Genomic DNA, 72089 nt, shown 5'->3' on the forward strand with positions numbered 1-72089 from the left:
CAGTGCATCTTGAATCATCTCAATCTGAGTCCAGATGGGAGGGTTATGCCCAGAATACTACATGGCACTGAAACTGTGCAAAATTACCCGATTCGCCTTGTTTTTCTCCTGACGCCTTCTTTCATGTCCTGAATTGAAATACAAGCATAATGAGTCCAATTAAGTACTAATTAAGTATAAAAGACTGAATATTTAGGGATACAAATATGATAATTTTTATTCTTATCAATAATGACTCCATTATTAGGAAAATTCAGATAAAGGGGTCTGAGATGGATGATTTAAATTTTGTCGAGTCCCAAGTGGTTGAATTTTTCAAAGGCCTGCTTACCATCGAAGCTTGTTACTAATGAAGTTAATGCAAACTTGACTCAAACCCTTGATATGGAAGAAATTAGAAAACTTGTTTTTGATATGAATGAGGATTCAGCCCCAGGTATTGACGACTTCGATGGCTATATTTCACTCACTATTGGGGTATCGTTGGGGAAGATGTCAGAGCGATTTTTATTACAAAGACACTTCCTAGGTACTTTACATCCACTTTTATTGTGTTAATTCCTGAAACGAAGAACCCAAAGAATTTTACAGATTTCAAACCCATTAGCCTTTATGGTTTTTAGATTAAAATCATAATCTCCTAGGAACAAGGTGCTTTTGTGAAGGGTCATTTCATTGGGGATAACATTTCTATTGCCTAGGAGATGGTCAGTGAGATCAACCGAAGAACTAGGGGTGGCAATATCATCTTTAAGTTGGATATGGCTAAGGCCTAGGATTTCTTATTTAAGGCACTTCGCTATTTTGGGTTCAATGAGATTTGGATGAAATTAGTAAAATTCAATGTCTACAACTGTTGGTTTTCAATCTTAATTAATAGTTCTATTAGTACTCGATTTTTGTTCGGTCTGTCGCTTGAACCTCCAAGGTACTCCTAAACACCCAATCATACCCTTTCGATCCCTCCAAAACACCCAAAAACCCCAAAATCCCAATTTTTATCCTAAAATCCCTCAGATTCACCACAAAACCTACCTGATACCTATCTGATGACCCCGATCGACCTCCACTTACACCTCAACCATTGAATTGGACACAACTATCAAACCCAATACCTCCCAAAACACCCACTTGTGAATTCTTAACCCCAAATACCTCCATTACCCTTTAATCGCACCAAGATTCTAAATTGACAGGATTACAAATCTGCCTGATCCTGGCCCAATTGGCTCAATCTAACCTTACCAATCACATCAGACGGCCCAAAAACCCTAGCGTGACAAATTTCACCCAAAATAAACCTTGTTTGCTCCTTGATCGCGTAATAATTCCATTCCGTGGCTCTAGATTAGTCGTATCAAGCCCTTTCCAGATCTGCCCGATCTGGGCCCAATTGGGTCAATCTGACCCCACTAATCAACCTAGAATCCACGAGAACCCCACCTTACCAAATTTTAGCGAAAAATACCCACATTTACCCTTCCATCTAAAAAGATTCCATTTCGGCTAATCTTGTTAGCGCATAGATACAAAACCTCCTTTGTAGTCAAACCCATCTCAACCCTCCACTTTTTGACCCAAAAATCCCTACCAGAAACCCGACTTGACCCCCTTAAACCCAATCGGACCCATTTTCAAAAAATCACAAAAATACCCCCCTTCCACCAAATTACCGAAATGCCCTTGTCCAAAGCTACCCAAATTACCTCCACCAAAGTTTACCATAATACTCCTTATCCAAAATTACCAAAACACCCTTGACTAAACTTACCCCAAATTACCCCTGTCCTAAATCCCAAAAATGTCTTTCCTTCAAAAATTCCCCTAAATTTCCAAAATACCCTTAACCAAAATTACCCAATTTACCCCTGTCCTAATTCCTAAAAATGTTCCTCCTTTGAAAAATCTCCTAAATTTCCAAAATACCTTTAACCTAAATTACCCGAACTACCCCTTTGTCCAATTCCCAAATTACCCCTAACCTGATTCCCAAATACATCCCCCATCCCCAAAATACCCCTAACCAAATTCCTAACTTGCTGAACCACCTTCCATCTCGAAAGTTGACGAAACCTCTCCTCCCTCTTGTTATAAATAGGAAGCATCATTCCCAAGAGAGGGGGGGGGGGGTGGGATGGGTCGAAAAGAAAAGAAGCGGGGAATCGGAGGGGTCTTGAATTAGAAGGGAGAGGCTCTCGGCGCTTTTCTCTTTGAGGAGCTGCCGAGTTGAGAAGAGAGGGAGAGAAAACGAGGAGAAGAGGGAGGGGTTTCGAGCTGAGTGAAGAAATGAGATAAAGAGAGAGAAATTTGAGTCGAGGGAAAAAAGAGGGAGAAGGGGGAAGGAGCTCGAGTGAGAGAAGTTTGAGAGGGGGTTTGAGTGAGAAGAAAACAGAGAGAGCTGAGACCTGAGAGTTTCGAGTAGAGAATGAACGAGGGAGTTCGAGTGAAAGAAGGAAACAGAGAGAACTGAGAGCCGAGAGTTTCGAGAGAAAGAAAGAACGAGAGAGAGAGAGTGCTGAAAGAAAGTAGAGAGGAAAAGAGAGAAACCTCTGCTGTCACTGTAGGATTTTTGGCGCCACCGAAACCCAATTTCATCCCAAGCTCTGTACACAAGTTCTGTAGCATCATCAACCTTAAGGTTACAGGAGGTAAAACCCGTTACCTCATCCTCTGGCTTTAAGTGTCTTAGCAGTTCGTAAGTGTACTTGCTGTTTATCTCTCTGTCTGCTTTTATTTCGTTATTTTCTTTTTATTTATCGACTTGTTTGCATATGAGTTGCTTCTTGTTGGTTCAATTATGCAAATTGGCGGTTCTCCTGCGACTGAGAGGCTAGTGTGTTCCTTCACTCCTCATTATCAGTTTACTGAGTCCGAAGGTGGGGGCACTGATAGAAAAGAGGCGAGGAATTCCTCATCCTTTTGCTCCAGCCCCTGCATCCAAAAGGATGCTGATCTGGAAGAGAAGAAAGAAACACTAAACCCCTCCGAATTACCGGAGAACCCATTCATTGAACCTATCTTGAGCACAGAAGGGATTTCGGTATTCACATTTTTCCCTCTCAACTTATCTCTCTCCCTCTCTCCTTCTCAACTTACCCAGAATGGCCATGTCCAGGCTGATCGGTAGGGAGTCGTTAATTTTAAATGGTTTCATAAAATTTAAATGCGGGAGACCCATCACTCCCCATTATTATTTCCTGATGGGTGGGGACTCCATAACCTCAGCCATGAAGTGAACTGCCGGTTTTTCCGACGTTCACAGATTGGCGACTGCACTGGGGATGTTGAGAACAGCGTGAACACCATCTCCCTACCGGTTCCACTCGCGGCAGCCGGTTTTGACTCTTAAGCAGAATTCTAGTATTTGTAAGCCTTTTTCTAAGCCTTTAGTAGCTTCTTGTTATTTGGTTTTACAAAATAAAAAAATATTTGTAGTGGCTTTTTTTGTTTCATCTAAGTTCTTAATTTCATTTGGCTATCAATTTTGGATTTGAACTAGGTAGGGTTTGAGTTTTGGTGCAGCTAAATTATTGTTTTCTTTTATTAGACTGAGTTTTCATGGAGAATGTTCTTATTAGTTTTTATTGGATGAAGCATGAGTGTTCTGTTTTTTTTCTTATTCAAATCAGGTTGTGTTTGATAAGTTGGAATAAAATACTAATTTAGGGGTCTATGTAGAGTAAAAAAATTATATAAAAAAAGAGGCAGCAAAAAAGAAAATGAATAAGTTAAGTCCCAATCAAAGCCAGAGCTAAAGAAAAATATTCTACCTAGGGTGAGAACAAACCACCAGATTTTATTGAACTTTCAACTGCCCTCCCATGCTGGTTGGGCGGTGTTTAAATACAAGAGAATTCTCAAATTCCTTCTACTAACTTAGCCACTGATTAAGGGATTAGATTCTCTATTAACTAGCCGATCCCTAAGCCATAGGGACATAACCACTTAACCACTAACAATCAGACCTAGTCTTAAGGAATAACTGCTTAACCAAATTGACCACTTCCTAAAGAGCCAACCCTTGGCTTTTATTCACCTATTCCTACGTACTGATAACAAGGAAAAAGAACAAAAATAAACTGATAAGAAAATGAAGCAGTCCTGATGCCACGTCACGCCTTGCATGGGCCATGCATGGGGCGTTAATCGATGTATTTGGGATTCCTCACGGGTGTTCTTAGTGACTTTCGAGGCTTATCAATACCTCCCCCTTTGGCTATAACCTTGTCCTCAAGGTTCATGAATCTGTCCTTTATTTCTTGCGTGTTCTCCCATGTAGCGTTCTCTAGTGGAAGTTGTCTCCATTTGATCAAGCTTTCCTCTATAATTTTAGACCCCTTTTTGATCCAACGGGTATCTAGTATTACCTCCGGTTCAATAGTCAAGTCACCATCTTCGGTCAATAGGGGTATTTCGTTACTAGCAGCAATTGTGTCTCACAATTTTTTCTTGAGAAGGGACACATGGAATACTGGGTGAATGCGTGAATCTTCAGGAAGCTTGAGTTTGTAGGCCATCGTCCAAAGCTTTTCTTCAATTTGATAGGGTCCGTAGAACTTACACACAAGCTTTTGATAGGCACGTTTAAACACAGAGTGTTGACGATAAGGATGAAGTTTCAGAAACACAAAATCGCCCACTTGATATTCAACGTCTCGTCATTTGGAATCTGCGAGTTGCTTCATCCGGTTGTTTACAGCATGCAAATTCTCCTTAAGCTGTCGTAACAAGGCATCCCAAGAGGCTAAGCTACGATCCACTTCATTTATCGGACAAGAACCTTCATCGTAATGTGGGATTATCGGTGCAGGCCTTCCATATAGAGCTTGGAAGGGGGTCATTCCGGTAGATGCATGATATGTAGTATTGTACCAGAATTCAGCCCATGGGAGGAAGGAGTGCCATTTACGGGGCTGCTGGAACGCAAAGCACCGGAGGTATTGTTCAAGACAACGATTGACCACATACGTTTGTCCATCTGTCTATGGATGGTATGCGGAGCTCATCTTCAATTGTGTGCCTGACAATGTGAAGAGCTCTTGCCAAAAATGACTGATGAATACCGGGTCTTGATTACTCATAATGGATCGCGGCATACCATGAAGTTTCACAACCCCTTAAGTGAATCTTTCGGCCACCAATTTTGTTGTATACGGGTGGGCGAGAGCCAGAAAGTGTGCTGATTTGCTCAACCTGTCAACCACAACAAGAATTGAATTCTTACCATTTGAAGGTGGGAGGCCATCGATGAAGTCCATAGTGACATCATCCCATACTTGACAAAGGATTGGAAGTGGTTGTAGGAGTCCGGCTGGTGACAAGGTCTCACTTTTAGTGCGTTGGCATACTTCACAAGAAGCAACATAATTTTTCACCGCTTGGTGCATTGATGGCCAATAAAATTGTTGCGCTAGTCTCTTGTATGTCCGTAGTACACCCAAATGTCCACCCATTGGAGAGTCGTGGTATTGCCGCAAGAGTTATTGGGTGATGTGGGAATGAGGAGGCACCACTACTCGATTTTTGTAGCAAACTAACCCATTGTGCCAACTGTAAGGAACGCCCAGGTTTCCGATTGCTTGTTGGCTAATTCTTTTCATGTAAGGGTCGTCACTAGTTTCGACTTCGATTGTATCCTAGAATGAAGTTTGCGACACAAACAAGGCATCCAGACTAGGACCGATAGCCACCCGTGATAGTGCATCAGCTGCATTGTTCTCTCAGCCTGGCTTGTATTAGATCTCATAATTATAGCCAAGCAATTTAGTTACCCATTTTTGTTGCTCAGATGTGGCTACTCGTTGCTCCAACAAGTATTTGAGACTGTGCTGATCTGTTTGGATGTAGAATTTCCGGCCCAGCAAATATGGTCTCCATGTCTGAATGGCGTGAATGATTGCTAGCATTTCTTTTGCATAAACTGACCACGAGCGTTTGGTGGCGCCCAAGGCGCGACTCATAAACGCAATAGGCCTTCCCTGTTGTGACAGAACTGCCCCTATGCCATCCTCCGAAGCATCTGACTCAATGATAAATGGCTCATTGAAGTTCGGCATTGTGAGTGTTGGGGTAGTGGTCATAGCTTTCTTGAGTTCTTGGAAAGCATTTTATGCCTCATCTGGCCACCCGAATTGCCCCTTTTTTAGGAGATTGGTGAGAGGACGTGCTATGATGCCATAGTTACGGACAAATTTTCGATAATAACCTGTAAGTCCTAGGAACCCACACAACTAAGAGATGTTAGTAGGCTTAGGCCAATTCAGCATAGTTTGGATTTTGCCTTGATCCACCTTAACCCCTTGAGGAGTTACAATATGGCCTAAGTATTCCAGTTCTTGTACCCCGAAGGCACATTTGCTGATTTTGACAAAAAATTGATGATGCCTTAATATTTCCAAAGCCTTTTGAACATGTTCAAGGTGCATGTTCCAGTTGGGGCTATAGATCAAAATGTCATCATAGAAGACAAGCATAAATTTACGGAGGTACGGGCGAAATATTGAATTCATGATTGCTTGAAATGTAGATGGGGCATTACAAAGACCAAAGGGCATAATTAAGTATTCACATTGGCCATTATGAGTGCGAAAAACAGTTTTATGAATATCTAGGGGATGCACTCGAACCTTGTGGTATCCCGCCCGTAAGTCCAGTTTAGTGAAATAAGTAGTTCCATGGAGCTCATCAAGTATGTCATTTACTGTGGGAATTGGAAATCGGTCTTTGATGGGCATTAAGCGCTCTATAATCAGTGCAAAAACGCCATGAACCATCCTTCTTTTTAACCAACAAAACAGGAGATGAGAAAGGACTAGTGCTAGATCTTATAAGCCCCAACTTTAACATATCATGAACTTGCTTTTCAATTTCGGCCTTTTGGAAATGGGCGTATTTGTATGGTCTCACATTGACAGGCTCAGTTCATTCCTTTAGATTGATGCGATGGTTGATATCCCGTGTGGGCGGGAGGTGCGTCGGTTCTTGGAACACATATTCAAATTTCTCCAGTAGTTGTTGCATCTTCAGGTTGACATCCTGTGATGTTGGTTTGGTGGCGGTTGCTGAGAACACTCGTGAGGAATCCCAAATACGTCGATTAACGCCCCATGCAAGGCGTGACATGGCATGGCGTGACGTGGCATCAGGACTGCTTCATTTTCTTATCAGTTTATTTTTGTTCTATTTCCTTGTTATCAGTACGTAGGAATAGGTCAATAAAAGCCAAGGGTTGGCTCCTTAGGAAGTGGTCAATTTGGTTAAGTAGTTTTTACTTAAGACTAGGGATGTTCTTATGGCTTAGGGATCGGCTAGCTAATAGAGACCCTAATCCCTTAATCAATGGCTAAGTTAGTGGAAGGAAGTTGAGAATTCTCTTGTATTTAAACACCGCCCAACCAGCATGGGAGGGCAGTTGAAAGTTCAATAGAATCTCGTGGTTTGTTCTCACCCTAAGCAGAATCTTTTTCTTTAGCTCTAGCTTTGATTCGGACCTAACATTTGGTATTAGAGTTGGGCACCATGGCTACTAACAAGGAGCAAATTGAGAGCTTAGAAGCTGGACTTGGAGGACTCCAAGTTTAGTCGTATGGAGGTGGGCGTATCTGATAAGTTTCATCAGTTGGAAGACGCCATCAACAAATTATCAGAAGCCCTACTCTCCAACCGAGCTGCATCGACCAACAACAGCTTCGAGCTTAAGGCAAACTCTCCTACGGGACGTTCTCACAATATGAGAGAAGAATCTCGAGACAACTCCAAAGTCGGACGGCAACAGTTCTCTTCCAAATTAGCCAAGTTGGAGTTTCCTCGGTTTGCCAAAGATGACCCTATCGAATGGTTCACAAGAGTGGACCAATTTTTTGAATATCAAGGCACCCTTGAATCCCACAAGGTGTACTTGGCCTCCTTCCATTTGGAAGACGAGGCTAACCAATGGTGGCAATGGTTGCGTAGATCCTATAAGGAAGAAGGCAAGGAGGTGACATGGGAGATGTTTCAACAAGAACTTTGGGCACGGTTTGGTCCTACCGACTGTGAGGAGTTTGATGAAGCATTGTCAAAAATCCAATAGGTAGGTTCCTTACGTGACTACCAAAAAGAGTTTGAGCGGTTGGGTAACTGGGTACACGGTTGGACACAAAAAGCCTTAGTCGGGACGTTCATGGGAGGTCTCAAGCCCAACATAGCTGACGACATCCGGATGTTCAAACCAAGGTCGCTGAAAGAAGCTATCAGCCTTGCACGAATGAGAGACGGGCAGCTGATGCGCCAACGGAAAGCCACTCGGTCTTTCAACCGACCCATCGCTGACTCCCCTTCCCCAACGAAGTTCAAGACGACTCTACCTATGAAGAGGCTCACGTGGGACGAGATGCAGAAACGAAGGGTGCAAGGGCTATGCTTCAACTGCAATGAGAAGTTTACACCGACTCACCGGTGTAAAAGACCACACTCCTACTATTAGAAGGCAGCAATGACCATTCAGATGAGGAAATTGACGAGATAATGGAACAACAACCCAAAATCTCACTCTATGCACTCTCAGGATGGACAACCTATAAAACAATGCTAGTAATGGCAAAAATTGGTCCCTATGAGGTGGTTGTATTAATTGATATCGGCTCTACTGATAACTTCATTAGTGAAAGAGTGGCCAATATGTTGCGACTGTCCGTAATACCAACCGAACCATTCAATGTCAAGGTGGCAAGTGGGAGGTCGTTAAAATGTCAAGGCAGATTCTAAAATGTCCAAGTTCTCCTTCAAGGTATCCCTTTTATCCTCACTCTATACGCTTTACCGCTAATGGGACTGGATTTGGTCTTAGGTGTCCATTGGTTGGAACAACTAGGAACGGTAGTGTGCAACTGGAAGCAACTAATGATGGAGTTCCGGTGGAGCAACCAAACAGAAACTACAAGGGATTGATGCGCAATCAATTCAACCTGCATCAGTCAAAGCTATCTCCAAAGACATGCGGAAAGGGAGTTCAATGTTTGCTATTTGCCTTCAAGCCGCCGCCGAGCCAACATCACAGGATGTCAACCCGGAGATGCAACAACTACTGGAGAAATTCAAAGATGTGTTCCAAGAACCGACGCACCTCCTGCCCACACGGGAAATCGACCATCACATCAATCTAAAGGAAGGAACTGAGCCCGTCAATGTGAGACCATACAGGTATGCCCATTTCCAAAAGGCCGAAATATCAAAGATCGATTTCCAATTCCCACAATAGATGACATGCTTGATGAGCTCCATGGAGCTACTTATTTCATTAAACTGGACTTATGGGCGGGATACCACTAGGTTCGAGTGCATCGCCTAGATATTCATAAAACTGCTTTTGGCACTCATAATGGCCACTATGAATACTTAGTTATGCCTTTTGGTCTTTGTAATGCTCCATCTTCTTTGATGACATTTTGATCTATAGCCCCAACTGGAACATGCACATTGAACATGTTCAAAAGGCTTTGGAAATACTAAGGCAACATCAATTTTTTGTCAAAATCAGCAAATGTGCCTTCGGGGTACAAGAACTGGAATACTTAGGCCATATTGTAACTCAAGGGGTTAAGGTGGATCAAGGCAAAATCCAAACTATACTGAATTGGCCTAAGCTTACTAACATCTCTGAATTGCGTGGGTCCTAGGACTTACAGGTTATTATCAAAAATTTGTCTGTAACTATGGCATCATAGCACGTCCTCTCATCAATCTCCTAAAAAGGGGTAGTTCGGGTGGCCATATGAGGCAGAAAATGCTTTCCAAGAACTCAAGAAAGCTATGACCACTACCCCAACACTCGCAATGCCGAACTTCAATGAGCCATTTATCATTGAGTCAGATGCTTCAGGGGACGGTATAGGGGCAGTTCTATCACAAGAGGGAAGGCCTATTGCGTTTATGAGTCGCGCCTTGGGCGCCACCAAAGGGTCGTGGTCTGTTTATGCAGAAGAAATGCTAACAATCATTCACGCCATTCAGACATGGAGACCATATTTGCTGGGCCGAAAGTTCTACATCCAAACAGATCAACGCAATTTCAAATACTTGTTGGAGCAACGAGTAGCCTGATGTGGACGCCGACAGCAGCAATTTAGTGCAGCAGCAGCAGTGATACGGTGTTCTCATCCTATCCAATGCGGCAGCAACAGTTCTTATCCATTCGACAGATTAGATTAGATTATCTTGTTATTCTTATCTTATCTTATTAGATTAGTAGATTAGATTATCATATCTTAATAGATTAGGATTAAGAAGAGACTTATCTTATCTTATCAGGCTTATCTTATCAACATAAAGTAGTTATCAAGATAGAGTAGAAGGGGGGGTCTCCCTAATCAGCAAGGAGTCTCCCTAAGATTAGGACTCTTGTAATCTCCTATTTAAGGAGACACCCTTATTGAATGAAGATATCGAATATTCAGTTAAAGAAGTGAGTTAGGAGAGTTGGTGATCTCTTGAACAAATCACCAAGGCGCCAAGATAGGTTCATCAAAAGCAGGAAGGAACAAGGGAAAACAGGAGGTAGGTTTTCCCTGTGGACCGACCCGTGACGAGATCCTATTCTCGGGCCCATAACATAGCCGCACCCGAGCAACAAAAATGGGTAACTAAACTGCTTGACTATGATTATGAGATCCAATTCAAGCCAGGCTGGGAGAACAATGCAGCTGATGCACTATCACGGGTGGCTGGTAGTCCTAGTCTGGATGCTTTGTTTGTGTCGCAAACTTCATTATGGGATACAATCAAAGCCAAAGCTAGTGACAACCCTTACATGAAAAGAATTAGCCAACAAGCAACCGAAAACTGGGAGTTCCTTACAGCTGGCGCAACAGGTTAGTTTGCTACAAAAACCGAGTAGTGGTGCCTCCTCATTCCCACATCACCCAACAACTCTTGCGACAATACCACGACTCTCTCAAGGATGGACATTCGGGTGTACTACAGACATACAAGAGACTAGCGCAACAATTTTATTGGCCATTAATGCACCAAGCGGTGAAAAATTATGTTGCTTCTTGTCAAGTGTGCCAACGCACTAAAAATGAGACCTTGTCACCTGTCGGACTCCTACAACCATTTCCAATCCCTTGTCAAGCATGGGATGATGTCACTATGGACTTCATCGATGGCCTCCCACCTTCAAATGGTAAGAATTCAATTCTTGTTGTGGTTGACAGGTTGAGCAAATCAGCACACTTTCTGGCTCTCGCCCACCCGTATACAGCAAAATTGGTGGCCGAAAGATTCACTTAAGGGGTTGTGAAACTTCATGGTATGCCGCAATCCATCATAAGTGATCGAGACTTGGTATTCATCAGTCGTTTTTGGCATGAGTTCTTCAAATTGTCAAGCACACAATTGAAGATGAACTTCGCATACCATCCACAGAAAGATGGACAAACGGAGGTGGTCAATCGTTGTCTTGAACAATACCTCCAGTGCTTTGCGTTCCAGCAGCCCCGTAAATGGCACTCCTTCCTCCCATGGGCTGAATTCTGGTACAATACTACCTATCATGCATCTATCGGAATGACCCCCTTCCAAGCTCTATATGGAAGGCCTCCACCGACAATCCCACATTACGATGAAGTTTCTTGTCCAGTAAATGAAGTGGACCGTAGCTTAGCCTCTCGTGATGCCATGTTACGATAGCTTAAGGAGAATTTGCATGCTACAAACAATCGGATGAAGCAACTCACAGATTCCAAACGACGGGACATTGAATATCAAGTGGGCGATTTTGTGTTTCTGAAACTTCATCCTTATCGTCAACACTCTGTGTTTAAACATGCCTATCAAAAGCTTGCGTTAAGTTCTACGGACCCTATCAAATTGAAGAAAAGCTTGGGATGATGGCCTACAAACTCAAGCTTCCTGAAGGTTCACGCATTCACCCGGTATTCCACGTGTCCCTTCTAAAGAAAAAATGGGGAGACACAATTGCTGCTAGTAACGAAATGCCCCCATTGACCGAAGATGGTGATTTGACTATTGAACCGGAGGTAATACTGGATACCCGTTGGATCAAAAAGGGGTCTAAAATTATAGAGGAAAGCTTGATCAAATGGAAACAACTTCCACTAGAGGACGCTACATGGGAGAACACGCAAGAAATAAAGGACAAATTCATGAACCTTGAGGACAAGGTTCTAGCCAAAGGGGGAGGTATTGATAAGCCATGAAGGTCGCTGAGAACACCCGTGAGGAATCCCATATACGTCGATTAACGCTCCATCCATGGCCCATGCAAGGCGTGACATGGCATGGTGTGACGTGGCATCATGACTGCTTCATTTTCTTATCAGTTTATTTCTGTTCTATTTCCTTGTTATCAGTACGTAGGAATAGGTCAATAAAAGCCTAGGGTTGGCTCCTTAGGAAGTAGTCAATTTGGTTAAGCAGTTTTTACTTAAGACTAGGTCTGGTTGTTAGTGGTTAAGTGGTAATGTTCCTATGGCTTAGGGATCGGCTAGCTAATAGAGAACCTAATCCCTTAATCAGTGGCTAAGTTTGTGGAAGGAAATTGAGAATTCTCTTGTATTTAAACATCGCCCAACCAGCATGGGAGGGCAGTTGAAAGTTCAATAAAATCTGGTGGCTTGTTCTCACCCTAGGCAGAATATTTTTCTTTAGCTCTAGCTTTGACTGGGACCTAACAGGGACTGTTTCCTACAAAAATTGGATCAATTCAGATCTGGGATAAGGGACTGTTTCTTTTATAGTATTGGAAGGAAAGAGGTGGAAAGAGTCAATCCTGATTTCGAAAAGAAAACAAAAAAGGTTAGGGTCAAAAGTTTTGACTTAGTAGGTCTCTTTCATGGAAGATTGCAGCTGAACAGGTGGTGTTCATTGGTTAAAGCAAAAGTGAGTTTTCTTTAGGTTAAACCACCTAGGTTCGGTCACAGGTTTACAGCTTTGTTTAAGGTCATGTGCTAAGTGGACAGGTACGGTTCAGTGGTTTTCTCTTTCAAGGTTTTGTGCTGGAACAGGTGCCAGAATTTGCATTTAAGACTAAAACTCTTTGTTGGCTGAATTAATAAAAATTAATGGCGATAGTGAATTCATGCCAGGAAGTCTTCCCGTAGGTTGTAAGAGCATAGTCCAGGTATCCCATGACCACCGTTAAGAATACCAGGTGTCAGACCCAGTTTGCTTAAGTGATCATACGGTGGTTAAGCCCTCTGGTTGCTTGAAAGTCTGTCCAAAATAAAATTGGCTTAAATGAAGCTTAGAAAAAAAAATTTTTTACCTTAGACCTGCAGCTCTACACAGTTACATGAAGCTTGCGTGGAACTCTCATCTGAATTGTGCCTTCCCCTATAAATGTTTTTGGATGCACCCAACGCACAAACATCTCTGATATAGCCTAGTGCAGCCAGCTAGTTGGAGACTTGGAGTACCTCCTAGTCATGAAACTCGTCTACTAATTCCATCTTTCTTGTTATCTGAACTACATACCCAGAATTTCATGATTTCATTGTCACCATTGTTTGTTTGTATTGTTGAAATCGGTTAGGGTGCTTCAATGGGGAAATTTAGTTTTCTTTCACCTTTTTGTTGTTTAGTTATATGTGCATATCAAAGTCCATTTTAGTTTTGGATCAGGAATGAGTTGTCGATGCCACCTAACCTTGGTACATTAATTGAGACCAAGCAATTTTTATTTGAAAGATGAGGCTTGGAACTTAAAAAGGGATTGCAATGTTTCTTGAGGGAGGAAGTGGTAATACAGAAGCAACCATGCAAGGTTTGATCAAATGTCAAAGCAAAGGGGATAGAATAGGGTCCCCCTAGGCTTGTGCTTACTTTCAGATACGAGTAGTTTCACCACCTAGGTCTGTATCCTTGTATTTAAGCTTCTCACTTTAAAAGAGCAGGTGGGCGCAGGCTGGACATCGCTCCACCTGGTTTGAGTGAACTTTCCCGAATTAGGTGATGGCCTTTTAACTGCTATCTTCTAGTGTTGCATTAGCTAGTTTCAGGCAGGTACTCGCACTTTCCTTAGTTGGGTCTTAAAGAATTGTGGGCGGTTGGACTTACTCTATTGTCTTGTTGATCATCCACCAATGCCATGCAATATGATAATCTGTTCAGGTGTGACGTCATTGGACGACTTGGTCAAATAACTTTGTTAAATGTTTATTTGCATGGGGTTCCTAGGCATTATTACTAGGCAGGTTGCACGAAATATCTCATTCCATCAGTTTCCGTTTTATTTTCAAAGCATAAGCCTTTTGCAAGTTATATGCTCTGCTTTTTTTTCAGCCATGTTTCTCTTTTTTGTTTTCCTTCTTAGACGACCAACTGTTTTGCGTTACAATTGTTTCCCTGTTTTTTTAAGATACTTGAATAGTTATAGTTGCATTGAGTGTCCAGCTGTTCTCTGAGTCAAATGCATGTTCAGATCAGTTATTTTAGTCTTTGGGACTCGTACGTATATCCACACCCGAATAATGATTTCTTGTCTTTGTTTCCGGTTGCCCAAGAAGGGCCCTAGAGCACCCCTTGAGGGCTCAGTTTAGGTTGTAAAACATGAAATCCTTAGCTTTTGGTGTATTGGGACACTTGCTGGAACAAGAAAGCAAGGCTTAATCGGTCATGTCATGTGTGAAAAGGGATTAGGAGGTATTTTGGTCTGTACCTTGGTGGAGTTTCAGCAAAAAGACCCGAGCAGGTTAGAGCAAACCCAGGTTGACCTTGTGACCAAGCCACCCAAGTCAGGTGTGTTGACATCTTTTGGAGCCTTATGTCATAGATTAAATGAAACCCAGAAATCTCCCTCCATGTGTCAGAGCAGGTAAAGATTTGTTCTCAGAGATAAAAAAAAATCTTTCGATAAAGACTGATATCAGCAGCAACCTTAAAGAGTCATGAGTTCGCCCCTTAGGCTGATCTAGCTGGCCTAGGATTTTAATTGGGGATCTGTAGAAGCCTGATTCAAGCCTAACCAGTATTCTTCATGGAAAAAGCTGAATCCAACCGAGTAAGGTCAAAGTGATACGAAAAACAAAGACAAATGGAGAAAATAACAATTCTTAATATCAAATTCAACAGGTTACATCCCTATTTATAATAGAGCTAGGGATACAAGGTCGGCTACTTAAATTAGAATACAAAAAGGATATGTATAGTTAATTTCGATAGGACTATCTCTCCTATAATTAAAGAGATAATGATAGGATACTAATTTCGATAGGACTATTTTTCCTTAATTCTAGGATACTAATGTTGATAGAATACGCTAACATTCCCCCTCAAATTCAAGATGGTAATGTATTAGTCATCTGGAGTTTGTCAATTAGAGCACGAAAGCGAAAAGGAGAGTGAGCTTTGGTAAATATATCTGTAGACTGACCCTGGGAAGAGACAGGAATAAGGCGAACAATACCCTTGAGCACATGATGACAAATAAAGTAACAATCAATCTCAATATGCTTAGTGCGCTCATGAAATACATCATTGTGGGCAATTTGTATGGCGTTACGATTGTCACAGTAAAGTGAGGTTGCAGATGAATGAGTAAGTCCCATGTCATGGAGTAACCATCGTAACCATAACAGCTCAGAGGTAGTGTCGGCAAGAGTTCTATATTCATCTTCAGTATTGGAACGAGAGACAATTGTTTGCTTCTTACTACGCCAAGATATAAGAGAATCTTCAATAAAGAAGCAATAACCAGTAGTGAAGTGTCTATTAGTAGGATCACCGGCCCAATCAGCATCAGAATATGTGATCAACTGAAAAGAAAAAGAAAGAGTATTAAAGTCCATGAGACAAAGTGCCCTTGACATAACGGATGATACGAAGTATAACAACATGATGAGTAGTATGAGGGGCAGACATGAACTGACTCACAATATGAACAACATACGCAATATCAGGATGAGTAATAGTAAGATAAACAATATTGCCAACTAGTTGTCGATATAAGGTGCAGTCACTAAGAGGAGTACCGTCAGTGGTTGTAAAATGGGCATTAGGCTCAATTGAAGTGTTAACAATCTTGGTTAGAGGAGACCTCAACGCCTAGGAAATAATTTAGTCGACCAAGATCTTTCATTTCAAACTGTTTGCTAAGAAGTCTTAAGAGCGGAAATGCCCTACAAATCATCGCCAATAATGATCATGTCATCCACATAAAGGAGGAGGACACAACCCTGAGAGGTCTTACAGATGAACAAGGCATGATCATAAGTGCTAGATTTAAAACCAAACTGACAAACAGTAGAGCTGAATTTGGAGAATCATGCTCGAGGCGCCTGTTTAAGTCCATATAGAGTCTTACGGAGATAACAAACCTGATTGGGGAGATGATCATAACCAGGAGAGGGCTGCATATAAATCTCTTCAGAAAGATTGCCATTGAGAAAAGCATTCTTAACATTCATCTGAAATAGTTGCTAGTGCTTAGCTGTAGCAATTGCAATAAGACTGCGAACAGAGGTGAGTCGGGCAACTAGGGCAAAAGTCTCCTCATAATCAATGCCATACTCCTGTGTGAACCCTTTAGCTACCAATCTAGCTTTATACCTTTCAACTGAACCATCTGCCATGGCATTGATTTTGTAGACCCATTTACAACCAATCACGGATTTATCTGGAGGCAGGTCAACTAAATACCAAGTGTGAGTGCTTGTAAGAGCTTGAATTTCTTCTGCCATTGCTTTCTGCCATAGAGGGTCAGTACTAGCCTCGCAATAGGTGCAAGGTTCATATAAAGATACAATGGTAGAATAACAATGAAAATCATGAAGAAGAATGAAAGGTTTAGTGATCCTACCAAAACGACGGAGTGGAGCATCAGAATGTCAGGGTTGAACTCATCAGGAGCAATCAAGGGCTTAGAAGATGGCAGAGCTGGAGGATCCATAGCCAAGGTAGATGCATTCGGAGAGGTTGCAGGTTGTGCAATACTGTTAGAGCTATCAAAGGAAGAAGTAGTCGGACCTGCAAGTAAATCATCAGGAAAAAGCGAAATAGTAGGATCAGTAAAAAATGTGAAGATGTTGTGGTAACTTGAAATGGGGAGAAACTTGAGAACATTTTGTATTCCCAAAAGGTAACATGACGAGATATGCAAAGTCGTTGGGAAAGAGGATCCCAACACCGATATCCTTTATGTTCAATACCATACCCGAGAAAACAACATAGACGTGTTTTTTATTCCAATTTGGTATGTTCATGAGGTTGTAATAAAACAAAACAAGTACAACCAAATACACGAAGAGACTGGTAATCAGGGCAATGACCATACAATCATTCATAAGAAGAAATGTTACTAACAACAGGAGAGGGAATGTGATTGATTGTATAAACAGCAGTGAGGGCTGCTTCCCCCCAAAAACGTTCAGGACAAAAGGAAGAGATTAAAAGAGCTCGAACAGTATCAAGAATATGCCTATGTTTTCATTCTGCATGCCCATTTTGTTGAGAGGTACTGGGACAAGATCTATGAATAATAGTTTCATTTTGTGAAAGAAATTGGGTAAGGATAGAATCTCTATATTTCATGGCATTATCAATGCAAAAAAATTTGATGATAAAGGAAAACTGAGTTTTGATCATGGTGGCAAATTGAATATAAATTGCAGGTAATTCAGATTTATTACGCATGAGATAAATCCATGTATATTGAGAGAAATCATCAATGAAGATCACAAAATAACGTGAATCACCCATGGTATTATGAGGCGAAGGTTCCAAAATATCAGAATGAATAAGATCAAAAGGTGCAGAAGAAACATAATCACTTATATTAAAAGGCAAAGCATGATGTTTTGAAAGAGGACATGAAACATAATCAGTGTGTTGTTTTAATAGGACCCAAACATCCATTAGAAATTAAAGATTCTAATCTAGAAGTAGAAATGTGACCTAGGCAAGAATGCCAGACACTAGAGGTGACAGCAGCAACAAGAGATGGTAATTGAAGAGATGATAGCTCAAACAGTCTTCCAATATTACGGCCAGTCCCAATGATCTTCCCTGTCCGTGGATCCTGCACAGTACAACCACGATTTGAGAAATGTATTTCAAAAATTCACATAATTGTCTAACAGATATAAGATTTAGAGATAATTAGGTATTAAAAAAGTGTTAGGAAGTGACAAACGAGATGTTGAAATAGTTCCTACACTTTTGACAGTTAAGGTGGATCTATCGGCAATATGAACAATTGATACAGTAGAAGGATGTGACTTGGAAGTAAACATGAATGAATTGGATGTCATATGATTGCAACAGGCATAATCAAAATACCATGATGAGATAGTACCTGGAGTGACGAACAAGACTGAATTAGAAGGCATACCAGAATTAGGTTGAAGTTGGTGAAGAAGAGCTTAAAGTTCTCTAAGAGAAAATTTTTGGAGAGGTGTTATCAGAAGAATCCTCTGTGGCAACAACTGCAGTAGAACTTGAAGCCTGAGAACCCATGGATGAGGACTTATGTCCAGACGCCTTTTTGGCTTGCAAGCGGCAACACTTAGAAATAGTATGACCAGTCTTCTTGCAGTAATTGCAGAAAGTCTGTTTTGAAGATTTATAGGAAGTTGAAGAAGTAGCAGATGTACCCGGAGTAGCAAGAACAACATCAGTAGATAATAAGGATCGCTCATTTCGAAGTGTTTTTAGTCAAGTTTCTTCAGAGAGCAAATCTTTGATTACAACTTCAAGGGAAGCAATGGGCTACGATGAAGTAGAGTACCATTAATAGGTTCATACTCATCCCTGAGAGTCATTAGAAGATGCCAAACACGTTGGCGATCGCAAAGCTTAGAATAAGTAGTAGCTGCAGAGGTACTATCCCATTCAGGTTCACACTGTGCTAATTGATTCTAAAGAACTTGTAATTCAGAGACATAACTGTGAATGGTCTGTTCAGGTTGCTGCTTCATACGGTGAAGACACTTATAGAGCTTAAACTAATGTACATCATCAGAAATAGAATAACAAGCTTGTAAGAAATCCCATACCTTTTAGGGGAGTCATATCTGCGAAATTCCAACTTGATGCTTGCAATACAAGTATTGTGAAACCATATCAATATTTGATGATTTTTTCCGTCCCATTTTTTATTCGTTCAGCAAATTTATCTTCTGTTTCATGAGCAATTTTAGTAGGTTTGGGAATCTCACCAGTCACATATCGCCATAGAAGGCAGCCCTTGAGAAAATTGCACATCTCTTGGGACCATAAATCATAAATTGAGCCATTGAAGGTAACAGTGATGGGATGAGAGATATGTTGAGCAGCTTCAGATGAATCCATGAGGAGAAACACAGATCTTTGGAGCAACACAAATCACGGGAAAATCTTAATACTGACCTTAAAAAAAAACTTCGCAGAATCCCTAATGTCTTCTTCGTCGGGGCAGCCTCAATTCTGGTACACTTCGACGCCGTCGAAGGTTCTGCACCTACGTAATATTCTTTGGCAATTCGCAGACTACAAGAAGCTTCACCAGATGCAAGCCGCTGGAACTTTGCTCTTTCCTATGAAGCAAACACCAGCCTGGTACTCGTCCTTTACTAGAAAACAGCCCGAAAGAAGATTGATCGAAACAGTCCTTAGAGAATCACCAAATCAATCTCAGAGATTACAGAGAAGAAATGCACTTCATTTGAAGTAGACAACGCCCAAGAGAAAGAGCTTCAGCAGATCTAAGATCGATCTAGCTCTGATACCATGATACGAAAAACAAAGAAGACAAATGGAGAAAATAATAATTCTTAATATCAAATTCAACAGGTTACAACCCTATTTATAATAGAGCTAGGGATACAAGGTCGGCTACCTAAATTAGAATACAAAAAGGATATGTACAGCTAATTTTGATAGCCCATAGGACTCTCTATCCTAGAATTAAGGAAATAATGATAGGATACTAATTTAGATAGGACTATCTCTCCTTAATTATAGGATACTAACGTTGATAGAATACGCTACCACAAAGTATGTGTATGTAATTACAAGGGGGACGGGGGTCAGCTCCCAGAGAAAAGAGGGTCAAATTTCCTCATTGTAGTTTTTGGTGCGGGCCTAGGGAGAGTTAATGGATAATTTAATCCTGTCAGGTTCAGCCCCACTTACAAGTCCTTTTGGGGTCTGATTTTGTGAAGTTAATAGATCAATAGCTGATGTTGATAAGTTTGTTTGGGTGACCCTTAGGGTAGGCAGGTCTGTCAATTAGTAGGGTTGCTGGATTCTCAAACAAAACAAAAAATAATGAAATAAAGGGGAAGAAGGGAGATATTTGAACTAAGTTAACGCTTTCAAATAAATAGGTTTGATTTGATTAACATTGACATATTGCTTAGCTTACATGGAGCTAGGTTGTCATTGTCATCTATGCTCTGTTTTTTCGATTACTGACTGTTGCTTTGTGGCTTTGAAAAATGTCATGTTTCATTGATGCATGAACATTTGTATATTACATGTCATCCTTAGATTCCTAGAACCTACTATCCTATTAGGAGAGTCCAGTACACTTAGGCCATCCGGACAAGGCACCCGATGAGACCGGTGGAAAGCTCTTAGCCAGTCACCAACCTAAGAAGCCCGTATGGGTGGAGGTTTGAAGATTGGTGGCTTGTTAACCATGATTTAGATATCACACCCGGAACCCATGCGCATTAGTTGTGTGATACCTTTGCATCTTCAATCTCAAAGGGCCCTATTAAGAAAAAATTAAAAAAGTATAAAAAGTGTAAATTTGAAAAAAAGAAACAAGATATGAAAATTCAAAATTCAAAAAAAAAGGAAAGAAAAAAAAACAAACTAAAAAAAAAAGAAAAAGGATCAAAGGGAGGAGAATTAAAAAAAAAAATAAAAAAGGGAGAAAATCCATAAATAAAAAATCAGAAAAAAGAGAGGGGGGGGGAATCTGAATGGAAGAAAATCCAAAGGATAAAAGATGGAAAATTAAAAAATATATATATAATAAATAAAAAAAAACACAAAAAAAAAGTGTAGAAACAATAGCAATATAAAGAAAATGAAAAAATGATGATGACAATAATGAAATAAATTAAGAAGAAAATTACTAATTGAGATTGGATGGCCAGGAAAGAACACCATTAGGAATCCTAGGCTCACAACTCGGTGTGTAATCACCAGATCAGTCATGCAAGCAATAGCGGAAGAATCACATCAGAATGAAAGTACCATTCCACCTTCTTCTGCTATGTCGGACTTGAGGATATCAGCTTCGGTCCCATACATTAAATACCTCAAACTTCAAGAGCAGTTTGAGGATGTAAAAGCCCAGTTCGCAGCTTTCCGCAAAGAGCATAACCAATCAGTGCCACTTCCTTCTCTTCCACAAATCCAAGCACCCAACCACCACTATCAGGAATCTCTCATGCCTTCACGCCTCCCAGCACATCAACCGCATTCCCACCCTTTACATCTACTTCATTCCATGCATCTAACATATCTAATACTACTTTTACACCTCCTTTCACGTTCACTGCATCATCACACCAACCCCCACCCAAACCAGCTTTAAGCTTTGCGGAGCACCCCTACTACCAGCCTGCACCTCAACCAACCTTCACCTTTGGTGAACAATCCTATTGCCAACCCCGCGCCAGCCAACTTTCAGCTTCCCAGGGCAATCCTATATTCGACCTCCCAACCATCTTCGGAGAAAATGATCTAGAATTTGCTACCCCACCTCCCCTATTCCAAACCCCCCTCAAGGATGATGTAGAAAAGTTAAAGAGATGAGGCAGGTAAAAGGGGTGCACAATTTAGGGGTCACAGATTTTAAAGAGTTATGTCTTTACCTCGACGCTAAGCTGCCAGAGAAGTTCAAGAGATTTTGAAAAATATGATGGGAAGAGTTGCCATCAAACTCATTTGAAAATCTTCTATGGGGATATGTTCCAATACGGGTCCAATGAGAAGTTATTGATCCAGATGTTCCAAAAGAGTTTGACCGGAAATGCGAGAACATGGTTCGCTAACCTGGAGGAAGACAAGAAGTCTTGGAAAAAAGTCTCAGAAGCATTCATTGACCATTTTCTTACAATATGGAATTGGTACCCAATCGAGCCGATCTAGAACTGATGAGTTAGAAGTCAGGGGAATCGTTTTTGGACTAAGCTTATCGTTGGCGTGAGGTGACAGCCAAGCTCCGCCATCCCCTGCCTAAAGAGGAAATGGTTAAGACCTTCATTAGGACATTTAAGGATCCCTACCATACATTGTTAATGGCTTAACCATTGAAGGATTTCAGTGATGTTGTCAAGGGTGCTGTGAGGATAGAAGAGTCCATGCGTATAGGCGCATGAATCCCGTCATAGTTGGGGCAGGAAACCCAACCAGTTCTACTCCTAGATCAAGGAGGCCCTCACCTAGACCGAAGGCTGAAACTGAAATCCATGCAATCTCCACCTATGCCCTTCCGCAAACTGGCTTTGTAGCCACTGTTCAGCCTCATTCCCACCTATCAAACCACCTTTGGTAATGAACCCTCCACCTTGACCACAACCACCTAACCCAGTGATGCCTTATCAACCAGAACCTCTAGTAAACCCCAAATTTCCTCCTCCCAGATATAACAATGTGCCTCCCATTGCCTATTCCCCAACTTTCCCTCCTCACCCCCACGGGGAGGTGAGAAAACTTACCCACATTCTCAGTTGTTACCCACTTTGGTCCAGGAGGGGTACTTGAAACTATTGAAATGGAAGCCGCCTCAAGAGCCCAAACCCAAGCATTATGACAAGAATGCATATTGTGCATTTCACCAGGGGCCCGACCGCATCATAGATCATTGCATAACATTGAAGTTTGCTATCTAGGATTTGATTGACAAGAACCTGATTACCTTTAATCTAGTATCAGGCTCCCCACCACGACCAGGTATAGGCATAACACAAAACCCTCTTCCTAATCACAAAGATGGTCCCAGTTCCTCCATCAACTTCATAGAATGTGGAATGGAGATCTTTGTTAATTCGACAGAGGGAGAAGAAGAATCCCATCCCCAGCTTGTCTCAGAGCTTTACAATGATTGTGCAATTGACCAAGATGATCATGTTGATCCAGCGCATCTGATCTGCCTAGGAGAGGTTACCAATTGGAGTGTCTATCCCATAGTGTTAGGAGCCGGCACGAGATTAAATCATTTTCTCAGTTTTGAATGTAATGCCAGAGTGGGGAATCAGTGCTCTCTACCCCACTTCTTTTCATAATCGAGAGTTTCTAATGTAAATAGTCAAAATACAATCATGTTTTATGTCATTCCATGACACTAGTGGAACTACATTGGGCCTGATCCCTTTTGCGAGTGTACGTAGTGCAGCCCATATCACGGGCTCGGCCCCTATTTTGATTTTTTTTTATTTCCCCCCATTACTTGTTCCTTTACCTCTCTTGTTCCCAAGAATTCACATTTGAGCTGTACGATTTCGATATTGAGTTAGACTTTGCCTTCATGAGCATTGGACAAGAGGATCCGGGTGAGGAAATTCCGAAAGTGCTTCTTGATCAAATAGAGCGATTTGGAGAGAATAGGCCAAAAGTTGAATTTGAGACCATAAATTTGGGTATCAAGGGCGAGCCAAAGGAAGTATTGATTAGAGCGAACTTATCCTGTGAGCAAAGAGCAGACTTGATGAAAACAGTGACATTTTTGCATGATCTTATAGAGATATGCCTAGCTTGGAAACTGATATGGAGATTCCCAGTTATTCTGATGCAAAACTAATCAATGCAAAAAAAAAAAGAAAAAGATAAAATAAAAGAAAATAAAAACAAAAACAAGGAAAATTCAAAAATAAAAGAGAGGAAAAAAAGAAAGAAAAAAAAAAAGAGAAAAAGGAGGATGAAATATAAAAAACAAGGGATTCAAAAAAAAGAACAAAAAAAATAAAAAAAAAATCCAAAATTCAAAAAGGGGGGAGGCGGAAAGATGTCAGAATGCTTTGTCCTAGACCCGTAACCTGGCGAATAATACCCAGGTTAGTTATCGAGTCGTGGCACAGAATCCTTTCCATTACTTCTCAGCTAGCAAATTTGACCATTTCCTCCTTAATGAAGCCAAGTTCCATTTTGAACTACGTCCAGCCCGCTCCCTTTCAAAGGGGTATGTGGAGCAACCCATCTCATGGGTCAAGCTACTTCCATAAATAAAATATTATTTTCCCCTGTTTATCCTTCCTTTGCCTAAGATTCTTACTTATAAGAGAGTGAGTAGCCCTTTCAAGGCTGCCTATTCGCAAATGAAAGTAGACTTTGTTTCCTCTCAAAGTCCCAAAAGCATGCTTGAAGAAAAGTCAATCAAAAGTTTTTCAATCAAACTTCCTGTTGACCTCCCAACCCATAATAAAGTCATCATCTTTATTCAAACTGGGGCAGAATTGTAGCTACCCAAGCATAGTCCATTACTCTTGAATAATGACTGAACTGACACAAAATAAAGACATCGTCCTAACCTAATGCTCTTTCAATTAATCAAAGAAAGGATTGGAGGCCATTCTCGATCGTTCTTCTTTCCTCAATAATCCCTTGAATTCACAAAAGTCGCTAGTTAACCAACTGAACTTATGCATTAGACATTTTTCTACCAAACCAGCAAACCCATAGGATACACCTCGGGGATCATCAAAGGTATAAATAAAAAGAGAAAGAAGAAGGAGAATATCCAAGGAGGCTTTAGTCGATTTATGCTTCTTTAATATGTGAGGTGCAGTCAATAATGAAATGAAGGGAGGCCATCCTTGGCCGCTTGTTTGACCTTGTGTAGTAAAAACCCCTAAATGGCCCTTTGAGCCTCCTGTCAACCTTTTCTTCACAATAAACACTTCCCAACGAGTGGGTGTCAAAACAAGCAGAATGCGATCATAATAATCGAGCAAAAGCAAAACTAAAAAAAAAAAAAAGAAAAGAGGAAATGAAATTTTGGTAACTTTGTTGATAATGAAAGTGGGGCAATTATCACAAAAGATCAATGCAAAAGTGAATGGGCAAATGGAAAATCAATAATCAATTAAAAGAAAAGAAACTGGGGCAGCTAAGATGGTTTTATCGCTATGGGATCTTTCATGATGACACCCACATGTTAGTTTTGATTTTCCCTACCCATTTACATTTCGCCCTAGAATAAAGTCCTCCCTGATCAATAAGAAGGCATGGTTCATGTTGGTGAAGAATATGAAGATCAATCTCCATCCATATGCATATGGATAAGAAGAAAAGCCTTGAAAGAAATAAAAAAAATTGAAGATGAATGATGATGAAAATATGATGATTTTCCAAGAAGTGATCCAGGCATTTGATGCTTCCCATCAATTGTTATTTGGGCCTTTTAACCCTTTGTTTGCGACTTCCTTCCCATACTACGTTTTGTCTTAATGAGCAAGACCTCATCGATATTTGAAAAATCAACAAATTAGCACTGGACAAACCTATTTGGCCGGCAATGAAGGATCATAATCGTCACTCGCTCCATTAAAGTATCAATTTCATAACCTACATTTTTCGTTCAGCAAAAAAAAAAAAAAAAAAGAAAAAAACTAGGGCAGACCCCTTGTGATAAGGCATTCCTTACAGTGAATCCTTTGTTCAACAATTTACAGTTCCATCATGCATGCTTTTGAATTCAAGGAGTTTAAAGTAGTGATCGGATACACACTCTCATGTGATGCGAACTAGACATATCCCATTTGGACGTAATTACTCTCATATGAGTTGAGATTAAAGGCACTTTTGCCCTTGAGTTTTGCAGCTTGTCCTTGTCACCATTCCCATATTTCATACTTGTGCCACAGTTTGAGATGTTTTGACCTTTTCAATGCGTACTCGACTTCTATCTTGGTCCTACCATCACATCATATCCTTTTGCTTATCTAGAAAACACGTCGATCATGCCAGTCTCTATGCTTTGACAGACATCAGAAATCTCGTTTGTAAGTCTACTTTCTTGATTGAGTAAATTGATAATAAAATAGAGAAAAGATAAAAAAAGAGCAAAATAGAAAAAAAAAAAGAAAAAGAAAAGAAAGAATGAAATGAAAGATAAATAATGTCTAAAACTTTGTAACAATTATTTTACATTGTCTTATATCAAAAAGAAATTATTAAAATCCTCCAAAATGTTTCAAAAAAAAACTAAAGAATATTTGTTGGTGTTTTGTGATTGATTTATTTGTCTCTTACATGATTTTCTTAGTGATAGATTTACTTTAATCCAATTTTCGCAGATCCAAATGTACTTTAACCCAGATTTTCCCAAATCCAGATTTTGCATATAACTTTAATCCAGATTTCGCAGATTTACTTTAATTCAGTTCTTCACTGTCTTATTCCAAATCCAGATTTCGTAGATTTATTTTAATCCGGTTTTTCACTGATTTTCCCAGATCCAGATTTCCCAGATTTACTTTAATTTAGTTTTTGTAGATTATCCTAGATCCAAATTTCCCATATTTAATTTAATCTTGTTTTTTCGTAGACTTCCCAAATCCAGATTTCCCATGTTTACTTTAATCATGTTTTTCGTAGATTTGCTAGATTTACTTTTTGTCCAGTTTTCACAATTTGATCACATATCCAAATTTCATAGGTTAACTTTAATTCAGTTTTTCACAGATTTTCCTAGATCCAAATTTTCGCAGATTTACCTTAATCCAGTTTTTTGCAGATTTTCCCAAATTTACTTTAATTCGGTTTTTCGCAGGGTTTCCCAGATTTCCTAGATTTACTTTAATTCAGTTTTTCACAAATTTTCTCAGATCCAAATTTTCCAGATTTACTTTAATTCAACTTCTGTAGATTATCCCAAATCCAGATTTCATAGATTTAATTTAATCATCTTTTTCGTAGATTTTCCAGGTCCAGATTTCCCATATTTACTTTTCCTAAATTTCCCTAGATCCAGATTTTCCAGATTTACTTTTAGTCCAGTTTTCACAGTTTTATCCCATATCCAGATTTCACATATTTACCTTAATCCAGTTTTTTGCAAGTTTTCCCAAATTTACTTTAATTCAGTTTTTAGCAGATTTTCCTAGATTTACTTTGATTTAGTTTTCATAGATTTCCCCAGATCCAAATTTCGCAGATTTACTTTAATCCAATTTTTTGTAGATTTACTTTAATTTAGTTTTCGCAATTTTTCTTCCTAGATCCAATGTTCGCAATTTTACTTTAATCCAATTTTCACATATGCACCAAGATCTGGTTTTCGAAGATGTACCTTGATTTCGTTTTATTTGTTTTCTTTCAAGGCAAATGTTCCTTGATTCCGATGGTTCTTGATACCTAGGAAAGGTCACCTTGCCAAGAATAAAACCGGCCTAAACATGATGAAATGATGCTGCAAAAGAACTCTTCTTTTTCACCTTGCCATAATCCTCTATCCTCGTCTCATCCCTCTTCAAAGCTTGTCCTTCGCAAAAATCCCTATGTACTTTTGGTCTTTGTTGTTCCGTAGTTTCCTACCTCACAACAAAGAGCGGCAGCTGTTAGTACTCGATTTTTGCTTGGTCTGCCGCCTGAACCTCCAAGGTACCTCCAAACACCCAATCAGACCCTTCCGCTCCCTCCGAAACACCCAAAAACCCAAAAATCCCAACTTTTACCCTGAAATCCCTCATATCCACCATTAAACCTAATTGATAGCTATCTGATGGTCCCGATTGACCTCCACTTACACATCAACCATTGAATTGGACACAACCATCAGACTCAATATGTCCCAAAATACCTTTGCTACCCTTTAATCGCACCAAGATTCTATTTCAAGGATTCGGATTGACCGGATTACAAATGTACCCAGTCCAGGCCTAATTGGGCCAATTAGGCCTTTTCTAGATCTTCTTGATATTAGGCCTATATCAGGCCCTTTTCCGTATCAAGCCCTTTTCTAGATTAGTCGTACAAAACCCCCTTTGTAGTCAGACATATCTTAACACCATTTTTTGACCCCAAAATCCCCACCATTGAACCAGAAACCCAACTTGACCCCCTTAAACCCAGTCTGACACATTTTCCCAAAATTACAAAAATACCCCCACCAAATTACCAAAATGCCCTTATCCAAAGCTACCCAAATTATTCCCACCAAAGTTTACTAGAATATTCCCTACCCAAAATTACCAAAACATACTTGATCCAAGTTACCCCAAATTACCCCTTGACCTAATTCCCAAAATTGTCTCTCATTCAAAAATTCCCCTAAATTCCCAAAATACCCTTGACCAAAATTACCCGAACTACCCCTTTAATTAATTCCCAAATTACCCCTAACTTGATTCCCAAAAATGCCCCTCCTTCCAAAATTCCAATAAGTCCCCAAAATTCCCTTAACCAAAGTTACTCGAATTACCCCTTGACCTAATTCCCGAAAATGTTCCTCTTCAAAAATTCCCCTGAATTCCCAAAATACCCTTGACCAAAATTACTTGAACTACCCCTTTGACCAATTCCCAAATTACCCCTAACCCAATTCCCAAAAATGCTCCTCCTTCTAAAGACACCCCTCATCCCCAAAATACCCCTAACCAAATTCCTAAATTACCCTCCATCCCAAATTCCCGAATTGCCTTTCTTACCAAAATTACAAAATTACCTTTTGGACCCCAAATTTCCTTTGAACCTAACTTGCTGAAACTCCCCTTCCATCTGGAAAGTTGACGAAACCTCCCCTCCCTCTTGTTATAAATAGGAAGCATCATTCCCAAGAGAGGGGGGTCGAAAAGAAAAGAAGCAGGGAATCAGAGGGGTCTTGAATCTAGAAGAAGGGAGAGGCTCTCGGCGCTTTCCTCTTTAAGGAGCTGTCGAGTTAAGAAGAAAGGGAGAGAAAACGAGGAGAAGAGAGAGGGGTTTCGAGCTGAGTGAAGAGAGATAAAGAGAGAGAAATCTGAGTCAAGAGAAAAAAGAGGGAGAAGGGGGAAGGAGCTCGAGTGAGAGAAGTTTGAGAGGGGGTTTGAGTGAGAAGAAAACTGAGAGAGCTGAGACCTGAGAGTTTCGAGTAATGTTGTTTAAAAATGGTGTTAGGGGAAACATTAAAAATGGTGTTTCTCCTAATGGTTTGCTATCACACAGACCAAGAAAATCGTTACTTAATAAACGGTGCTATCAAATAATGTTCTTTCCCCCAATGCCTAAATGACAATGACATAACACCGTTTTTAAAATAAACAACCATACAACCAAAAACCATCCTAGTTTTTTGCTTTAAATTTGTTGCATCAATAATTATAATATTATAAGATGTGAGTTACTCAATAATTGTAAATTTAAAGATATAAAATAAAAGGATATTATTAAAAATATTAGAGAGATGTTTAAATAATTGTTAATAAGTCTTAATAAAATGACTATTATATACCACACATAACTTTGCTTATTATATTTATCTAAATATATTATTTTTATAATACTAAGTTTTTTATTAATCTAATATATCTTCAATTGTTTGAAATCATTTTAAAAGCAAAAAGATATGCATGGAATGACACAACTATTATATATATTTATAGGTTTCTAATAAAAAATATATATTCAAGATGTAATATTTATAGATAATAAACACTTCTAAAAGTATATTGATGTTTGTTTTTTATAATAAAATTTTATCTAATGACTTGTAAAATCATAAAACCAAATAAACATTATGATGTCACTGGTGAAATGCTACTCTTGCTAATCTTTCAATTAAAACTAAACCCCCATCATAACCATTTAAGCATTTTATTTAAAATATGTATATAATTCAAATACATAATAAGTTTCTCTTTTATATAAGCAAGTATTTATAATATTCTTTTTTTTATTTTATATTACATAACAATGATCATGGTTGATTTCCAATAAAATTCCCATGAAAGTTGTGTATACATTTGGTTTGTGTGTTTTAGCATTTTTATATAATATTTATCTAAAAAATGTATAATATAATTTAACCTGAAATAAAAAATAATTGTTAATTTAGTTAATAAAAAAATGGCTAATTTATATGAACTATTAATCAAAATATAAAATTAATAAAAAATCAAATAGATATATAGTTATGTAAATTGTATAAATTATTTATAATAAAGATGCAACTATTCAAGTGGTAATTGATTTTATATTAACAAATATAAGAATTTAGATAGATTCATTATACACATGATCCATTAAATATAGTTTATGAATGATATAACAAAAATATAAATATATATTATAAAAGAAATATAAATATTCTTAATGAAATAAAAAAAAAGAATATCGAAATTGGATGAAATTTCATTAACATGATGACTTAAAATATAAGGCAACATGGTTAGAGCCTCACTCACCCAAGAGAGTCATCTCTTAACTCTCTCCGAAAAAGCTCTAGTTTTCTCAAAACAAACGCAAGAACTTAAATCTCTATGACTATATGATTAGAAATCCACTAACAACTAACCATATGAATCAATATTTCTTATATATTAATTATAAGTTGCATCTCTATAACTATAGACTACATTAATAAACTGTAAGGTTATAATAACATAGTTACAACATTTTTAACAATTTATACACATCATAAGGCAATAAAAAATTATTCTTTATTAATGTTTAAACATTTATACTTATTATTCATTCCATTTTTAAAAATTAAATAACTGATATTATTATCAAATTTTCATTAAGAGATACTTAAATATTTACTTCCCTTATTGTATCATCTATTTGACAATAAAATGAATTAGGTTAAGATATTGTTAAATATTAAATGCTATTCATTTGTACAAGTATCTATAAAAAACAATAAAATACATTGAAATGTGGTGTGCTTTGGTTTTGGGCTATTGGGCTCTAATATGATGTATTTGAAATGATAGGTTTTAGAACTTATTACTCACATTCTATATTAAGATATCTTAATATATTTTAAAATATTAGGATTTAAAATATAAATATTAATTAAATTATATTAAATTAATATTTATTATATATAATAAAATATAGTGTACTTGGTAATATGAGATTTTAATGTATCTTAAAATTTATAATATATTCCATTTTAAAACTAACTATGACTTATTTAAAAATGTTATAAATTTTAAAAAATATAGTTTTAAGCATGTCACATTTCATAATTAAATAAAATGAGCACTTATTACAATACTAAACATCATTGCTTTAAGTTAATATTAATATAAAAAACATAAAGCTAGAAGCAAACTTAATAAAAAAAATGTTCTCTTTTTTGTTCAAAAAAATAGTAGTGGGCTCCTAAATAATTTTATTAATGAAAAATATTTTTTCATCATAATCTTTGAATAATTGAATATTGCAAAGTCATAAATATTTTTCTACATTTGTTTTAAATACCCAACCCTTCATGTGAAAACTTTTCTCTAACAATAATAATTAATCAAAGAAATTATATCACTATCAAAAAATAAAAATAAAGTAAATAAGAAAAAAATACAAAAATACAAGGGTTTACATGATTTTATAAATTACTTATGCCCATAAACAAAAATAAAACAAAATCAATCTACAAAAAAATCTAAGCAAAGATTTCAAAGGATGTAAAAATAAAATATAAAGAGCAACCCTCTTTTTCCCAATAAAAATACATTTTTATTGTAGAAAAAAAAATAGGAATTTTCTTTTGACCTCAAACATGTCTATTATAAAAAAGTTTCAAAGTATTAAAAATGCTATGTGCATCAAAAAGACAAATTTAAGAGAAATCGGGATACGCATGGATACAGACAAAAAATTAAGATACGCATAGAAATGCTATAAATGCAGGAACGGAAACATATTATCTAATAAAGTACTTAATTCAGTTCCAATGTTCCAAGTTTCAACTTCAAATTTTTAATCTATTATAATTTACAAATTAAACATTTGAATCCAAAGTGTAGGTATTGTGGGGTCCTTGGTGAAAAACCTTTGATCATTTGTTTTCTTCAGGTGTTCTAGCTTCTAAGTGTTTGAGGTATTTTGTAAGAAATTTTGAGATATCAATACATCCCTCTCAACACATTAAAGATTGTATCTTGGATTGGTGGAGCCTTTGTAACAAAAAACTCACAACGCCGTCAAGTGCTCATAATTTTGCCCTCAATGTCATTATGGAAAGAATTGATTGAAAGATGTAGAAGGACTTTTGATGGTAAATTCCTCTTAACAAATAAGATTATTCAGCACATTGGGAATTAACTATTTTACCTTAATAATGTTGTGTCCTCTCCAAAATCTAGGAATGATAATTGAAGATAGGCAATTACCTTTCTAACTCCCCTCTTATATCTTACAAATGAGTAATTGGTCTTCTCCTTGTGGAAAATTCAAGTGTAATACTGATGATGCTTTTAGGGGAAATCTAGGCTTTAGAGGAGGTAGCGGGATTGTGTGAGACAATGATAGGTTTCTAGCAAGTTTTTCTAAGTCATATGATCAATACACTTCTATTCAAGCTAAAATTACTGTCAATCAGGATGGTTTGTAATTATGCTACAATTATAATACTTTCAACGCTGAAATTGAATGTGATAATTGCACCATTATAAATCTTTTAAATTCTTTGGGTATTGCACCTTGGAGCATATACTATCAAATGATTGAAGTTAAAACTTTAGTTTCTCATCTCTCTTGCTCTATTAACCATATTTATAAAGAAGTGAATAAACCTACAAGCTTTCTTACAAAACATGGAGTTGATCACCTAGAGAATCCCAACTATTACACTCAGTTTTTAAAACTCCAAAGTTAGCTTAAAACCCTAGTGTTTGAAGACACTACTGGTGTTCTTGTATTAAGAGTCTTTTAATGGTTTAGGTGGGTCCAAGAGGTTCAATGAGAGCTTATTGTTATTGGGATTTGGGGCAAAGTGGGCTATGTCTTCCCCTATACTTTTTAAAATATTTTTGCTAATGATTAATAAAATTTTAAGATGACCAATCATTCACCTGAAGTAAATTTTGGGGTTAAAAAAACATTATGCCATAGCCCACTTGAGTAATGCTACGGAAGAAGATTAGAGGCTATAGGTTTCATGGGATTTCTAAAGATTTTTAGTCAAGGCTAAGAAATTCTTAACCCTTCTAAAGCTATTTTGAAGAGTATAAATTTCTATGTGTATTGAACTTTTTAGAATTATCTTCAGTCTTCTTGTATTGTGTAGAATGTTGTAAGATGATATTGACTCAAGAACATCCTAAACTTATCTTTGTAAATATCTAAAAAATGATTATTCTAGAAAGATTCCTATAAGGTTTCACTTGAGGATATGGAATATGTGGTTGATATGATGTGTAAATGTGTGACTTGGATAAAGAATGTGCAATTCAATGACTAAATTACGAATGCAGAAATTAAAAGAAGGGTTGCACCTAAAGAGGTTGGATTGCCTATAAATAGGACACTCTCCCATTTTAAAAAATGATCTAAGTCTCCCTAAGAGATTAAGGTGTCTAAGAGTAAATCTTATACCTTTATTATTGAGCTAATAAAGAGTATTTTTGAACTAAGCATTTTTAAGTTCCTTTGTCTCTTAAGTCTTTTAACTTTATTTTTTTAGGAGAATTATAAGTGATCCATTTGATCTAAGAGCCAAAGAGAATGCTCAAGGTTTTAGGATAACTTGTGGACACAAAAAGTGTAATCGCAAGACCGCACATAGTTAGGAAAGAGACTAAACGCATGACAAGTGATTAAGAAAACAAAAAAGACATTGAACTACACATTTTCTCAAACCATGTCTTCTCGAGTTCCAAGGCACATTAAATTTTTCACTATTTTTTGTAAAATATCAAACAAAACACTATCTTTTCTCAAAACATTATTTGTTTAGTATTATGGCTATTTATTTTAATAAATATTTTGTACCTTTTTATCTTGAAAAATGAAAAATTGTGTGATAAACATTTTATACTTTTTAATTTAATGTTGTTTGGCAGATAAGCACCACATATGCTCAATAGTAAAATAACGGTTGGGTGTTAGGGGAAACATTAAAAATGGTATTTCTCCCAACGATTGGATACCGCACAAATCAAGAAAATCTTTATTTAATAGATGGTCTTACCAAATAATTGTGTTTCCCCCAATGCCTATATGATGATGACCTGGCAATGTTTTTTAAATAAACGACCATCGAACCAAAAACCATTTTAAATTTAAGCTTTAAATTTGTGGCATCAACAATCATAATACTATAAGATGTGAGTTACTTAAGAATTATAAATTTAGATATATAAAATAAAAGGGTATTTTCAAAAATATTAGAGAGATGTTTAAAATTTTGTTAATAAATCCGAATAAAGTAATTATTATATATCACACATAAGTTTACTTATTATATTTATCTAAATATATTATTTTTATAATACTAAGTTTTTTGTTAATCTAATCTATGTTGAATTGTTTGAAATCATTTAAAAAAAAAAGATAAACATGGAATGACACAACTATTATTGATGTTTGTTTTTTATAATAAAATTTTTTTAATGACTTATAAAATTATAAAACCAAATAAATATTATGATATCACTTATAAAATTTTAAACATTCAATTAATAATAAACTCTCATCACAATCATTTTAAACATTTTATTTAAAATATATTTATAATTCAAATACATAATAAGTTTCTCTATTATATAAGAAAGTGTTTATAATATTATTTTTTAATTTATGTTACACAACAATGTTCATGGCTGGTTACCAATAAAATTCCCTTTAATGTTGTGTATACATTTGGTTTGTGCATTTTAGTATTTTTATATAATATTTATCTAATAAATATATAATTTAATTTAATTTGAAATAAATATAATTATTAATTTAATTAATCAATAAATGACTAATTTATATAAACTATTAATCAAAATATAAAAATAAAAAATCAAATAGATATATAAGAAATTATGTAAATGGTATAAATTATTTATAATAAAGATGCAACTATTTAAATGATAATTGATTATATATTAATGAATACGAGAATTTAGATAGATTTATTATACTCATGATTCATGAAATATAGTTTATGAGTAATATAACTCAAATATAAAAAAAGATATTTTAAAAGAAATATTTTCAGTGAAATAATAAAAAAAAATTGAAATTGGATGGAACTTCATTAACATGAGATGACTTATAATACAAGGCAACAAGATTAGAGACTCATTTACAAAGAGATGACTCTCTTAACTCTCTCTAAAAAAGTTGTATGTTTCTCAAAATAAAATAAAAAAGAAATTTGCCTATAATTTTATATTACAAAGTTTTATATAAAGAACAAAATTTAATTGTCAAAACATTAAATGAAAAACTAATTGGTAGAGCTTTTAATGTAAACTAGATATTATAAATCCACTAACAACTAGTCATATGGTTTTGTATTTTTAGACTATAATTATATATTGCATCTCTATGACTATATGCTACTTTAATGAACCTTGAGGGTATGATAGCGTAACTATGGTATTTTTAAGAATTTATATACATAATAAGGCAATAGAATATTATTCTTTATTATTTTAAACATTTATACTTATTGTTCTTATCATTTTTAAAAAATTAAATAACTAATATTATTATCAAATTTTCATTAAGAAATACTTAAACATTTACATCATTTATTGTTTCATCTATTCGACAATAAAATGAATAAGGTTAAGATATTGTTGAATATTAAATATACTGCATTTGCATATATATATATATATATATATATATATATATATATATATATATATAAAACAACAAAATACATTGAAATGTGGAGTGTTTTACTTTTAGGTTACTAGGCTCTACTATGGTATGTTTGAAATGATAGGTTTTAGAACCTATTACACATTCTATATTATGATAGTTTAATGTATTTTGAAATATTGGGATTTGAAATATAAATATTAATAAAATGTATAAAATCAATGTTTATTATGTATAATAAAATAGTGTACTTTGTAATATGAAATTTTAGTGTATCTTAAAAATTTATAATATTTTGCATTTTAAAACTAATTATAATTAATTTAAAAATATGTTATAAATTTTAAAAAATATATTTAAGCGTGATTTAATAATTAAATAAAATGAGAAATTATTATAGTACCAAACATCATCTCTTTTAAGTTAATATTAATATAAAAAACATAAAGTTATAAGCAAACTTAATAAGAAAAATGTTTTCTCATCTTTTTTGTTCAAAAAATAGTATTAGGCTTCTAAATAATTATATTAATAATAAAAATATTTTTTCATCTTAATCTTTGAACAATTGAATATTGGGAGGTCATAAATATTTAGTTACATTTGTTTTAAATCTCAACCCCTTCATGTGAAAATTTTTCTAAGTAATCCACCTCAAAAATTTGAAATTGTTGCCCCCTCCTAGTCTACCCTATAAACCGCATCCTACTTGTGAATTATTAATAAAATGTATAAAATCAATGTTTATTATGTATAATAAAATAGTGTACTTTGTAATATGAAATTTTAGTGTATCTTAAAAATTTATAATATTTTGCATTTTAAAACTAATTATAATTAATTTAAAAATATGTTATAAATTTTAAAAAATATATTTAAGCGTGATTTAATAATTAAATAAAATGAGAAATTATTATAGTACCAAACATCATCTCTTTTAAGTTAATATTAATATAAAAAACATAAAGTTATAAGCAAACTTAATAAGAAAAATGTTTTCTCATCTTTTTTGTTCAAAAAATAGTATTAGGCTTCTAAATAATTATATTAATAATAAAAATATTTTTTCATCTTAATCTTTGAACAATTGAATATTGGGAGGTCATAAATATTTAGTTACATTTGTTTTAAATCTCAACCCCTTCATGTGAAAATTTTTCTAAGTAGTCCACCTCAAAAATTTGAAATTGTTGCCCCCTCCTAGTCTACCCTATAAACCGCATCCTACTTGTGAATTTGGCATAAACCCATAGGTAGGATACAATTCACCCCTAGAAATCCTAGACCCACCCTAAGGGTGGATTGAACTATAAAAACCCTAAAATAAAAAGAGTAAATAAGAAAAAATACAAAAATACAAAAGTACAAGAATTTACATGGTTTGATAAATTACTTATATCCACAAACAAAAATGGAACAAAATCATTCTACTAAACATCTAAGCCAAAATTTCAGAGGATGTAAAAATAAAATTTAAAGACCAACCCTCTTTTTCACAATAAAATACCTTTTTATTGTAGCAAAAAAAAAAAGAGAGAGAGAGAGAGAGAGAATGATCTTTTGACCTCAAACATGTCTATTGAAAGAGCTCAAGATATAAAGTCAAAAAAAAAATACTAACAGTTCAAATATCTTGTTCTTTACACAAAACTCTATTACACTTTTATATAAGAAGTACCCTTAAGTGATGTACATGCGCCTAAGAAATAATTAGAAAAATAGCCCCAAAAGTGATGTACTTATAATAATTGATGTAGCTCAAGTATAGAGAGAAAAAAGAATTTGCTCAAAGAAGAAATAGAAAAGATTGACAAAAATTGGATAAAACTCCATTAATGTAAGGTGGATTGCAAAGAAGCAATTAGGTTAAAAACCCACTTGTAAACAATGTTTTTTTAGTATTTTCCTCTCTCCCCCAGAGGGCCTCACCCCCTTTTCCTTCTCTCTTTCTCTCCGTCACTCCCTCTCCTTGCCTCCCATATCTCCGCCTAATCTCTTTCCCCAATTTTCACCACACATCTTTCTCCTCCTCCCCGTCGTCATTCTTTCCCTTCCATTTTGGTTTTCTTCCCTTTTCTGTCCCTCCTATACCCCCACCTTCCATTCCAAGAGGAGGACCCAACGTCTTCCTCTTGAGGGAACCCTTTAAATTTAAAAAAAAAAAAAAAAACATAGGACTGCTTCTTCAGAAATCTTCTTCAAAAGGTTTTATATGACTCAAAGGCAAGTAAACCCTCAATCAATTTCATTGAAAGGGACAACAACAAATACAATCTTCCACCTTGGTTTCACAACAAGGCTGCTATCAGCCCATCTCTACCTACAAAGGCAAATTGGTGATGCAAGTAACATTTACATTAAGCCTTAAGGTTGCAATCATTAATCTCTCCAAACAAAGGAAAGTTCTAAACTCCTTTTACTTCTTTGATTTTTATTGATAATACTATCGAATCAGATATTCTTAGTAAAATAAAATAAAATAAAATCTTGTTTGTTTGTTTACCTCTATTTAAGTCCCCTATCATCAATATATGAATGTATATGTTTCCATCTAATCATATAAAAAACATTTCTACATAATACCTGTCCTTTCTGCATAATTCCTATCATTAGTAGAATACTTACATTCATATTTAGATCTTTTTTTATGTGCATAACTGAACTTACTTACATGATTCCTCCTTTTTTTCATTGGTTATCTTGTATGCCTACTTCCATGTTGCATGACATCATCAAGATCAACAGTGAGTACACCTCTTGTCGGTTGCATTTTTAACCCCTTTGATTACTTCTTTAATTTTTCTTTTTTTTTTTGTAAATCATATCATAACATTTAATACAATAATTAAGTCTTTTTGTCTTATGCCCAACCAATTTTAGTTCATTGGGCTCTATTTGCTTAGTTATACACAACTTTGAATTTTTTGCCTTCATGTATTATGAATAAAAAAACTCTATTTGCCTTCATGTACATTGGTTGGCTTGCTTTTCATTTTAAATATCCTTTGTCAGGAAGTTTGCATTCACTATCTTACTTCATTCTTTTAACATAGTTTACCTTTTTTTATGTTTCTTTCATATACCTTTTTGTGTTTTCATCAGCCACCCAAAGGAACTAAAGACCCATTCACCCATGAAATGACTATCAATTCGTAAAATAAAGACTCAAAGCTTCATAAAACAATAAAAAGAACTTGATGCCTCTAACTTAAGATTACAAGACCTTATATAAGGAACAACAACTAATTGTCAGAGCATTAAATGTAAAACTAACTAATAGAGCATTTAATAATTAGAAACTTGCTAAAAAACTAGTTAGACAATCCAATAACAAATTAGCTATTAGAAACCTACTAACCAAAATGGCTATTAGAATCCCATTAGTGAGTTTAAATGTAAGTCCATGTATCTTATTCTTTGAAAATGATTTGATGCTTTTTAAAGTATAATTTTAAATTGCATCAATAATTTACTCAATAGAGTTTATTTATAAAAAGGGCATCATTCCCCAAAAGACATTTCTCTCTTTACTTTTCTTTTTATTCTTACTTACATCTCCCATAAAGACACTTGCTTGCATCTACTATAACATGTTCAATAATGTATTCAAACCATATAATTGGTTTAATATTATTATTAGCATATATAAAATTCTAATCAGTCTTTCCAATATAACAATAACTGCACATTTATAAACCTTTATAATTTTATATTAAACAGAAAAATGTAACTTTTAGAGTTTAAAATGCCGATAAAAATCAATTTTTTCTTTAAATTAGGCACATGTTTAAGTTTCATCAATAACACAACACCATCATACATCTTAATTTTAATTGCTCCTATCTCAAAATTCTTACATGGTAAATCATCTCCATCAAGACATTTCCACTATTAACTAAAGTATAAGTGGCAAACTAGTTCCTAGTTACTATTAATAGTTATTATAAGAAGTAACAAATTGTCATTACTACTTAAATAGCTCTCTACCATATTTATGTTAGAGGATTTTTTTTCTATTGTTTTTTCTTTGAGTTTACAATATGTTTTTTGTATACCCCAATTATAGAAATAATTGCATTTATATTTTTAGATTTATATAAATATCTTAAATTATTATAATTTTAGAAACATTATCTTTTATTGGATCTTTGACAACAATGGCTTCATTTTTCAAATCATTAACAAAGTTAAAATACTAGTCATTATATGCAAAATATTAAAAAAAAGATAGAAAATTTGTATTTGTTGAATCTAAAAATACATGAGCATTTATAAAACAAGAATTTTTAATTCTACTAAAACTCTATCCTAACACCTCTCTCTCTCTCTCTCTCTCTCTCTCTCTCTCTCTCTCTCATCATAACAGGATAATCACATCCCAATTTTATCTTACATAATATTCCCTAATACACCCCCCAAACATGAAAGTCATATATATGTATGTGTTTGACAAACCTCCAACGTAATGATGTCTCAAAATCATTAAATCAACTATATTATAAAGTGGCAAAGCAAAAAATACAAGTTAGTATATTAGTCCTATTGCATCTTCAAAAGAAGAGCCCCCATGGTTTGAAACCAAAAATTGAAAATGGGCCAAAACAAGCCATCAATAATTTCATTAGATTAGCCAAAATGTTTCTACAATTTGACTTATTGAATCAATCCAATAATGAGCTGCATTACGCCAATAAAAAAATTGGTCAACAAGGGCCAAGAAATACCATAGTAAATCAATCAAATGCCTTAATACGCTAAAGCAAAAATGGGTCACTATGAACTAAACTGAAAATGTCACAATGGGCTTTTCATTTTTGTGTTTTTCTAAAATAGAATATTAGGCTTCAATGGGCCATATTGGAGAAGGACATCAGGTTTATCAAGTATTTTAAACTAATCAGTTTGGACTAATTTAATCAAATAAGCCACTTTAATCGAGTGAGCCACTTTCTTTAACATACAAGAGAAATAAATGCAAATGATAAAAGATTCAAATGCATTAATAGTGTACTATACGAGAATGAACAAATGGTAATAATAATCAATGGGAATTAACTCTACAACTTACTCATGTGGTCCTCAACTCTTGTCTAACAATGCTGATATAGACAGTAAGAGATGAATATGCTCCATATCTTCACTACTAGAAAAATCACCTACAAAGGCAACAAAAAATGCTTTTAAAAATAGAAAAAAAAAATGCCTCTAAAAAGAATAAGAGGCACTCAAGTGATTGACTCTAAATGCCTATCCTTCAAATGTTATAGAAGCATTTGATTGATAATTAGAGGCACATTTGATAAATGCCTCAAAAAATAAGATATTAAAGCACATTGTCATGCCTCTAAAGCATTGTCGCTAAAAGCATCATATACAAGCATGTATGAATGCCACCAAAATGTACATTTTTAGAGGCATTTTAATTAAATGCGAGGCACACTTATTTGTCTGTAAAGGTAATTTTAAGAATTCTAATTATGCTTTATAGTAGCATTTGTAATTGCCACTAAAAGTATAGCTTGCTCTTATTTATTTGTATTTTATAAAATTATTTAATCATATGTAAAGGTTATGTAAACTTATATAAAAACATAATTTGCTATTTAATTAAAAGATAATAATTATTTCTAAGTATTTTTCATATTAATTGATACAAATTCAAAGAAAAATATCAATCCTTCTACAAAAACATATGGAATAAAAAATACAAAAAATAATTCACTTCCTACTCTAAAAAAGGAAAAAAGTAGTTCATCTCGACAGGTACCATCTACATTCTTTTTCTTTTACAACTTGTAAGAAAAAAATAGTACAACAAATAGCAAAAAATTAGTCAAATTAGTAACTATAATTTTTTAAAAATAAAAGATCTTTAACCATCTAATTATATGTTGCATGCTTCTTACCTTAAAAACAGCCTTGGGTGGGTAGCACCTTCCTAGTCTTGCACCAAAACACTACATTTTGTGACTTAATACACATTTACGATTTCAAGGTATCACCTAATTTTGTCTTTTTTGTGAATAGATATGTATATCAAGATGGGAAAATGGTGATGATCTCAAGCCATTGATGACTAAATAGGTATACCAAGATAAAGTAGTTGAAATCTTAGTTTTTTAATGAGAAAGCAACTTAATGTGTTCAAAAGGAAAGAATATGGAATTGATTAATATTGTTAATCAGTAAAGCTTTTATATTGTTGTAATTGATTAATAAAATGTGCCTAAATCAGTCCCCTAAAGAAAACATTATACTTTCATCAGTAGTTCATCCACGGTTCAACATGAAATATTTGCACTCACAGTATTAGCACCAATGTATTCTAAGCTGGAAAGTTTAATCTTGTCAATCTCCAAATAGACTTATAGTTGTGCTACAAAATTCTAGGACTTATATTAAGTTTATCCTAGTTTACACTATAGAATTCATATGATCATGTGGTGATCCTCTATAAATTTACTTTCATCTGATTTAGTTTGCCCTAGTTTACTCATAAGGTTGTGCTTGGTTACAATGCAAATAAATTTGCACTGATGCAGAACCATGGCAGTGCAAATGATTTGAGTTTTTTTTTCAAATTTTAGCTTATTTTGTTTGATTGCAGTACAAAATAAAGTAAATTAAGACATGAAGCAGAATAAAATAAAATACAAAACAAAATTAAACAAGAATTTGCATTTTTTACATTTGCACTCCGATGTATTTGTACTAGTGCAAATAAAATTGCACCGCAACCAAACATAGATCACATTCAAACAACCAAACAGGGGAAAATGTTGAGCTTCTATTTCCTTGCTTGACTAACACTTTCTACTCAAATTTATACTTACATTTGTATTTGAAATACACATGGATCCATTATAGCTTATAAAAATTTATAATGTATTTTCTTTTGTAAACAGAAATTTCATTAAGAAACCAAATGAGAATGAATCAACAGTACTATAAAACAGAACCACCACACTTCAGATGCCAAAAGACTTTGATCCATGAGGCAAAAATGAAAAAAACAATTCCCCAGTGTCCCACAAGCTTCGTTGGGCAGGCATGACTCATGATTCATGAGCAACTTCAGGATGGCATTAACCCTCTACGTCTTTAATCATCCAATATATAGTGCCCATAAAATCCATCAATGACTTACCATCTGTCTTTCCTAAAAAACTAAAACAAAACTCAAGCTCAAGGTTGCCCCATTGGGATGATTAAAACTCCATACTAGAGAGAGGATGGCATTAGTTTTTTGCCTCTTTAATCATTCAATGTATGGTGTCCATAAAATCCATATCAACCAATGCAAAATTTAAAGTTGGTTAAGAGAGGGGTCATGATTGTCAACAATCATAATCTTATTTTAAAGTTTAAATCCTGAATTTTAGGATTGTGGTTTGTTGTGCCTAATCATGAATACCAGGCTCATTTCAATCAAATTAATGCAAAGATCATTGTTATTACCTCTTTGTCATATTTCTACAAAGTCGATAAGATCTACCCTTCTGCTCAAAGGTTTGCATGGGTTTCCATTCCATAGAAATCTGAAAAGTCAACCATAGAATTTTTTTGTGTGATATATACATTGTTCAAAATGATATGCTGGTTTCATATCTTCCCCACTAATACAAGGAGTGAGTGACATGAAAAGATTGGAAATACCAACCCCAAAAAAACAGAAGACAATTAAATCATCAAGCATTAATAAGTAGATATATTTGGAAATGTGGTTTGTAGCTGACCTTGAATCCAACTGGGTGGCTTCTATTGATGGTTTGTAGCATACCTAAAAGTAATAATTGAATATTCTGAAGATAAAGAGTTCTACCTCATTGTAGTCAACAAACATTTTGTTTGTAGGTAGATAGGCTTCTATTGATGGTGTGCAATCTGGATGCTTCCTAGATGGAGGGCAGCTCGGACATTAATTGCTTAGCTAGCCGGTCGAACTACAAGAAGGGGATGCTCAATGGACCTAGGGTGGCTTACCTGGTGTGGGCACTTTGATGCTTATGTTAGTACTTGGTAGTGCGAATTGAAAGCTTGTATACTACTAGGTTAGTGAGAAAACAACCACGTGTACCTTGTGTCGTTGGGGTAGATGCCCTTATATAGGTGAGTTATCATAAGTCTCATGAAATACCTCCGAGATCTTCAACCCATGCTATTAGGAGCCCATTCGCACCAGGAGGTGGACTTCGTGCTAGCCGATAAGGCTTATCGAGTTTGTCCGATCCAGGCGGGATAAGGATAAGACCTATAGACGTGTAGCGTGATCCCGAAGAGCTCAGAGACAACTGGCTTGCTTCTAGAAATTGGCTACGTGTTACCTCGGTAGGCCAGGCCATCACGAGCTACTTGGACCTCGGTCTTGGCCGAGGTGCCCGAGGTACCCAAGGTGACCTAGCCTGCTGAGGTGGCAGGAAGTGCCAAGTCAATATCCAATCAGTAGGTCGCATCCACGTGTCTGTGTGTGAGTACGTCAGGCCAAATCACCCCATCATCTATCATTGCCACCTAATGCATAAAAGAAGCAAGGCACACTTCTGTAAGAACTTCAATTTATAATTCCACTCCTCTTTTCACTTTATGTATGTATTAATGTGTGGGTGGGGAGTTTAAAATACTCATTGTTTCATCACTTCTTCCGGTCAACTTATGTATGTATTAGTCTATTTTAATCACTACTTCCATTATTTTCAAATCATATTAAAATTACCACAGAACTCCACAAACTTTCCAACAACACCATGAGTTCAAATCAGCCCCCCACACCACATTCCCGTCGTGTATTGGGAATATCTCCTAATGATAATACCATAAATGATGATGTCATCATCGGGAGATGTTCCTAATACACAGCGAGGATGTGCTGTGGAACGTTGGGGGGCTGATTTGATCTCCAACACCATGCTTCCTCAATATTTGTGTCACAGTAAACATTTGGGAGAATGTATTTATCGATGGTGGACATCAATTTTCCCCAAATAGATGATCGATTACATTTGGTAGAATGTATTTATCGATGGTGGATATCAATCTCACAGTCAACATTTGGTAGAATGTAATTGATCATCTCATAATCAATTTTCTGATTTTTTATTATGAGATGATCAATTACATTTAACTAGTTGGGGGTAACTCTTCTCCCCTTAATCCTACTCTTTTCCCTTTCAATATGAGATCACTAAAGCTCAATTTGAGAAAAGTGCAAACATGAATATGTACAGTGCAAATACAAGGTTTAAAAATATTATATACAAGATTTTGCACAGTACATATTTGTATTTGCACTGTTTCCAATTGGTCGTTTAATAACATAGATGAATTGGCAAAATTGGACGTCTTATAGATTTGACTTTTAGTGAACATGATTTTAAGCAGGTTCTGAATTTGGATAGATTACTGTTCTCTTGAATATTTTATTATTTAGTTACTTTGTCCATTAAAAGAGAAAACAAAGGTTTCAGTTCAACAACTTAAACCATTACCAAACAGCTCCTAAGTTATACCCTAGAACTGATTGAACATGACAAATCCAATCACTTAACATTTAAGGCCATAACATACAACCATGCTGCTACACAAGTAACCCTTCTTGTGATGATTTCACTCTACATAAACTAGCCTCCTCCCAAGTAACCCTTTCCCTGCTTCAAACCTACGATGTGATGACAATCCTTGATGCTACCTTACCTATATATGAAAAGCCCTAGGACTGATACAATTCAAGCTCCTATATCAAAGAACCCATTCACCAATCACCAACATGAAAGCAAAACTAGAGAGAAATTTCAGATGGGAAAAGAATCAGATCCCCTCCCCTTATAGAGAATCCATAACTACTCCCACCTCCTTCATTCACCAATCAGAGAATCATTGTGTATGCCTTGCAGTAGATCCTTCCCCTTCTATCTTATCCCTTCCTTACCTGCTAGCTCTTCCTTCCTTTTATATCCTCACTTGACTTTTATCCAGCCATCCCCTCTACTGCCTTAGCTTCACTCTAACTCTCAAAGCACCAAACATTCATATACAAATTCATCTTTCCCCAAGAAAAAATGAACTCATACTTAATTGACCAATTTTATAGTGGAGAGGGGAAGGAGGTAATTAATTTCAATCGAAGTAATCTATGACCTCCAAGATAAAGAAAGGAAATGAAATTTCAAATTTTGAAGAAAAATTGCACATAGAGCATAAGGATTTTGGATGGGGAATCCCCCCTCCCAAACCTGAGTGAATTCAGTAGGTGGTGTTCATTTAGGAGTTATAGGTCCCTTTAACAAATAGAACTCATACCAGAGAAGGGGAGGAAGTGATCATCTTGGATGTTCTGCCTTGGACAAAAGACTATTTGTAACCATCTTTTAAGAACAAAGAAAATGGTGCTACCTAGAGAGAAATGACCCACAATATGGCTAAATCCCAACCCCACCCTTCAAAAGACTACTGGTAATCAAATTAGAAAAACCAAAGATCCATCAAGGAATGATCAAAACCATCTCTGCTCTAACCATCAACACCTTTGAGAGTCACCCTGCACATCTACCAGCTAAAACCTTGGAGAAATGCATCTACCTGAAGCCATAAAGCGAGGCTAAAATTCCATTTTCTTCTATTGTATCCTTCCTGTAATATCTGTTCTTGTCTAACCAAATGTGAATTAATGTGTAGATGTCTTACTGTTTATTAATGGATGACGTTGCAAAGGCTGGACATATAGATGAAGCTATATTAGTTTTTGAAGAAATGAGGAGAAAAGAAGATATATGCAGTCTTGTGTTTTTTTGGACAAATATCAATAACCTGTTTTTACTTTTTACTAAATTTTGGACTTTCAAACTTTGATGGATTTTTTGACATCCAAACTTCTCAAGTACAAACAACAGCAATGGGCTAGAACAAATATATTGTTTGTGATTAAGATGATATATAACCCCTTACTTGCCATGTTTTACCACACTCTTTCATCTATATAGTAGAGACTAGAGGACAAATTTTTGCTTTATTTTTTTGTCACATGGAATGCTACATTCTTCCATACACTATCAAATCCTTCTTAAAAGCATTATTATCTCTTGTTCCTGAATATAAATGCTCAAAGACCTTCATCTAACTCATTGAGCCTTGTTCCTGAATTCCTTACTTTCTCCGTTGTCCAGAGAAGACAGGCAGCATATTACCTTCACTTTCCCTAAATATGCTGCCAATGTCAGTTTGTCATTTTCTTATAAGTATCTCCCCATGGCCCTAATTCACCCCACAATAGAATATCCTTTGAGCTCAGTTTGGAAAAAATAATATAAAATACAAGATTTTGCACTCTACATATTTGCATTTGTACTCTTTTCAAACTGAGCCTTGAAAGTTGATCTTGCTAGAGGTAGAATCTTCCATACTGTATGTTGCTCCAGGGATCTCCTTGGAAAAGCAATTCAAGGACCAAGGTAGAAAGAAATCAATGACATTATTTCCCTCACCAAGTACCATAGACATCAACATATTTCCTATTCTAACAACAGTGAGTTTATGATCATTTAATTTTGTCTGTCTCTCTAAGTCAAGGACACCAATCCTGATATGTAGCCCTGTTGCACAAAGAAAAACGCGCTTTTAAAACTTTCAAGATATTCTTAACTTCCTCAGTTTTAGAAAAACAAAAAAAAAAAAATGATATTATTTTCATGAATAGACAAGCAAAGGCACTAGGGTATCACCATCACCAGCAATGTGATCTTTAGGCTCTACACATTATATATTAGCATTAAAGTAGTACTCATTAAAAAATCTTGATTAAAATCATTTTATTAACATGCTTCATGCATTTTTGTTTCTTGTTACACATCTATAATTTTTTTCATAACTCAAGTCATCTTTTGTCATGCTTTTTGTAAAATTAGTTGTAACTGAAACACTATTAGGTGTTTAGTTCTTATTGGCTTAAAATAAAATTGAATTTCATTTTTTGGTTTTTTATTTCTGGTTAGCTTATTAATATAGGATTGAATTGTTCTTATATAATGAATTCCTATTACTTACAAAAATAAAGAAAATAAATTACAAATAATTAACAAAAATGTTAAATAGCTATTTACTTAAACAGTATGCCTGAAGAGTGACAAGGGAACAAAAAATATATTAGATCATATTTCAATTATTTGAGATATGTTGTGTATACCTTTATAGGGCCTTCCCTGCATGGACCCACCAATTTTTACTACATGGAGGAATCTGGTGGCTAATCCAAACCATTTATCAAACCGGATTTGGCCACATGCAAAGTTTGAAGTATTAGAAAAGCAAAAAGCATAAAAAAGGCAACCTTAGCTGTGTTTGATTTGAAGGAAAAGGTAGGGAAAGGAAGGGAAAATTAGGAAAACCCATACAAGGTTCGTATAGGTTTCTTCATCTTTCCCTTCTTTTCCCTACTTTTTCCTTCAAACCAAACACAACATAAGAGACAATGATGGATACAATGGAAAATTTGTCTTTGGGAACTTAGATAAATCCCAAAAATCATTAAAACACTAAATTTAAGGATCAAATAACTATAAATAAAGTGCATACATATAAGAAATGCTTACTATCATAGTTTATATGAAGCGTGAACCTCCAGGATGCACTTAGCTTTAGAAAATAGTAGACAAATTAAACAATATAAATATCAATGTTACTTAAAGATCATAAATTTTAATTAACATTAATGAAGTTATTTTTTTACTTTCTTTTTGAACATTTTGGTTGATAGAGGGAGGACAAGAGTCCCCATACTTCAACGCTCGCACAGACCTCCCTTTCCTCTCATTTTTCATACATGTGACTATTTATTTTATACTTAAATTAATATAAATATAAAAAGTCACAATAAAAACTTTTTATAATTTTAACTTTCTCTAATAAAATCTATCATTACTCTCTAATAATAACATTCTTAACACTTTTTCTCTCCAAGAATAATCTATGTGTGCCATGGCTAAATGGTTAAATTGGTTTGGGCTTCTCATATTGATCTTGGCTTTGGGCCGTGTATCAAACTAATTAGGTTGGGCTCATACTAGCCCTAGGGCAGGAGTAACCCATCCACCCAAGTTGAACCTTTCAAGGTATATTGGTACTATTAAATTGTAATTGTGATGCCAGGCAGGGGTGGCCACGAGCCGAGCTATTCATGTACTGCTCGAGCTCGGCTCGGTTTAGTTTTAACCGAACTTCGAGCCAAGTTCAAACCCAATTTACAGGCTCGATTAATAAACAAGTTGAGCTCAAGCCTAATAGAGATCGGCCCGCAAACCAAGCTCGAACATATATACATGTATATATAATTTTTTTATTCTTTAAAACATTTTTGCTAAAATTGAGCTCGAGCTCAATGTTATAGCTCAAAGCAAGCTCAAGCCTTATACTACATTGGCGAGCTAAACTCGGGCCTCGTATTATTCGGCTCGGCTCGACTCAAATCCACCCCTAGTGCCAAGTAAAGCTCCTAATAAATGGTTGGTAGATAAATTATAAAAGAAAGCGCCTTCTCCCCGGAAGTTTGCTCCACTCAACGGAGCAGGGTGATGTGAAAATGGGTAATCAATTGCATTCGAAATTCTTATCCCTCGCCCTTAGGAGCTTCAGAATTACTATTCGCACTCTGATTCTCAAATCGCATGCCAATATTGAATTTGGTAGTGCTAATTCCTAGATTAATTTATTATTGCTTACTCTATGAGTGCATATTCCATCACTTGGGGGTGTTAAGACAAAATCAACCAGGTTGTCGAACACCCCCTTAATTATAAGCTTTCGGTCCGTAGTAATTAGTAAGAGAAGAAAAAAAAGAAAAAAGGGACAATATATACCCCAATCCCAATGTCGATTGATCCCAGCTATATGGTTGTCTGGCCCCGGACACCAATGACCAAGCCATCTGGGATCTTGGGAAGCCAGATGGTAGAATGGGTAAGGTCAAAAACCTTTGGCATTTTTTTTCACAAACCGCTATATGGGGTCTTAGTAGACAGCAACTAGGATCAAATTCCAAGACAAACAACCCAAACTCCATGGGGATTATTTTACAAATAGATTCAACTGTTGTAAGTCGAAAGTCCCAAACTGGAATGTCGAAGCTTCAGGCAACCAGAACATCCCATATTTCATTAGGAAACAACCCAACCTTGTTCGGTTTGGGGCGGAGACCCCTGTTAATGGCAGCAAAGTTTGATTTCCCAAAATGGATGGGCCTGGGTTGGAACCTCAGAAAACACTTAAAAAGATGCTTTAGGCTACATGTTGGCATTGTTCTCTCATTCACTGATTGAAAATTACTTGACAAATACCATTTATCCAACACACATGGTAAAAACTCGAATAATGTCCATAAGAAAACAAAACCACGTTAAACATCTCTGGCGTAACACAAAAGCAAATTGTTCAAGAAACAAACTACCTGGTACAAAATATCAAAACGTTTATGACCTTCAAGCTCATGTAAATCCTAAACGAAAATTGGGCAACAATTGCTGCCCAGGACTCAAAAACCAAAAACCACATTGAAGAAATTAAAAATCAGCAAGTAGATGCTGAAGTCCTCGTACATGATCAGACAACTTATAGCTTGTCCTCGTACTCTGAGAGTGGAGTCATCTGCTCCTTCAAGCCCTTTCTCTTTCTGATGTCAGCAACCAGCTGTGCTGCTTGGGTTCCAGGCTCCAACGGGTCAGAGGACATCATGTCCCAATGGTCAAATACACACTGGGGGAAAGCCTGCCCTGATGTTGCAGCCCTAAGAGTACCAGAGAACCCGAAAGACTCTATGACAGGCAGGTAGGCCTTGATATTGTAGAGTGGGGTACCTGGCCTCTGCATTTCCTCAAAGACATGGCCACGCTTCTGGTTGAGAACACCATAAATGCCACCAAGAGCCTGCTCTGGCGCCTGAATCTCGACCAGATACACAGGCTCCAAAAGCCTTGGCTTGGCAGTGAGCTGAGAAGCATAGAAGACCCTCCTGGCAGTTGGGATGATCTGTCCACCTCCTCTGTGAATGGCATCAGCATGTAGTACCACATCACACACCTCAAAGCAAATACCCCTCATGTTCTCTTCAGCTAAAGCTCCCTCCTTTGAAGCCCACTGGAACCCAGCAACGACAGAGTCCTTAATTTCATTTAGATACTGTACTCCCTTACACATATCAACAACCATATTGGGTCCAATGGTCTCAGGACCAAAACACCAGATCTTCTTGGCAATATCCTTGTCCCATCCAAACTCTTCAGACAAAATCTTTCCTCGAACCTTGGGATCATCTCTTGGACCAATGCGGCCATCATCAATGGCCTCAGCAAGTCCTTCCTCCATAGGTCGTGCCTCCATGTATAAACGGTTATGCTTGTTTGGTGACTTGCTCATCACAGTCCTGCATGACTTCTCATGAACAGTCTCTCTGAAAGACACAACTGGGTCAGATTGTACGATCTCAGCCCCACCCATGAAATCATCTTGCAGATCCTTCAAACAAATCTCAAGGTGGAGTTCTCCAGCACCAGCAATGATGTGCTCACCAGATTCTTCAATTGTACACACCACCATAGGATCAGACTTGGCTAGTCGTTTTAGACCCTCAACAAGCTTAGGAAGGTCAGAGGCAACTTTACACTGCACAGCAACACGAACAACAGGAGAGACAGAGAACTTCATGGCACGAATAGGATGGGCATCAACTTCCTTCTCGTTGGTCAGTGTTGCATTCTTGGTGATAAATTGGTCAAGACCAACCATGGCAACTGTGTTACCACAGGGAACATCTTCAACTGACTCCTGCCTCTTTCCCATCCAAATAACAGTTCTCTGCACACTCTTAACATACAAGTCCTTCTTCTGACCAGGAACATAGTTTGGTCCCATGATTCTGACCTTCAAACCAGTTGAGACCCTTCCAGAGAAGACACGGCCAAAAGCAAAGAACCTACCTTTGTCAGATGCCGGAATCATTTTTGATACGTAAAGCATCAGAGGCCCTTCAGGATCACAGTTCCTAATGGCAGTAGCATAGATATCATCAAGAGGACCTTCATACAAGTTCTCAACACGATATTTCTGAGCTTTGGCAGGTGAAGGAAGGTGAAAGATCATCATTTCCAAGAGGGCACTACTGGCAGGCAGCCAAGTTTGCATCACACGCTTCATCAAAGCCTTTCCAACCAATTCCTTCTCTTCAGTCTTCATAGTGACACCAAGTTTCTGCAACATAGGCCACAGCTTGTCCTTCTGATCATTCATGCAAGTATTGATGATCTGCTTTATGGGTTCATAACAAAATTGAACAAAACCTCGCTTGCAGGTAGGAGAGCCAGTATTCTTACTGGTCCACTTCTTGGTAGCAGGGTCAAAGAAGTTCTCACCCCAGAGTCTCTCCATCATCTTTGCCTCATCAACCCCAAACTTGGAAGCATACATCTTGGCAAAGTTGGTAAGTGTAAAAGCCCAGCCATGCAGACCAGCAGAAAATGCAACTGTTCCTTTCTCTGGGTAAACCTGAACATCGCCAAGGAGAGGATCTTCATATGTAGCCATAATAACATTGGCATTCTCAATCACTCTTTGAAAAGTCTGATAAGCCTCTTCCCCATCAACCTGGAGCTCAAGGAAGCACCTGTCCATCTTGTTTACAGTCAAGACAGGTCTAATCCTCTCACCAAGGGCCTGTCGGAGGACAGTTTCGGTCTGGACACATACACCCTCAACACAATCAACCACCACCAGTGCACCATCAGTAATTCGGAGAGCAGCCGTGACCTCAGATGAGAAATCAACATGCCCAGGGGAATCAATGAGGTTTATAAGGTACTCATTCCCTTGTCTTTCACCCTTGTAGTTCTTCAGAGATTCATCAGTCATCTCATAATACAGAGAAATACCAGTAGATTTAATAGTAATGCCACGCTCTGCTTCATCTTGGCGTGTATCTGTCATCCGAACATCTCCTGCAACTTCCTGAGCAATGATACCGGCTGCCGCCACAAGAGAATCGGTGAGTGTAGACTTCCCTGCCAATTGCCAAGAGACAGAGAGAACAAACATCAGTAATATCTCCAAGAGATATAACATTAAAGGACTTTTTAAATCTTTTTGGGGGGGAAGGAGAGGGGCTTTGTCTAAGGGTGAAACCAAGTCATAACAGAAGGCCTCTTCCAACCTTAAATATATCTGAACCATCAGGGAAATAAATTTAAAACTTTCATAAGTTGACAACTGTAGGCACTATCACTTATGTCAATATGAAAAGGTTTCTTTCATAAGGTCCACATCCATCAAAGAAGGAAAATAAAAGTAATGCATGCATCCCATGTTTATGAGTTGCACGATACAAAGACCATTGTAGAAAAACAATTTGCTTAACAGATACCAAACCATTAAAAGAAAGGACCTCTTTCCTGAATAAACAGCAGGCTAGGATTCTTTAGTTGGAAATACATTCAAAACTTGAAAGAAAATTACAATAAAACACTATACCATGATCAACGTGAGCAATCACAGACATATTACGGATGTTGTGTTTCAGGTCCATAATCCTGCGAAGCTCCTCTACTGTAAATTTCACCTGCAGATACCCAAAGAATACCATCAATGCAGATCAAGAAATAAATAACATGCATCAAAGCAAATATAACTTGATTAAAGGCTTTCACAGAGGTATATAGATAATTGTTTTACCATCTTGATGGATTTTTGTTATCACCCTTTGAAGAACCTGCAATGTTTAAAGAGGAAAAACCATCTGTTATCCATCAAAACATCATAAATAAACTTATAAACGAACAACCAATAAGAGAATAGAGATTGAAGATATTCTAAAAATGAGAGAACTTCAGTAATATCTGAGAAAATCCCATATAGATGCCTAAAGTTAAATTAGTCCCATTTGAAATGATCACATCCTCATTTAACAAAGTATACACAAATAGATGGACAATAAAGTATGTTAAACCTGTATAATAATTATTAATAGAGATTATTAACCTCTTTTTGCTCATGAGAAATAAAGTACCAGAAGATGGTTAGTACAGCACAACAAGCAAAACCATAAGAAGCCATTTCATACTGGTGAAATCTATTGTACTAATCTATACTTCTGAAACATCAACACCGCCCATTAATAAACCACCAGTATGAACCAACCAATAGAACTTTTAAAAATCACCACAGGAAGAGAGAAGCTGAAGGACACTGCAACATCATGGGCCCAACTACTCTAGATTCCACAAAACCTATTACATAATATTTTCTGACAGTTCTACGTGATATCTAATACATTAAACTACTACAGCTGCTAAGCCACAGGAAGTAATAATGCCCGTAGATATTAGTATATCGCGTATCATTTGCAACATGCATGTACACCCACAAATATGCAGTGCCCAGATGATAAAAAGATAGATACGAAAGATATTTCGTGTTTTTGATGGGTAAGAATGATATCATTTAATCATAATGCAATTAATCATATCAAGTATTATTGGCAGTAAATAGTAACTATATCATATTGAAATTCCATGTAAAGCATTAATTGGCGTCAAAGAAAAAAGCAACCCTAGAATTTTAAAATCCAATCATTAAACCAACATATGCTTCACGGACACAAATAATTGTTGGATGCAGTCATCACTCCTGAGATACTTGTTCTTTAATTATAATAGCTTTTCTTTCACATTTCATATAAAAAGCAGATACAGTCTAACAATCTATACTAATAAATGTTTGGATCATCTTCAATGAATTGTCACTTGCATGATGAGTACATAAAACTACATCAACTACTAAGATCTAAAACTGTAAAAGGCGTCCACATTATCGGAAAAAGGACCATTACCCAATAATGGTTACACCGATCTACAGTCTTGCGAGGAATTCAAACCCAGAAACGAAAAGTCAAACGGATAAATTCTAAAGACACCCACCAGATCTACATCATCATATTCAAATAAAAAGGTAGAACCCACATCAACAACAACAACAGGACATAAGAAACCAAAGCCAAAGTAAATGAACTGCAGTCCTTCGACCAATCAAATCAAGAAAAAACGATCGGCAAACGCACAAAGGAGACTAACAGAAGGAAATGGATGGAAGAACATCTGAAAACGGTGTCAGAGTTTTACCTGGAAGGAGGAGGAAGAGAGGGGCGAAAAGCAGACGAGGAGCTCCGAGTCGCCTTTGCGGGAAGCTGAGAATGGATGTGAGGGGAAACGAGAGATGAGAAACCCTACAACTAATAACTAATCTAAACTCCCACTAGTGTTCACCGTTGGATGCTAATGAAGATTTTTTAGCCGTTGATGGAAAAAGATATTTAATGCGCACCTTTGAGAAATATCAATGTATGAATGAAAGGACAATATTATAGGGATACTTTAGTAATAAAACTATCTGCACTTTTGTCCTCATGTCCTCATCTGATTGGTTGGCACATTTATCATACCGGTTGATTGGTGACAGTGGTTTTTTTCTGAATATAATATCTTTTCGATATCATGGTTGAACTTTAAAAATAAAATATTGGGTGGGTTTGGGTTGAGTTTCAACCCAATTTACTTGATCTGCTAATCCATTAATGACCCATTATAAATAGTTAAATGGATTGGGTTTAACTCAAACCCTCCATAATCCAATACATTAATTTTTCATTCATTAAATGAGGCATACATAAATTCTAGAAAAATATAACATAAAGTATAAAAAATATAGAACATATATATATATATAATAGAAAATGCAAAAAAAGTGGCATAAATTAAAGAAAAATAAATATTGTAAAGAAATTAATAGAAGAAACTTAGAAAATGAAGAAAAATAACATAAATTACTAAAAACAAAGAAATACACAGAAAATAACAATTACAAAATGAAGAAAAATAACATAAATTACATTCCTGAACTTTAGGTGGTGGATCTATGTTTACTTTGGAACTTGTATTGTCTTGCCAAGGTGAAGAGCTCATTGAACATTAAAGGTAAGAATTCCACTGACCCATATGTGCTTCCTAATTCCTGATTTCCTAATTTCCAATATTCTTAATTAGGTTCCAGAAATAACAATATTATTAAGGGAAACTCATTATGATGAGGCTCCGAGAGTAATTTTTATACATTGATTTCTTTTCTTGTGCTATCTAAGAAACCCTCACTCCCATACAGATTTCGTATAGAGAGTAAAAGTTGTACATGTATGCAGTTCCAAACCAAATTGCCTAACTAAACGGAAAATCAACCTAACACAAACCGACTTCCCAAAAACCAATATGTATCAACTCAACCATGATTAAATAAATCCTTCATCCATGTTTTCATAATCCATTTCCAGCATTGCAACAAGAAGGAAGATGCATTTCAAATAGGGTTGTAATCGAATCGGATTCAGAGTAGGTTCAGCAAAATCTTACTTTGATCCAATTATGGAAAGTTTGCATCCAAATCCAATCCAAAATCTAATAAGATTTAAAGACTTCATATTCAAATTCATCCTAATGGACTTAGATTGGATTCGGATTTAATTTTTAAAATACAAAAAAAATAAAAAGTTAATTACTTTTCAACCTTTGTATATAATAAATTAATGTAAATATATATATGAAATTTATTATTAATATTATTATTACTATTATTATTATTATTATATGTTCATATATAATATAACTAATAATTAAGCACATGCGTTGCACATGAAAAAAAATTCTTATATCAATTACTTAAATTATAAATATATCATATTTAAGATAGAAATTGAAAATTAGCAAACATAACAATATGATTAAAAATAAACTTTAAATGCATGTAGTTTTACTTGCATAATGTCATAAAAATTGTGTAGAACTAAAGTCAAAATAATTGTGATGTATTCTGAGATAAAATTTGTCTTGACTAATTTGCAATACTATTTTACTTTTGAAGGTTCACATCTATCTTCGTTCTTTTTCAATTTTAATCTTTTTCTTTCTTTTGTTTTTGAATGAGTTGGCATCTTTAATCCATGTTGTTGTTGAGGTGTGTAGTATCCATGTTTCCTTTCTCCATAGCCTTTCCCAATTCTTTCTTGCAAACATGTCTAACTTTGACCTTTTTATTGTTGTTGTTTTCATATTCATATATAGGTGAATTCTTGATCTATTTGTTAGCATACTAAAAATGACTTCTGATATTGATTTTTAGGTGAATTCTTGATCTATTTGTTTTCATATTCATTCATATTCGTACCAATGGCTTCCCGATACACCTATTTACAGGTGTTTTGGGAACCCCACCCCATTTAATAAAAAATATAATTAAAAATAGGCTCAAAACCCAAATTTTGAAAAAAAAAAACTAAAAAAACATAAAAGCGTGTTATTTTAAGTATTGGTACACCCCTGCTAATACACAAGGCCGTATCAATATTTTGAACCTTGCCAATAATAGGACCTTAAGAAGGTAATTCTTGATCCATTTATTGTGGTTGCATTAAAAGCAAACATTGAAGTAATGTGGCTATGATTCTTTAGTCAAAAGGTAATAGGACCTTAAGAAGGTTTTTCTGTTGTAGGAAAAAAAAAGGATATTTAGGAAAAAATAGGCTTACAAATTAGCTATTTCATGACATCATTCAAAATTTCAACTTTCATTGAGAAAAATAAAGTTACCACATGAAACACTAAAGCAATTACTTACAAAATTAGACACAACACTACCAGAACCACCACCTCCATTAAAAACAAACATAAACAAAACTCCTTGGAACACTAAAACCAATACCACAAGACATTAAGATATTGATAAAAAAGACATTGTGTATTGTTAATTCATGTCAACACTACAAAAAATTTCTAATTTCCACCAATCGAATAGTCTTCTTTTTCAAGATCAACTTCCCCCTGAATCACTTCTTCCATTTCAAGTTGAGCAAACCTATTTTTTAGGTTTAAAATCCCAACCCTTAGTACTTCAACATGATTTTCAAATTGTCTACACTTCCAATGATAACTCTCTAACTACTCATAATTGAAATAAAAAATTCTTATGTTGATGTAATCAATTATTTTTCTTCACTACTTCCAAAGATGTATCTTGTTCTAATTCTTTCTTGTTAGGTGTTATTTTTCCATAAAACCTCCATGTGTCTTCTTCAAGTCTAATAATAACTATAGCTCTAAAGTCTTTACCAACGTCTTCGACAATCATTCTTGGAGGTGGAATTCGTAATTGGGTACTCAACTCATTCAATAAGTTCTTGAAGGCAACACTGACTTCAAATGATCCAACCATTATTCTGCAATACGTAACAAGAATATAATGCACAACGTGGTTTTGAAAACTAGACCAGACAGGATGTTCATAGTGGTTGACCTAGGAACCGATCAAGTAACCAGTTCCATTTCCCTTAAAACCTCTCTTGGGCCAAAAACTTTGATTTGATCAATAACCCACTGATTCAAGCGGTTGAACCGTCAACCCAAACAATGGTTTTGACCATTTTTATTTTAATTATTTTTTAATTTTTTATTTTGTTAAATTAGAATGGGTTGTTCATTCGAATCGAACAGTTAGATCATTTCAACCCGAGAACCGGTCCCCAAAATGATTCCATGTCTAGTCCGATTTTTAGAACCTTGATGCACAACAAATTCCCCTACTTCTCACATATGGAAAAAGCTTAGGTTTGTGCACACAATACCCAAGTTTGGACCCTAACTTTCCATCTAGCCTACAATAAGATGAAGAGATTAATGTATTCAACGGATCCCACCTGAAATATTAATAATTGGGTCAAAAACCATTTAAAATTCCTAATCGCTTTTTTATCTTCTTTTATCAAAACTTGTGCTTTTAAAGAAAATAATTGAACAAGATTAAAAGTAATGATGAACTTTGGAGTTTATAAATAAGAGTATAAACCAGAAAAGCCCTATAAATGATGCATAAATCAGATGATTCAAGATGCTTGTTTACCATGTCGGTGGGGCTCATTAGACTGGTCACAAATAAGATATATGACTTTGATCAACAGTTAACATATCATGGTGTCCAGACTGGTTATGGGTCCTACCTCCTTGGATCCACACTTTTACATCAATATATATTCAGAATCAAGAGCATCTTGGCTCTATGGCACATACATAATTTGCAACTTGTACCAGTCTTTGAAGAATAATTAAACTCTATGTTACTGGGCCAGACAAAAGTTAAGACATTAGGTGTACCAAAAGTCAATATAATCGTGCATATCTTTTGTGAATTCTATATAGAACTGCTTTTTAAGCAAAACTTTTCCAATTGTCGATCCATGAATTCCGATGCATTTCAACTACACAATGTATTAGTCTTCACTCAAAAGTAGTGTTCAAATGAAACCACATATTCGGATGTATCCGTGTTAGTTCCACACCATCATCACTCCATTGACGAATATTTTATTTTCACCAATGTAATGAGTAATGACCAAGTGTGAGCCTCGCACCCGCTTGTGTACTGTAAAAGAAGAACTGGGTTTGGGTCAGTCAGGTTGCACTGATTCTTTCTTGGTTACTAAAGTGAAAATTATTGGAATCGATTCCGATACCACTATGAAGCCCTATTTCCTAACAATGACACTAGTTCATGTTAACAAAACCACCTAAATTGTCTCCTACGTGCTACATCTATGACAATGCCAATGATGGCAAGTTTACTTGTTTGTTTCTCTTTTAGTTGTAGCACCATAAAAACCTATCTATGCATACACCATACATCTAGAACATCATCAGTTCAAATGAAGATGGGCCCCTCATCTCTTCAGCATTTACCAAACCTAGCTACCTATCCAAAATGATCTTTATTTTCTTCTTCACTATCCAATTCAGCAAAGCCTTATCTGAAGTCACATAGACCTGAATTGGGAGGTGCTGCAACCTGAAGCTTGTGGGTTCACAAATTGAATAAAGTGAGTCTTGTGACCATATATTATAGATGGTAGGCACCTATGGCTATGGAGTTACATAATTGGACAATATTTAATTTTTGGCCCTTTGTAGAATTTCAACAAGAAACTTGAAAAACAAAAGAGTAGAAGAAACTGAAGAGGAGACAAGCTCGTACAATTTCATGAATAAATTTCAGTTAAAACACATATGCTCAATTTTGGATCTCCCATGAATTAAATAACTATAACTTAATAGTTGTTCTTAAAAGCAACCACACATTACTTTTTCACCCTAACATGACATTCAACAAGAAGTTAAACAGAGGGCAATAGATGTCTTAAAATTTACCTATTTTTTAACTCATTTATTATCATTAACCGATTGTCCTAACTGCCCTCATTCTCATATCAATAAATTTAAAATAAAGGGGTAAATTTTGTCATAAAAAAATCTATAAATATTCTGAAGCTATTTGTGTTTTTTAAAGTAGTATAAATATATAAAAATATGTTTTATAATTTTAAATATGATTACATAAATTTTATATATTAAATCAATAAATATTATAATATAATTGGATTTAGATTTTAGTCAAATAGAATGGAGTCAAATCCGAATCTGATATGATTATTTAATTGGATGTAGATTATAAAATCCGAATCCGAGATAATTGGATCAGACGGTTCAGGTCTCAAATTTTTTAATATCATCGGCAAGCCTAATTTCAAATAGAACCAGCCTTTTTAAACACCCACAGTCAAAGTACGATGGGAAATTGAGATTTCTCTCCAAACTGAAAAGAAAATTAGATTGATGACCTTATTGGATGCCCATTGGATACCCATGACCCAACCCACCCAATCCATTAAAATTTTTTATTGGGTATGACCTGCTTGCCAATGACCCAAGATTAACAAATACGACCCAACCCACTACTAAAATGGGTGGGTTGGGTTGTAAATTGCCACCACTAGATATTGCACAATAATTTTGTCATACACATTTTGTAGTACCAAATGTGATGTCAAGTCTAGTGGTTTTGGTTTTTGGATTGTGGATAAATCAGGTTTCTTTTTGTTTGCAAAATATGGGTCGTGCAAGGTTGTGCTTTTTAGATTATGTTAAAGGTATTGGCTATTTTGAAGTGTTATTTATCTGTTATAAACTTGGGGGCTTCAAGTACCTTAGTATTGAATATGACTATCGATATTGTGAATGTTATTAATCAGAAATCGTTTGCCTATTTGCCTATAATGTGGCCATTACTACAAATGGTGCAACTCATGAGCTGTTAGCAAAAGGAATTGTTGATTGGAGGAGTCTTCCATTGTGGCTTCTTCCTTATTTGTTTGACGGTGCAAAAAGAGTTAGAAAGTGAGGTTTCAAAGCCTCAGGGTTTATGTTGTGTTTTTTGTTCTTTTTGCTTGTCTTTTATTTTTTTCGTTTAAAAGAATGTAGAGTCATATCCATTAGTAATAACTAATAAATAATTAATAATACAAATAATAATTACTATAAATAACTTTATAAATAGTACACATCACAAATAACAAAAAATAATATGAATTGGAAACACATTATGTTTTCCTAAGAACAATATTTTCTAATTTACATTAATTTGAAATTTGAATTAAATTGTTGACTTACATTAATTTATGTTTTCTTCCATTATGTGTTTTTCTTGTGAGAAATGATGTAATATTACATTTTTAATGTAAGTTTTCTATATATGTATATATCTTTTCCATGTTGATGCCTATCTCAACATTAGTTTTGAAACCTTGTTACTAAAAAAATTGAAACCATCATATATTTAACTAGTTTGGTGAAACCATAGGCATCATAGATTTTGTCTTATTTTTATAATGCTAACACAAATATTGTATAAAAAGTAAACAACGATTATGGATTAATGCAAAAATACCCACAAATGAATATATACCATTGTTCTACAAAATAACTTGTTTATAGTATAATGGGTTAAATTATACCATTCTATACAAGTATTATCCTTGTTTATTACCAAGATATTCTAATGGCCATGATTCTATAGGATTAGGGGTATAAACAATTTGCTATATTGTTGTTTTAAAAGAGGGCCAATGTAAGACTCGATTTCATTGTCTTCATTTTTCTCAATAAATTGTTGGCATATGAATTTGAAAATGTAAAAAGTAAATTAATATTGAGATGGAATTTATGATATGAGCACATAATATTACATTTCAAATATGCACACAATTAAATTCAAAGTGTTAGACATTAATACATATGCATATGTGCTAACGTATAAGAACTTTTCATTTTCCAACTTTTAACATTCCCTTTCAATTAAAAGGCACCTATACACATTTATTACTTATGAAAATAAAACAAAAAATAATTATGTACATATTATAAAGAATATATAATTATCCCAACCTAGAAAAATTATGTTTCAAGATTTATATACAACATTGCATATCAAACCACCTTCAAGTAATTAATGAATACAAAGTATAGTCCCATCACTCCGGATAGTTTCACTATATATTTGAAAATCATATTAATAAATTAAAAAATTAAGCTAGATTATTTATTAAAGCTCAATGAGCATTTAACAACCTTGTAATTGGTGTGATAAATCTTTTTAATAATTTTATGTTGGCTCTAAACCAAATGGTCTTTATGGTTACATGCCCACCATAATCCTTTCCTATCGATGAACTTGACTATAAAATGTTAAAAAATTGTTTTACAAAATCATTATTCCAATTAATAAAAATGTTATGAAAATATGCCTCATTCTCCAATGTTGGTGTTGTACTATTCACATTAATTATGGGAATTTCCTCATTTTCTTTGTTACTTTACTAACAAATGATGGGCATAAAGTAGAACCTTTCTTTGTCTCTTTCCCATGCCACGTGGAGATAAAGTAAAACCTTTCTCTCTTTCTCGCCTAGACCAAACATTCCTAACAATATTGATATCATCCCCTACATGATCATCGGGCTCAAAAACCATTTGTTTATATTGATTTTCCCTTCCATTGGCGATGGTAACAAAGAATGAAGAGAATTATTATCTTTAGTTAATTGTGTCACCTTTGCCCTAAGATTTTTAACTTTTGATAATAACTTTATATACGAAAAAGCTTCATGCTACTCATCATTTTCAACATTTAGTAGATCATATTCTTCCCCAGATAGGGATGCAAATGGATTGGATCGAATTCGAGTCAAGGTATATCCGAATCTGATATAGTACTATAACAATAAATCCAATCCGATCAGATCTCATAAACATTGATTTGAATTTGAATTTGATGATGAAGTTGGATATTTGGATATGATCCGATCCAATTCAATTTAAAAAATTAATAAATCCTTAAAAGAAATATAAAATTTAACAATTTGAATGAAGAAAAACAAAAAAAAAAAAAACACAAGTATCTTTTCAACTTTTTTTTTTTGAAAAGAAACAAAAATGTACTACACAAAACGAGGGGTAGCACGTCCCCAAAATTCAGCAGAACAAATATGAAGAAGAGAAGAGGGAAGAGATGAGATGCTAAAATCTAGAAAAGAAGAAGAAGAAAGGGCCTCATGAGCCAACCAGTCAGCCACCTGATTTGCTTCTCTGAAAACATGTTGATAATGAAGACCTCCTTCAAAAAGATCTCTCCTCTACAAGCAGTTTGAGATAGTATTGTTTAACTTCCAATGAACATCCACCTTTCTTCTGAGGCAGGAGATGACAAGAGACGAATCTCCCTCTATGATGATAGGAAACTCCCTATAGTTTAGCTTGGACATGGGCTTCACATGTATCATAAGCTTCAGCCTAGTTGATAGAATAGGAACCAAGTTTATAAGCTTTGACCGCTAGTACCTTACCAAGATGGTCCCAAACTATACATGCCACTAAACATTTTCCATCACTATTACGAGAGGCATCAAAATTTATTTTAATAAAACCATACTTTGGAGCATTCCAACTAATTTGTTTCCAAATCTTATGAGATGTGGTAGAAGTACTAAATTTATTCCCATCAAAAGTCTCTGTAAACATATTGAGAGCTCTATCTAACATTATTGGAATGGGAGTAGTACCATCATATTAAAGGTTTTGGAGTTCCTATTTTTCCAGACCACCCATAAAACATAAGTTAGTTTTTCCTTTAGGAATAGAGTTTTGCTTTCTTTTTTAATGCACATTCTTGTTCACCAATAACTGAGATTTTCATTTTCATTTGGGCCCTCCAAGGGTGTGTTTAAAGTAAGCCAAAATTGCTTTATGTGATCACAAATTTAAAAGATATGTTCCATATCTTCCTCAAACCCACAAAAACCGCAAGAGCCATCAATATTAAATCATCTTTTCCTCAAATGTCTTTTAGTAGTCAGTCTATTATTAAACAAAAAAATAGAAATAATTTAATCTTTGGAGGGCATTTCTCTTTTCAACTATTTTTATCATATATATACACATTTTTATAAACAAATAAATAATATACCAAATTACAAAAATATAATATAAATAACATATTTTAAAATAAATAACATATATATTAGATCGGATCCTCTCATATCAGATAGGGTGACCCAAATTCGATTCAATTTTTGATTGGATCCTATTGTTCAATCTAATCCGAAGATCTGGAATGGGATATCCAAATTTGACAAAATATGATCGAACATTATATCGGATTGGATCATGATCTGATCCATTTGCACCCCTACCGTAGAGACAAGAACTAAAATTTCAACAACCTAAAAAAACTCCTTTCAAAACAATCATTTATTTTATATAAGTATAAAATGACATTATAAATAAATCCTCTTTATATTACCCCAACACTAGTAAGCATGGCAATAGCTTCACAATATGTTCTCCAATGATGATATGTTATGTAAGACCATTTTGCAATCCTTAGCAATTTAACATTCACTAAAGTAATCCATATAATTGAATGTTTGAACAACCAAACCTGCATGTACAAAGTACAAGACAATGCCTTATATATATATATATAGCTAAGGTTGTAACCGAATCAAGCTCTAATCAAATAGTTCAGGCTCAAATTTGATTAAGCTTGAATCAAGTTCAAACCTTAGAGTAAGCTCGATTAGTTATTTGAGCTCAACCTCGACCAATAAAAAGTTCAACTTGTAAGCTCGTGGTCTTGGCTTGCTTAACGCATACATACATAAATACACATATATTATAGAATATAAAAATATATTTTATGTAAAAAATATTTTTATATTCTATATATAACATAAGAGTATACTATATATATTATAAAAAATATATCACATATAAAATTAAAAATATATTCATTTTTTAGCTTTCAAGATGAACTCAAGCTCATTGAATATTTAATCAAACCAAGCTCAAACCAAAAAAATATAGTTCGAATCGAACTCAAGCTCAAACTCAAACCTAGTAGAACTTCAATTGAGTCAAGCCAAGACAAGTCAAAATTCAGCTTGACTCGATTGAAACCCTATATATAGTGCTTGTCCAATCATAATCTTTCAATTATTCAATTTTATCTGCATATTCAAACCACTTACAATCAATAACATGGTATGACATTGTTAAAAGGAATTGACCAAATACATATAAGACAAGCAACTTTGGCACATATTCTCTTTTTGCCTTATTTTCTTTGCCTAACAACTCTTCAATTTTGCTTTCTAAGCCCACCACCTCCCACCAAATATTTTAGTTTGACAATCTATTATGTATGAGGCCGTATACAAATCTATAAGACTACCCTCATTAACAAACCTAAAATCAAGGTAACATCAGCCACTATGAATGGGACAAGCTTCCTCCCAAGTCTAAAGGAAGATACTTGCATGTCTTAGCAATGCACAAGTTTACATAAAAGCAACTTATCCAATTTTACATCTAGAAATCTAAGAAAATGTGCAAAGGGAATTTTTTCTTGAAGAAATAGTTGGTTAGCCACGAGTGTGGGGTTCCATACCCACACTCAGGCTCTAGTGAGTGTGGTTTCATACCCACACCTAGTTGTTTCTAATTTCTTTTATTAGTAGTTTCTAATTTCTTTTTAGTAGTTTTAATTTATTTAGTTTCTAATTTCTATTATTAGAAGTTTCTAATTTCTATAAAGTTGGGTCAGCTGGCCTTATTGTTTCTAATTTTTGTTTATTTCCTATTCTTGTAACGATCCTAAAATCTATAAATAAAGGAGTGCATGGGGCAGCAGATCATTCACCACTGAACCCCTTCTTTCTTTTCTCCCCTCTTCACTTTCTCTCTCTCTCTCTCTCTCTCTCTCTCTCTCTCTTTTCTTCTCTTCAAACCTGTAATACAATAAACAATTCTTCTTCTTCTTCTTTCAAGTTGATATCAGAGCAACGGATAGGAGAATTCTGATAGTGTTCATTTTTGCAACAGGTGCAAAGGTTTTTGTATAATCTATGCCATAAGTTTGTGTGAATCCCTTTGCAACTAATCTGGCCTTATACTTCTCTACAGTACCATTAGCATTATATTTTCACAGTAAACATCTGAATCCAACAGGTTTCTTCCCTTCAGGCTGGTTAACTAGTTCCCATGTATTGTTCTTGACAAGAGCATCCATCTCTACTCCCATTGCTTCCTTCCATTCTGGTATCAAAAGAGCTTCTTGCACTTTTTTGGGTACAGGAATAGAAGAAATAAATGCCAAATAAGATCTATAGGATTCTAAGAGACAATTATAAGAAAGGAACCTGGAGATGCAATGGGCAATAGATGTAACGGTGCTTCCCTTTACGAATAGCAATTGGAAGATCAAGGTCATCTGTCGGTGAAGGCTTAACCTCTATAACAGTGGGATCAATAGTGGGAGTAGTAATAATGTCTAGATCTGGAGCTATAGAAGATGTTGGAACTGGCCTGGATTGCTATTGAGTATGATAATCAACTTGCTTCTAACACTTTCTGTGATACACCCTCAACTCCTTGCATTTTTGACAACCTTCTTCGCAACTCCCCCACTTAGTAACCGGGACAGGTAAAGGAACTCTTGGAGCTGAAATTGAAATCCCTTCCTCACTATTCTCCCTCTGAGGAGAAGCCTTATGATAGTAGGGCATATCCTCAAAGAAGGTGACATCCATGGACACAAAGCGCTTCCCTGAAACTGGCTCATAACAACAATATCCCTTTTGATTTTGTGCATGCCCAAGGAAAATACACTTAATGGCTTTGGGATCAAACTTAGAGCAATGAGGTCCAAGGATATGAACAAAACAATTACACCCAAAAGTTTTGAAGGGAATAGTGAATACGTTCTTATTTGGATATAGAAGACTGAACAAGGTTTGCATGTTTACGACCTGTGAAGGAACCCTATTAATGAGGTATATGGCTGTACAGATTGCAACTCCCTAAAAACGTATGGGAACATTGGAGTCGAGCATGATGCTTTTGACTACCTCTAAAATTTGTTTGTTTTTTTCTCTCAGCAACTCCATTTTGCTGAGGTGTGTGAGGATAGGTGCTTTGATGAATGATCCCATGATTAAGGAGATAGGATGCCATGGGATTTGCAAAGTATTCCTTAGCATTATCAAATCTAAGAATCTTGATTTTGGTTTCAAATTGAATTAGTATCATCTAATGGAAAGCTTGGGGCAGAGAGGGGACCTCATCTCAAGAATGCATAAGATAGACCCATGAAAAACCGGTATAATCATCAACAAATAATAAGAAATATCTATACCCCCACATGGTGGGAGTATGGTAGGGCCCCAAACATTGGTATCCACAATCTCAAAAGGAAGGTTGTTTCTTTTATTACTTAAAGGATAAGATTATCTACTATATTCTACAAGTTCACAAATTTCATGTTTTAACCCAAACACTTCTAATTCAAACAAGTTTGCAAAAAGACTCTTTAAAAACCCAAAAGATAAATGACCTAAGCGGTTGTGTCAAAGCATAATCTTACTACAAGATTGAGAAACAAACAATTTTCCTACTTCACTCTACTCCCCTTGTGAATGTTCTACCAAGAAAACTCCATTCATCTCACGGGCAATCCCAATCACCTTCTTCGCTTTTCAGATCCTGAAAAATACATTGATCAGGGAAAAAAGTTACCAAACACGTTTGATTTTTAGTAATACTACTAACTAAAAGTAAATTAGCATTAAGCTTGGGAACATGCAAAGCTGAGGATAGGGTGATGGTATCTAATAATCTGATGTCTCCCTTGCCAGAAATTGGTACAAGAGAGCCATCAGCAATAGAAACTTTGTCTCTCCCGGAGCATAAACAATAGGTGTTAAATAGAGTAAATATGCCGGTCATATGATCTAAAGTACATGAATCTATTACCTACGAAGGTCTAGTATTACTTGGGACAGAAGCATGACAAGTAGTAGCTCTTGTACCTGTATGAGCAAGGGTTGAAGTAGGCTGAGCTGAATTACTAAATTCATTTTCTAGCTGAGTCAGAACAGCTTGGATTGCAATTAGGGTATCTAGAGGAGTGCCTCTTGTGCCTGATGAAGTTGTATTATCAGTGTTGACAGTCATATTAGTATTAGATAAGGGTGCAACTTCCAACAGGTGTCTTTAGTATATTTAGGTTTCTTGTAATGTTCACATACTAAGTCCTACTTAGCTTCCTTTTTCTCCTTATCCTCCTCAGATTTAGGTTTAACTGCTACCAAGGCGAATTCGAAGGGTTATTGTTGCAACACAACCTTTCTCCTACTTTTTTCGCTATGCACTAGGGAATAGGCCTGTGATAAAGTAACACTATCTCTTGTCAACAACTATTATTTCACAATGTCATATTCAGAGTTCAAACCAACTAAGAACTCAAAAACTCTATTAGTTTCAACCTTCTTTCTATATGTTTGTGCATCTTTTTTACTCTTACACTCAATTGTTTCAAGATGGTCAATTTTATGCCACAGGGATTTTAAGGTTGAAAAGTAAAAAAATACATGCTTCTCTCCTTGCCTCAGATTTTTAATCACGTTTTAGCTCATAATCCTTAGCAACATTAAGAGGCTAAGAGTAAGTTTCCTTCATAACATCTCATATTTCCTTAGTTGTTTTAGCCCACAATTAGTTTCGGTTGATATGTGGCTGCACAGAGTTGCATAGACATGTCATCACCAAAAAATTTTCTTGGACCCACCTAGCATAAGTAGGGTCCTCCTTGGAGGGTTCCTTTACGGCATAACAAGAAGTTCAATTCTCCTCTACCCCCAATAGCCATAATAGCTGATTGGGCCTATTCCAACTAGTTTGATCCATCAACCTTAACATATGTAATCTGAAAGGTGTTTTCATTCATGTGACCCGAACCACCAGTCCCAAAAGCACCTTCCTCTTGGTTCTTATACTCCATTCAAAGTTAAGAAGAGGCTTTAAACTATTGTTACAAGAAAAAACTGTATTTCAAGGCTGATAACAGCTGACCTAAACAATGATTTTAAAGTTAGAGAACAATCAACTACTATCTTAGGATTGATATCAATCCTAAGATTTTCTATCCGTACATTTTTTATTGAATAACAAAGTCGTTTTAAGTATCAATGAGAGATGTCCAGGGAGAGGTATACTCTTCAAGAATAATGGTCATATGAAAATAGAAGTGTATACAGATGCGGATTGGGCTATAGGTGTTGATGATAGGAGGTCCACCTCTGGATATTGTTCATTTGTGGGGGAAAATCTTGTTTCCTAGAGAAGCAAACAAAATGTTGCTGCTCGCTCCAGTGCAGAAGCGAAATACAGATCCATGGCCAATGGCGTAGCAGAAGTGTTATGGCTGAGATCCTTGCTTAATGAGTTGGAGGTTAATTATGAGAAGCCTTTGATTCTGTATTATGATAATCAAGTTGCAATTAATATTGCTCACAACCCAATACAGCATGATAGGACTAAGCATATCGAGGTTGACAGACATTTTATCTAAGAGTGAGTCACATCTTAAGAAATATGCCCTCCTTACATTGACTCATACATGCAATTAGCTGATCTCTTCACCAAAGTAGTCACAAAAGGAAAATTGGAGACAGATCTATGCAATTTGGGCATGATAAATATATACTCCCAACTTGAGGTGGAGTGAAGAAATAGTTGGTTAGCCATGAGTGTAATCCCACACTCAGGTTCTAGTATGTGTGGTTTCATACCCACACCTAGTTGTTTCTAATTTCTTTTATTAGTAGTTTCTAATTTCTTTTTAATAGTTCTAATTTCTTTAGTTCCTAATTTCTGTTAAGTTGGGCTATCTGACCTTATTGTTTCTAATTTTTGTTTATTTCCTATTCTTGTAAGGATCCTAAAAGCTATAAATAAAGGATTGTATGGGGTAGCAGGTCATTCACCAATGAGCCACGTCTTTCTTTCCTCCTCTCTTCACTTCTCTCTCTCTCTCTCTCTCTCTCTCTCTCTCTCTCTCTCTCTCTTCTTCTCTTCAAACTTGTAACATAGTAAACAGTTCTTCTTTCAAGTTTTCCATTCCATCTTAAATATCTATTAACTATTTAACTTAAATGTAGAAAAAAATTCGCCATATGGATAATACTATTTTTGGTGTGAATTTGCATCCTTAATGTGTAAATACCTATACATAATAATCAATGTTAGAGGGAACACACAAAATTAAAAGAAAATAATGAAGAATTCATAATGCATCGTATACCATAATGAAGGAAAACAAATTATATAAAGTTGACTATTTTGTCCATTTAAATATAGAACACTAGGAACATTATTAAACAAAAAAATATTACTAAAGGCCATGCAACCAAACTACTAAAATCTAATAGTTCCAAGGAGGATGTTTCGCATAAATAGTACAAAAGATGTTTCCTCCCAAGACGAATCCATGGCCCATGGAATCCACCACATTGTTATTAGGTTTCACCAAAGTCTTGGGGTCCAAATAATTACTTCATTCTCATTGGTAAATAGAGATTAGATAGGCTTAGGTGGCATTTGATAAATTTGAAAAGTTAAGAAGATATTATTTGTGTCTAAAATCTGAAAAGCAACATAGATGCTTTTCTACAATTTAGAGGCTTTGAATAGATAAGGTTGTTTGTGTTGGATCAATCCTCTAGCATCTGAAATTTCTTGATTTTACTATTTTACTCCTAGAATAGACTAATTGGTAATTTTGAGTTCAATTTGCACTATTTCATAAAACATTTAATAATTAATACAAATAAAAAAATTAAAAATTAAATTCATTATTAAAAAATAACAAGAAAGTAGGATTTTTCCAAAGTCTTGCTAGAAAGGGGAGGAATGCTTATAAAAAAATGACACAAGGGTTTCTACCTGCTAATTCTTTCTCCCTGTTATCTCTGAATTAGAAGTAATAAGAAAATATAGTTACTATATGAGACAAAAATCATAGGGATTAAGGAAATACCTATTTTTGGAATCCCAGCCATCAATTCCACCAACTTTTGTCATAGTTGATCTCCATACCAAGACTTTTTCCATTTTGAAACATTGCTCGAGCATCTAGAAGCTAGCTTCAAAGGGCCCTTCTATTGTTGTACATTGGAGGGATCCACTTCGTAGAACACCAAAAGTATCAGTCGTTGGCACTCCACAATCTTCGCTAGCTCTTTTGAGAACCACCTAGGTGACATGTACTTCTTCGATATGACTGCGATTTCACACCATTGAATCCTCTATCATTGTCAATAGGCACAGTGCAATTTCATCTCCTCTGTGCAACTCCTCATCGTCCATGAATGCTCGGATATTATTTCGTATGAGCTTGTTGAAGAAAAGATAAGGAAGAAGAAAATCGAAACCCTATAAAATCAATCTAGGAAGAGTGAAAGCTTAGATTTGCAAAAATGAACAAGAAAACAAGATGAAAGTTAGGATTTGAGACCCTAGTGCAGTGGTTGGGTAGTGCGGCAAGTCCCTTTGTCATTCAATAGAAGAACTCAAATGAGATAATTTTGGGTTTAAAACAGGGTCATACCTTGTCTTTTCAAAATTATTCATGGGCATTTTGGACTTTGGGCCAGGTCTGAAACGCGTCTAAGCACATTAAGTGTTGGGTTGCGGTCTTACTGTTTCAAATTTGAAAATACGTTTCAGATCATCCATTCAGACTCAAACCCAAACGCGTGTGACTTATGAAAAGCAATGTTTTTATACTTTGGAGGTCTGAAAAATGTTACCAAACACCACCTTACTTTAGCTTTGACCATCTTTGCTTAGGCTCATAAATTAATAGTTGACATTAGGCTTGTTTTGCCAAGTGCCACCTTGGCTCAACTCACTTTATTTAAGTCAATGTGTTTTATATTAGACATATTGAAAACCAAATAAAGATTCCTTGACATGAGGCACATAACTATTATTTAATTGATATACGAGGATCAAAACACAAAAATTATAAATTGCATACTTTATTATGTGCTATATCAAGGTCCAAAGTATCAGAAACGCAAGGTGTATCGGAAAACAAGGTTCAAAGTATCAGAAATGCAAGGTGTACTG

General features: G+C 35.5%; 1 protein-coding gene and 1 long non-coding RNA gene across 2 annotated transcripts; one reads left to right on the top strand and one right to left on the bottom strand.

Moving 5' to 3' along the window:
- Positions 1 to 2124: 2124 nt before the first annotated feature.
- On the top strand, positions 2125 to 44354 carry LOC148846358 (uncharacterized). The gene is made up of 2 exons (XR_016101888.1): positions 2125 to 2648; positions 43528 to 44354. It is a non-coding gene; the product is annotated as an uncharacterized LOC148846358 (long non-coding RNA).
- Positions 44355 to 50011: 5657 nt separating this feature from the next.
- LOC148846359 (elongation factor 2) lies at positions 50012 to 54973 on the bottom strand. Its single transcript, XM_088956243.1, has 4 exons — positions 54819 to 54973; positions 53374 to 53410; positions 53173 to 53260; positions 50012 to 52706 (listed from the first exon to the last, which is right to left on the bottom strand). The coding sequence occupies exons 2-4, from the start codon at positions 53374 to 53376 to the stop codon at positions 50266 to 50268; spliced, it is 2532 nt and encodes an 843-aa protein (XP_088812369.1). The 5' UTR covers positions 53377 to 53410; positions 54819 to 54973; the 3' UTR covers positions 50012 to 50265.
- Positions 54974 to 72089: the final 17116 nt, after the last annotated feature.

Source organism: Nelumbo lutea, chromosome 7 (assembly GCF_056320005.1).
Source record: "Nelumbo lutea isolate HS-2025 chromosome 7, American lotus-T2T, whole genome shotgun sequence".
In the NCBI taxonomy this organism is placed as follows: domain Eukaryota; kingdom Viridiplantae; phylum Streptophyta; class Magnoliopsida; order Proteales; family Nelumbonaceae; genus Nelumbo; species Nelumbo lutea.

Coding starts and splice junctions, on each gene's coding strand:
- LOC148846359 (XM_088956243.1), bottom strand. Junction 52,707..53,172: donor GATTGCTCACGTTGATCATG/GTATAGTGTTTT, acceptor GGCAATTGGCAG/GGAAGTCTACACTCACCGAT.